This window comes from Cyprinus carpio, chromosome A6 (assembly GCF_018340385.1).
Source record: "Cyprinus carpio isolate SPL01 chromosome A6, ASM1834038v1, whole genome shotgun sequence".
NCBI classification, from domain to species: Eukaryota; Metazoa; Chordata; class Actinopteri; order Cypriniformes; family Cyprinidae; genus Cyprinus; species Cyprinus carpio.
The window spans coordinates 16,927,994-17,000,082 of NC_056577.1; the positions used below are offsets into that span (position 1 = coordinate 16,927,994).

Here is a 72,089-nt window from a genome sequence, read left to right on the forward strand (position 1 = left end):
CGAGATGCACCTTTGGACTTTCTCTATAGCAAATAAATTGAAGTAAAACCATCACCTTTTGACTTCTTTTTGATGATATGCTTTCATTAAATCTTGATGAAAAAATTTCATTCTCCCCTACCCGGTGAACATCATAAACTCCAGAGACTCACAGAACTGACTAATTTGTTTCTTTTCTCTATTTTAGTAAAACTGTGTAATCATTCAATTCAACTCCTTTACAGAGAGCAGTATAATGGAGTCGTTTTTGGCAAAGGATTGCAGAGTCTCTCGGTTTCCTAGGTATCACGTCAGCCTGCTTTTTGATCCTGCCTATGCCTATTGAGCACTACAGAGAGAGTAATTACTGCCTCCATTGAGTGTCTCATTTCGTCCGCTATAATCTTTTTCTCCATTAATGTATTATTAGTTGGATTTGGTACAAACAGATTAAGCAGGGGGCGAGAAAGGCAGAAGTCATTTGTTAATTGCACAGGCACCTTTTATTTGGCTTCTTTCCCCACTCAAAGTAAGTAAGGCGTAAAGAATCCCACCGCTGAGTTTGTACTGTAGATTAGGGCATGGGGTTAGGCGAGAAGAAATGAAAGAGAGAGAGTCTAGCTGAATGGCAGAATATTGCTCCAGTCTACCATGTCTTAGTTTCATTGACATTCAGATTTCTATCAAATAATAAATGAAACCTTGATTTTCTGTCTACTCAGCAAAGAGAAACCCAGCAGTCTGTGGCATCATTATTTTTATGATATTTCAAGGTCTACTGGAAAATTTCTAAAGGTATTCAAATATATATGCTAGAGTACATGCATGTACATTTTTCCATTCTTTATTTATTTAATTTTATGAGGGCCTGGAATTGGCTATAGAATGCGTTTGACATCACTGTGTATTCCTTTAATAATTCATTTCCGACTCCTCCTCTTAAGATCATACGTGTTTGGATATGGTCTCTGTGGATACCTGGCTGTCAAAGGGAGGCAGAGAGCTGGAAATAGCAAATTAAACTCCATCAGCTAATGTGTTGTCAGGTAACGAAATAACAATCTGACCTACTCATATTGAAATGCAAAAGAGGGGTCTCGCCATTACCCTTGCAATTTATCATAAAAGGCAGTGAATTTCTAGTTAATATACATGAGGTCTGCGAGTTATTATGGAACTCCACAGTCTAACAAACTTCTCAAAGTCTGCACACAAAAGGGTCAAGAATATTATTTTCACTTGCATCATATGCAGACGACAAAATGGCTTTCTGGAGAACTGAAAATCGAGTCTCACTTTGAACATGCTACAGCCTATTCTTTCTCAGTACAATGCTCTCTCTCCTTCTCTGTCTTTTTGTGGATGTTTGGACTGAGAAGCAAGAGAGACAGACATGTGTGTATAAGTGTGTGAGTGTGTGTTAACTGGCGGTATCAGTGGGAAGGTGGAAAAGGCTATTTCCAGTGCTCTAATTCATCTCTGCCAACAAAGTCTCCAGGCTTTGCCTCTCTCAGCTCTCCACCTCTCAAATGTGGCTTAGTACTTGTTGTACCCTGTTCACCTTGTTTTTCTGTTCCTTTGGTTATTGGGACATTTCCCTGTGCCATTCTACATCTCACTCAATTTTTTTTTCTTTGTGTGTGTGTGTGTGTGTGTGTACTGCTCTCTGAAGCAAGCAGAAATGCCCTCTACCATTAATGTCAATTGGATAAGTAGTGTTATTAGAGATGGGGGAAAGTTTCACCATCTATGGACAGAACAACATTAAAAATAACTTTTTACTCTTGGAGTGACACAAGGGAAGAAGAATATGTAGGGTAACATGTTCTATGACACTTTTATGTGGCTCTGTAACAATATATAGGACATATTGTGGGGAAAAAAAGAAGAATATGATAATCTACAACCTTTCAAATATCCCCTGATTTTAATATATGGGTATTTTCAGTCACAACTATGTACATAAATATAATACTATTATAATACATATTATTATAATATTTTATATTAGCAATATTATTATTATAATATTTTTATATTGTTATATTATAAGTCAGAATTATGATTATAATGACTTATACTGTCTTTTTACGTGTTGCGTTGCATGTCGCGCCACGTAAACATAAAACCATGTCTGCATTTGTGATCGGAGAAATGACAAACAACAAGCGCTACTCTACACTGCTAAAAATTCGCGTTTGAATCATCAGTGGCAAATCCTTTACATATGTAAACCTACTTACATACCGTGAGTCAGAAGCGCCAGACTGTCCTTGCAAAGAGTAAAAATGGCCAGCGGCTTGAGTGAGGAACAGCCGGGGGCTTGAGTAAAGCCTATGTTATACTTTCCGCATGAGCAATCTGGACATGTACACGGACAGCGCAGCGCAGACTACTTGTATTTATACTACCGAAAGCGTACACTGACATACAGCTCCGCAACAAACATGTAAACAAACAATTGCCCAGAATTATTGCACATCTGGCTGTCTCTATATTGTTTTATCGATGGATTGTACAGGTTCGTGTAGCAACGGGCTTCTTCACACAGCCTACGCATGCGCAATTGGTGCTTTTGAAGCCTACTGACCATGTGTACTTGTCCGCTCGGTCATAAAAAATGGGAGGCACACGGACGTCCGCTCAGAGCCTCCGTGCACACTCTCCAATGATGCATTTTTATGTCACGCATATCATAGCGGACACTAGCGGACTCGCGGACGCGGAAAGTATAACACAGGTTTAAGGAATGACCTGCGGCTTGAGTGAGCACCAGTCAGCGGCTATAACGAGGAATGGCTGGCGGATTCGACGAAGGAGCGGCCAGGGGTTGCGGAAACCACATGTGACGACCCTGGGCTGGACTTTGCCTTGTCCACGATGAAAGCCAATCCAGCAATCCACAGCGCGAAGTTGATGTATTTCCTCAGCGACCAGCACAGATCAGCCCCAGGCATGATGAAGCAGATATCGTGCTCTTTTGGAAGGCCAAACAAAGTAGTATCACTTTCACAATGAAACACACTGCTTCTCCATGAAATGGTGCCGGCGGCAACAGCTAGAATAAAAGGTACGCCTTCTTTCTTTGCGTGAACATTTGGGCGGCATTATGCAATTCTTATCACATAGTGACATAGAGATGTGGGGGCATGTTAGAATGAGCTGTTTTAGTGGGGTGTGGGGGGTGTTGGGGGGTGTGGACAAGTCTTAACTTTTATAAAGAATATCTCTTTGGATTTGAGACTTTAGTCTTTGCAACTTAACAGATCTTCATCACGCACCAAGAGCTTGTAACACTCCAAAGAGAAAGGAAAAATTGATATCGCATCATATGACCCCTTTAATGTTACATTTTTGTAACAAAAGGAAACTGTAGACTGAGAGCTCACATATCAATCTGTGGGGCATACTGCTCTATGCTAATGTATAATTTATATGACACGTTTTTACTGCAGCTGGCTATAATGCCATTATATTATTTGAATGTCTTGGGCTTCCCTCTGGAGACCCCCTATACAAATCAGGCCTGTCTCTCACCAAGCAGGGCCAAAGATTAATGACAAACGTGGCAAGGACAAATGAGAGTGCCTGACAATATCTTGCAAAGTTTTGCATATGAACTGCCTCAGCAAATATCCTGAATCCCAGAAACAAAGGCACGTGTTCTTGAATGACCAGGGATGACCCCCATTCCACTCCACTCAAAAAAAACAATAACACGCTCCTTCAGTGTTCTTTTTCTTTCAGTGTTCTCCTCTGTGCTTTTGTCTTATCTGTATGAATTTCCCCAATACTATCACGACCAAGGAGGCCTATAATATCTGAAGAGATTGATGCATTAAAGGGATACTCCACCCCAAAATTAACATTTTGTCATTAATCACTTACCCCCATGTCATTCCAAACCCATAAAAGCTTTGTTCGTCTTTGGAACACAATTTAAGATATTTTGGATGAAAACATCCGTGCCACAAGGATACACTGTTTTCTTTCAAATCAAAGCTAAATACATGTAGAAATAGCACATCCTTGTGGTGTGGATGATACAGAAGGGCATATGCAGCATACAGTGATATGGAGAGACACAGAGGGGACTGCTGACAAAGGACTTGTTGAATAATTGTATAATGCATTTTAATCAGCCAAACCTCAACACACTGATCATGACAGCTTTTAAAAGACACATGAAATAGTCATTACATACCCAATCACAGACCTCCACATTCAAAACCAATGTAGTATACAGTATGTCATCATCAATGTCAAAGTCAGTTCACTCGGCACCCATCCTGGGAATGGAACTAATTAAATGAATAAATACCAATATTTCAAAAACTGCTTTCATTTCACAAACATGTTATTGAAAACAAATCTGACATGAAAGGCATAAATTATACGATACCAACTAATTATACGATTGTTTCTGTGGTATGTGGAGCTACTGCTATCAAACAGCAAGAATTAGCCGGTTAACAATTGGCCCTTTATTTTTATTTTATTTTTATTATTTTTTTTAAGCAGGATTTACTGTAATAGAGCTGCCATATTGGGTGTTTCAGTTTCTTCTATTCATATTAACACAAGTGGCACTGTCTCTGTCAGTGCTTAAACTAGTCAGCGGAAACAGTTTTAGAGCTTGTGGCAAGTGGCATGTGTCCATTTTAACAACAGGGAAATATGTGGAAGGGGTGCGATGATGACAGAGGAATGACAACAAGAGGATTGATTGTCACCTACAGCCAGTGGCTCTAAAGATGGATGGCTGCGCTGCTGTGCCGGCAAGAAGCTGTTCACTTCCATTTCCATCCTGCTGAAGAGTCACAGCAGATTAAAATATCCACACTGCTCATTCCCATTAACCATCCACTCATTTTCCACCCAACCTCAGCCCTGCTCTCTCAATTAAAGAGCCCCATCCATATTAATGGACCCGGCAGAATGACAGCACATGGAATAACAAACTCCACCGCTTTCCTTCCTGACAGCCAAGAAGCAATCTGGTTCATGTTTACAGGTCTAGGCTGAGACCTGAGCTGCTTTCAGTGACAGCTCTCCAACAGTTTGCTCTTGTTTTGCTACACATCTTTGCTCACACAGGAACTAAAACCATCAACTTCTATGTTTATTCACACCCTGTATCATTAGTCTGACATAAAAGACAGGCCTTGGTCATGTGCTCTCCTCAGAAAACAAACAAACAACAAAAAAAACTGTAGATTTTAAAACCGAGCTACTGTCCAAGACAGATTAAACACTGTTAGGTGACGATACAATAACACAATCTTCTCTTGAGTCTTAAGAAACCAAGATAAACTGCTGTCCTTATGTTATCCATATGGTAAATATAAGAGCATTTTGCATACACAACAGTCCCTTTCCTGTGCTTCAGAATGGCTATAAACAGAAAGCAGCAGGCCTTTCAAAGAGCCAATGTCCTCTTCTACATGCTGAGCTCAAGCATATCTGGAGCGAAACCGCTAAACTCTTATGGTTTATTCCATTGTGCTTTGAAAAAAGCCCTTTGAAATGCATTAGCATTAGACACAATCTAAAAAATGACCAAGTACGGATTTGAGACATAGCAAAGGAGCACAAAGAAATGGGACACTGTGAAATGTATTTATATATTAAAAAAACCGATCCTCCCAACCCTATAGGAGGCTTTTCTTTATTGTTTGGTAACAATTTGATACCTCAAAGTTCTATCTGTATTTTTTTTTAGCTCCCAAATCACTTTTTTTCTCTTCTCCTCTCAACCACAGCAAATTTGTTTTCAGTCTCCATAAAATAGCCATTTCTTATTTCTGAACAGTGCTGTATACTGTGGAAAATCTTTCACATAATGTTTCCCTAAAAGCACATTACTCTGTCTCAAAACGTTAAGAATGTAGTTAATATTTACATTCGTGAAGACAGAGCGAGCGAGAAGGAGGAAAAAAAGAAAAAATGGGGAGGAAGAAGAGAGAGGATTTTGCCGTGGAATAAAATTCCCCCACCCACGTATACACACTTGCTCTCTCTTTGCGGCAGTTAAACAATTGCTATTCACAATCCTACCCTTAATGCCTAAGTCCCACATAAAAGCAGGGAGTTTAAGAATATAGGGATAAGCTCTTTCAGCTTTTCTAAGTCTTAAGGCTGGTTTATGCTCTGTGAATGCTGAGCATCAGCCGCCACTGCTGTTGCCACTCTAAATAGATATTACAATGATTTGGGAACAATGGATTCTTCCAGACACAAAAATACATATATGTGTATATATATACTGAATAGGAGGCAAACATTAGCAGCTTTCAGCTCATGAGAGTTGGAGAAGAAGAGAGAAAGATTACTGTCTGTGAGAGAGAAAAGGCGAGATGGCAGTCGGGGTGTTTGTGGGGAAAGCTGGGGCTGGGAGATGCTTTGAGAAGCTAAATCTCCCCCAGAGCACAATGCTGCTCCACTGATACAAGCAGCAGACATGGGGTCACCTCCCCTCCGGGAGATAAAAGAGCTGCGCTGCTTGCAGACGAGAGATGAGCTCCAGCACTTCTGCACCACTGGCTCAGCGATGGAAACTTTTGCTTTATTCGCTCGTATTGTTGCGTTTGTTTTGCAGTCACTGCTGTTGGTAACTGGGCATTTCTGTGAGCACTTTCAGCCCTGAGGACTTTTAGTAAATAAGCTCCCACTAGTTTATTTAATTTTGCTACTATGACTTTATTTAACTTTATTTTTGGGGAAAAATGCAGGACATCTTGGTCTTCGGGTCTTTTTTTGTCTTGCTAAAGCTAATTACACAATTAATGTTTTGAGTCTTTTTGCAAAATCTGAGAAAATTGCGTTGAAGTTCAGCGTTGAAGTTCATGCACCAAAAAAAAAATATCCTGCTTGCAAGTAATATTTAATTTCTTCTCACATCACATTTCACCTCAAGATTGCTCTTCACTTATCCTCTAGTCTCTTTGTTGACCACACTAACTTAACTAAATATTATTAGCTGTAAAATTGTTAGCTGTGATGGAAATGCCACAACTGAAGAATTTTGTCTTAGTTTGCATAAAAATGTATAAGCTTTTTTACACAACAAATATTGCAAGTTTTTTTTTTTTTTTTTTTGCTTAATTAATTAAACTTTCATAATTCGGTCTTTAGATGGAATGATAGAATTCTCTGTGCTAACGTAAACTGGACTAATCTAGTCCACTTAAACCATCATATAGCAGTTGACAATGGTTTGACTTTGAACTATATATAGGCAGGTGCAGGTAATCTTTTTTATATTTACCTTTGTGATATTGATGTCAACAGTAAGGTTTGGTGGCACTGCAGGAAATATTCCCTTGGGGCCGTTATTCTTCCTTCTCATTCAAAAGGCCTGAGGGGCTGTAGCTAACAACTCTCTCTCTCTTTCTCTCTCTCTCCTTGTCTTAATCCAGTGCAATCACTGCTCTCAGATTTTGCCACCTCTCACAATTACAGCAGTCCATAATCCGAGGGGCTTCCATGCTCCTGCGACGTTTAAGAGAAGCAGAGATCAGGGGGGATCATTGACCACCCACACACAGCCCTCTCCATAGCTCCCCGTCACCCTGTCACCACAAATCATATGTCGATGGCACTGATAGATTCTAATGCTGCCTTCTGCTCATGGTCAGTGCTTAAACACAGTTTAGTGGCTTAGGGAGGATTTGCTTGTATCAGAGGTGCTTGGTGTTTAGGAGAAGCTTTCTCAAGCGTATTGCGCTTGTTCACATGTGTTATGTTGCCAAGATGGCCTTTTGAAGGGGCTCAGGAATTCACCAATTTTGAAGTGTGGTCAATGAGATACTTGACTTAGAGGCAAAGTCTCTCTCTGCTCATGGAGTTTAAGCTTTTTAAGGGAGACATTCCTAATTCAACTCAAACAGATATGACTACCATGTCCATTTGGATGGTGATCCACTTTGTAACCTCTCAGTGGCACCATGTGAGCCACAACCAAGCCGGAAAACACAATCTACATTTTAAGCAAGAACTTGAGCTTTGTGCAGAAGGCTGGATTAACTATTGAGTTGCAAGAAGAGTGCTTCAAAGTCATACTAGAAGGAGAGAAGCAGGGAGATTGAAAGTGAGACAGAATGAAAAAGAGTCCTTAGCTACTGCAGAAATACACAGTGCTTAAGGAGATGATAGAAGCGGTTAAATGAATCATCCAGTTGGCTTTAACTGAGCTTGGCTGCTTCTGTACTCCCAGCATCTTTAATGTGTTTGTTTGCCTGCAGGGCCTGTGATTTTTTCCCTTCTTGTCTCTGTACCCCTCTTAAAATGGGAAGATCCAGATTTATTTCAAAACCTTGAAATGGACTTGGATCGATCAATATCTTTTTGTGTGTGTGACGAAAGCCATACAGGAGGGGGAAGAACACCCCAATGCGGCGGATGTTACAATTCCGATTTGCCTTTCATTCTTTTTTACAATGCGCACAATAGCATACCGAAAGGCCGTTTTAAACTGATTTAAGTTAGGGCTCTTGTCATAAAAGTGTGTGTTTGCAAGTATCACAAAGATGTCTAGAATGAGGAGAGAGACGGCAATAAAAGCAACCCAAGGCATTCTACTTTCTTTGCAGAAGCCTTAAGATTCTTTTTAAAAATATCCAGGTTTGGAATGATTTGCTCCAAAGTTTTTTCTTCAGATTTTGTATATACATTTCTACAGTGCAGGAGAAAGTGCTGAAAAAGAACACCCTGCTACTAAGAAAAAATGGAAATGGGAGGCTTCCTTTACTTTCTGAGAAGCCATGTTGAATTGTACAACTTTCTTAGAAATAACACAAAGAATAGTGAACAAAGAGATATTAGTGCTTAAAAAGGGTTTACAGGCAGATTTTATAAGAACAAAGAGACTGTCTCATATTTTACTCCAGTGAATATTTCTCAGGGCAGTCAATACCGTGCACGTACATGCCTTGACTACAAACAGCTGTTGAACATTTCTGTAAAAAAAAAAAAAAAACAATGTTGCAAATAGCTCTCACAACTTCAGATTCAACACTGGATTATGTAATAATGTGTTGTTGATCCTTTAGAAATCTAATATGCTAATTTGGTGCTTAAGTGACATTTTCTTATTATTAACAGTTGTGCTTGATATGTTTGTGGAAACGCTAACTCTTTTTCTCCAGGATTCTTTGATGAATATAAAGTTCAAAAGAAGGGAAAAGAAGAGAAACATATTTGCATAATTGAACTTTTGACTTTATAGTTTTAGATATGGCATTTGTGGCAGCTTCTGACCCTGTGTGACAACTATCACTGTTCTACCATATATTCAAATATAATTAAACCCTAAAACATTGATAGAATATTTTATTTTGACAGTATACTGGCTAGGTGTCTAAAGATATACAGTTGAATGATAGTTTGCAACCCAGTGACTGTGTTGCTCTCCAATCTGCATCCTGGAAATCTGTTTCCACAGCTTGGGTCTTATTTTAGTTGCTTTTGATGGATTTGTGGCATCATCCTAGCAAATGGGTTCAATTAAGACTGGGCAACCATATTGGCAAAGTCCCTAAAAAAAGTATATTGGCACTAAATCAAGCTGCTTAGGAGAGACAAAGATAATTAAAGGGTGCAAACAGTGAATGACGATGAAGAGAGTAAGGGAAGAGCCACAGTCTGAACTCTCAACAAAATGTGTTACTGGTACTAATGAGAGCACTATCTAAGCCCAGGTTTAAGCACCTTATGAGGACTTGTTCATCATGGCCAAACACAAGTCACGGCATAATCTTATCACCAGTGTTGTGCTCTCCTCAACAGGAGGAGAAGCCTCATGGAGCCTTGCTTGAACAAAACCAAGAGAAACCCAGTCAGTCATTCACTGACTCAGCTAGATGACAGACACACTCTGTTTGTGTATCATGGTGGGGGCCTTTCCTCTTAAATGTAACGCTCACAGAAACCTTTTGCTCTTTAGGTTTTTATTAAGACAGTAATGTAGATTTATTCTAACCCTGCGATGGTTTTACAGGGACACACATGGTTCATAAGCACATTTTTTTATGCAAAGGCATTTTACTTTTGATAACTTTATAAAGAAATAGTACCACCTCGTCCCTGGCCTCAGATGGACATCCACCACTAGAGGGCAGTGCAGCCCAGTCCTTGGTACATATGCATGGAAATGCAGCCCAACGACTGATAAAGACAAGTAACCTGATCGTTCATGCTGATAGTGCGAATGGAACATAGTCCATATGGTGCACAAATTCCAAAACATTTATTATCTCCTTTGATTCATTCCTGATCAGCAAATATTTCCATCAGCAAATCCTCCCACTGGGCCCTCAGACTGTTGGCTCTCAGTGGTATTTGTTTTTCTTGTTTCTTTTTACTGTTGCCTGAAAAAGGCTGGACAAGGAATGAAAGAGATGGAAGAGAAGAAAACATGAATTAGCAATGAACAATAATTTTACAGCATTTATTAGGCTATCTTGGCTAATGTTAATTTCTGTATAGGGTGAGTGGCAAAAGGGAATGTGGAATAAATTAGTCTCAATGCGAAAATAGTTGCAAAATTGAAATCAATCATTTGTGAGGGTCTGTTTTCAGTACTGTACCTCTTTACCTTTATGTGTTACAGTAGTTTTCAGCTAAAGGGGGGTCGAATTTAAAAGAGTTTGGATTAAATAGTATACTATTGTAAGTGAATGTCATAAACCATGTAATACAAAATAAATAAATAAAAAAAATACAGTAAAAAAAAATAATTTGTTAAGAATTATACAATTTATATACATTACACACATTCTCTCTCTCTCTCTCTCTCTCTCTCTCTGTGTGTGTGTGTGTGTGTGTGTGTGTGTGTAGATACATATGTTTATATATATATATGATAAATAATATTGTTTTGACACATTTACATTTAGAAATAAACTTAAGGCTGACAGTATAAAGTTTTATGATCACAAATCTACCAATATCTTTTACATGTTATTGATTTTATTGATTACAGTTGTAGATGTTTCATTATTAATATGAAACATAATTAACACTAACACTGAGCACCAGTATACTACTAACTAACCAAAATTAATAAATGCTATGAAAATATTGGTTATTGTTAGTTCGTGTCACCTAAATCACTAACAAATATTTGGTTTTATAATCATATTTTACCTCAATTATATCTTCTGTTACTGCCTCATAGAAAAGAACAATATGTGACAGATGTTCACATTCAATGCATTTTTAAAAACAAAACATCAGGATGATTTAAAAAGTGAAATGTTTTAAAGGCGAATGTAATACAGAATGGGGAAGAATGGAAGGATGGAAAGAATGGAAATAGAAGACTCTGGATTTAACTCTCTTTATCCGCTGGCTTTGTTTTTTCTTCACAGGGCAAAGCTCTGGCATTCACAATTGGATGAACAAGTTTTTCTTTTCTATTTACGTGTCTCTCACAGCTATGACTCATTTCATAGCCCACAATTATGTGTCTTTGAAAAAGTAAATCTTCTTTTAATGCACTGTAATTTTGTGTGAGTGTGAAATGAAGTTTGGATGGAAAGTCTGATGGAATTTAATCCTGTCAGTATGAAATTATCTGATTGCTTCAAACCTGTTGAGCTAAAACAATTAAAACATGTACAATAAATTATTTTAAATACATTTATTAATATTTGAATAACAAAAATGTACATGTGACCAAATTATATATATAGTCAAATATATATATAGTCAAAATCCAACATAGAGCATACATTAATGTAATAAACAGATTATTTTATTCAGTCATTTTTTTTTATCAGTCAAAATATTGTTTTATTTTTTGTCTCTCTCTCTGTTTTTCTTTTCCTCTTCCTTTTAAAATCAAGCAAACTCTGGACAGCTGGGCCATCCATTTGGTGTGCATATACGTGTGAAAGAGGTTCAGAAAAAAAAAATGGGAAAGGGAAAAAATATTTCAAGTTTATGTGTGTGTGTGTTTGTGAATGTGAACACTTCCTCTTCTCACAGACCTGTGCTTGGCCTCAAGCCATCAATAAACGACACACTGCTCTTACTTTACACAGATATGCCTACCAAAGTACCTTCCTTGGGCATGGAAAAGAGCCAAGAGCAGCCCACAAGCAGCACCCTGATGTGTCGATCTGTAATATAGAGTCAATTCTGCTAGTGAAACAACAACCAAGGAGAAGTAATTACAGGATTCACCTCAGGGAGATAATAATTGAATGAGATGAGACCACAGAAGAGGATGTTTCCTGTTTTTACTTGCCTTAAATGATCAAAAGGGAGTTGAATAAAGCTTAACCGCCGAAAGTATAAAAGGTCATGCAGTGCACAAATAGCTCTGTGTGTTCTCACTGCAAACCACAACAATATTACGCAATTGTTTTCCACATCATTGATTCTCAGCCGTGAAAGCCTGCTGTCAAGTGGCATTATCAGAATGTAATGAAGCAAATTAAACTACATTATAATACAACTTTCACTAAAAGTATAATATACAACCGGAGAATTACAAGCACCTCTCTCAGAATGTCTGCTAAAGAAAAGTACTTGTTATACAGTTATACAGACTCATTACGCTTGTCTTTGAGTCACAGTTCATGAGCGAAGGATGTTCCTCCAGCTATGGAAGGCTCCTGTGCTAGCATGTGCCCCCTGAGGGAGCTCACGAGGAAGAAAAGAGATGAGTGTGTAAGATAAAGCCTGTTTAGAGTATGACATGCTTTCAGGCTTGAAAGAAGACACCAGAGTATATACTTAGGTCTAGACATGTTTGATCAGCACCTCTATCAGACAATAATCTTTCTCCATGAAGTCTAGTGAAAGCTTACAAGAGCACACAAAGATACACACAGAGAGTTTGTGAAATGTGAACAATGAAAAATAATGGGTCTTAAAATAGTTGTCACAAATGCTGCTTCCACTTCATATCAGGGATGGCATCAGATATGAATACCATGGTACTTACCATCATACTGAACCGTATACATGAACCATAATATTAAAATGATTCTCCAGGGTACTTAAAAAAAACATTTTTAAGTTACATGGCTCAGCAGTAGCATCGAGAATCATCCACTTCAGCAGATCGGTAAGTTATTCAACAATTTATGGGGCATTTTATTGTCATTAATAATAATTATATTTTTCTTACATTTTTTTTTTTTTTCAAAAAAACAAAAGATTTTATCCATTAAGGGAAAGCATATAACAAATAGTTTAAGCACCCTATCTTTTAGTTTTCTTGTCGTGATATGCTTGAAATATACACCCCAATTATAGATTGTGCCATTTCTTAATGCCAGTCTTCAAAAGTGGTTTGTGTATGACTCAAAAAACTGTATTGAACACTTTTTTGGGCATCATATTGATAATAAAAACAAATAAAAACAGACAGAGCACTTCAAGCACTATATATATATATATATATATATATATTATATATATATATATATATATATATATATATATATATATATATATATATATATACATATATATACATATATATATATATATATGTATATATATATATATATATATAATTTATAACTACAAAACTTCTAAATGTTACTATTGGGTTGTAGGGTATTTTTGATGTTGCTGTCATAGGGAACTTCAAAGGACTCTTAGTGATGTAATGTATCTGCTATAGATTTTAATAGATTGATATCAAACTATGATATTAATAAAAATCCATGGCATGCTGCTAAATTCAAGTGTTAAGTATTGATGGTAGTTTGATGATGGAACCACAAATCTGGGAAACAACTGGACGTCTGAGACTAAGTGTGACAGTGTTTTACATCTTATAAAAGTGAAATTTTTGTATTTTGAAATCAAACTACAGTCCCTTGTGTGTTTCTAAACATCTTCTCACATTAAACTACAAAGAAAATCACCTTCTGGCCCATTCCAACACATTCAACCATTCAAATCACATAACCTACATAGTTTTTGATCTCTCATCAATTATAGAGTCCTCTGGTGCTCCAGGATGGCTGTGTTTTTCGGGGTGACTGACGCAGAGGGACATCTCCAACTCATACCACAAGATAGCCGTCTTTGACCGCACCATTTCTCCATTATTAATCAGAGTCTCTCCAGATCCTAACAGAGGTCAGCTCACATTAGTGCCAGCGCAGAGACGGGCCTGAGATCCTCAGATTGGGCATTTCGCGCTACGCTGCTCCCACTCCTCAAATCCTGATTTGATATTAATATCCATTTAAGGTTTCTTCTCTCATCTCATTGAGATTATCAGATCTTCTTTGGCCTCTGACACTCATTAAAATCTCTTGTGCTTTGTTTGAACTGTTGTGAAACGGTTAAGCAGTTTCAGGTTTAAATTACTCATAATGCCAGAAGAGGATCTATCTGCGTGAACTTGAACGTTTTCGCTCCTGATCATAATTTGATTCTTGCATACGCAAGAATGGAAGCCTCAAACTGGAAATGCACACACACACTCACACACATAGGCAATCTTGTCTATGACATACTTCATCCAGCAATCATTTTCAGGATGGCGATGATATCTGATATTGGAGGCATGTTTTTATTTGCCGAACAATGTCTGTTGGTCTTTCCAATAAGCGAGGAGCACAAACCACTCTAACGTGACAGTTCCAACAAAGATGGTGGTGACATCTCGTTGAGGTGGAGAATGATTTCTCCACCCACTTCTGCACTTCCAGCACTTATCTGATGGTATCAGATCTTGTTAGTAGCACAGGCAGGAGATTGAGGTTTTGGAGAAGGAGGGGGTCAGGAGACACACTTGAGTGATTTGGATTTACCCCACTAAGGTGACGGGTGGAAGGGGGTTGGCGAATGGTGTCTGTGCCCGAAGGCCTACTAACTACTGCTGCATTCCAGGCCTGTTGTCTTCCTCCTATTGTCCTGTGTGACAACTGCAGCCCGACGAAACACATCAGGGGTCGGGTGTCGGGTCAAAGGTGATGGGGCGGACAGCACTTCAGACACTCCAACAAGGCATTAGCTCATCTGATCTGCACAGCCTGATGAGTTTGTTATGGGTAGACTGTGGGAGTCATAACAAACATATCAGACCGTGTGGGTTAAACTACCAGATGCTACCAGAAACATTACTTGTGACTAGAAAACAACGGTTTGTTTTGTGCCATTTTATTTTAGCGCCTCTGCCCATATTAGCCTACAGTACTGCATAGCGGAACAACTGCGAGCAGTGTTTCAGTGCTGAGCCTGTTTGCTGCATGTCATTTTTGCAATTTAGTCTCTAAAACAATGCTCAACCATTGTTTGACAATGATTAATGTAATGCTGATTAAAGTTGTCTAAGCAGTGACGAGTAAAAACAGAATTTTCTGTTCAGTTAATGTGCCAGAATGCAGACCAGAGGATTTCTTTTTTTTCTTTCTTTTTCCTAAAGATTTCCTAAAATATAAATCTAAAATATGAATATGTCTTTTGATGTAAAAATTCACAGTGAAATACAAAAAATAATACAAATACAAATTAATACAAATTAAATATGTGTAAAATATTACCTAGAAAATGTACACAGTTTTTATTTATTTATATAGGTATAAAATGAAGTCTAGAAAGCCGAATGAAACAATGTCAAAATAAATAATAATAATAATAATGACAGAGATAATAAATGCATTATTAAAGGGGGAAAAGAAAAAAACAAAAACAACCAATAAATAAATAGATGAAAGGGGGGAAATGTATTATTATTATTATTATTATTATTATTAATAATAATAATAATAATAGGGAGGTAATAAATGCATAATTGAATGGGGAAAATAGTACAAACAAACAAATAAATAAGTAATTATAATTATTATTGTTATTATTAAAATATTTATATACTTATATTTCTGTTATATAAGTATATATACTTATATATAAAGTATATATTAAGTATATATACTTGTTTAAAAAAAAAAAAAAAAAAAAAAACATTCAATCTAATAACACATTTTATTTTCTGTACAAAGCCGCAGCCTTGCATCAACACTCATATGCTGCTTATGTAAACATTATGAAGCAGGCCTAATGCTAACACTCCAAACTTGTCTCCCTTCTCTGAAATTCATCCTGTTAATCTGTCCTCTCTCCATGTGCAGAAGGGGTGGAGATACATTAATTAGCGTTGTGTGTTACAGAACCGTGGCCCGGCTCAAACCCTGACTGCTTCTGTGACTAAGGCTCGGAGACTGTGGGAGGGAGAGCTTTCTGCCTGGGTCTCTTTTCACACAGTGCTGTCTTCTCATATTTAACATGCCTAATGGAAGAGGCTGTCTACAGCCTGCAGCCATTCCTACTCCTACAAGAGCTTTTCATCATCCAGCAACGAGAGGGGGCGGAGGGCCAAGGGAGAGAGAGAGATGCTGTTTTACTGAAGAGAATTTAGAGAGAATTCACAAAGAAGAGAATTAATTACGTGGAAACATATTACATTGAGAAGTGGAAGGGCTTCATTTCCAGGAGCTGAAGACGGAGGCATAAGAGTAGAACAAAATAATTATGTCACAGACATAAATCTGATCTACACCTTTACCTTTATATATGTTCCTGTTCTTCTGTGTTCTTCCTGTTCTTCACAAAACCTCCTCCCCTGAAGCGCTTTCTATACTTTAGCCATTTACCAGGGATTAGCAAGAAAAGAGAGAGAGAGAGAGAGAGAGAGGCAGAAAGAAAAAGAGACAGAACCTGGGAAATATTAGCACAGATATATTTTGAGATGATGACAAGTTTGCTGATTATTTTCACTCAACAGAATGATCATTTGTAAATCCTGCATTTACTGAAACTGTTGTTTTTTTTTTTTTTTTTTTTGCAGCACTGTGGCATCACATAAATTAACTGTAGAATTATTGCTATGAAATTAATGTTTTAAGTATGACACTATAAATACAGAAACTTAAAATTATAAATACTTTAAAAAACTTTTTTTTTGGTATTTTATGTAATTATTTTATAAGAAATAACCTTTATGACATTATAAAATATACACTACTGTTCAAAAGTTTTGAGCTAGTAATATGTTTTAAAATAAATTGATACTTTTATTCAGCAAAGATGCATTAAACTGATCAAAAGACATTCATAATGTAACAACGAATGTAAATGCTGTCATTTTGAACTTCTTATTCATCAAAGAATGCTGAAAAAATATCACAATTTCTTCAAAAATATTAAGCAGCACAGCTGTTTTCAACATTGGTAATAGCAAGAATAGAATGATCATGTGACACTGAAGACTTGAGAAATGGCTTCTAAAAAATTCAGCTTTGCTATGACAAGCATTGATCACATTTTAAACAGTCAGCTGAACGTGCTGATTTTTTTATATAGTTTGTGTGTGTGTGTGTGTGTAATATATATATATATTGCAGACTAATAAAAAAAATAACAATAAAAACTATAGGCTTATACTTTTACTCTATGTTTCTACTGTTGTTGTTCTGTCATAATTTACTTACCTTCTTGTTGTTTATTGCATGGACAAACACACACAAAGTAGCTTATTTTATGTTGCACTGAAGAAAGAATTGGGTGAGCAACCCCATTAAAAGGATGTTAAACCACTCAAATGAAATTTAATTTTATTGAACACAATTTATCAAAATGTCTAAAAATAATATCCAGCAGCACTCCCGTCACCTGTAGGACTGAATTTGAGGAGTACCAACATTCCTGCACAACAAACCTTCTAATGGGAAGCCAGTGCATCAATGCCAGTGAATCAATCAGACACACAATGGCTCTGTGGGTGGGGAAGTCCATTCCTCCTTCTTCTACACTGGCACAGACTGCCCTCACACTGGCATCGCTGAACGCCAGAATCTCTGACACAGTTGGCAGTTGAGCAGAGAAGACCTGGTGAATGCCAGGTGTACAACCGGCAATGCAAAACCCTTCTGGACCACAATAAATAATCGATTAATTGTTTACAGATGACGTTTTCTCACAATGCTCTTTCAGCATTTTGTATTCACAATCCCTTTATTTGTTTCTTTCATTTATGCATTGTGTTGTGGTCAAGACAGTTCTTTCATATAATAAAAGATTCACTTCATATTCTGTTTTCTTTTGTGTCACAGAAGTATGATTTTAAAGTAAACAGAAGTTTCAGATATATAAAGAAATTCTCATACAGCTGAATCACAATACAACACAAAAAGGAAAAAGGGGAGTGGGGGGCGGGGGGCGGGGGAGATTGTTCTATTTCTAAGTCTCCTGGATAGTGAGAAGACAGTGTTGACATTCCAGTCTGTCAATTCACAAAACAGTTTGACATTCAAATCTTTGAGGGAAAAAAGAAAACAATGTCTCCTTTTTCTACTCACTCATTACCTGTCAAACATCAAGTGGATAATGCACTCCCTTCTGTCATCAAAACAGAACAATTAAAACACTTCAAATACAGAAGCCGTCTATTTTATGTTGCCACTCGCTCGAGTGGGTGTCATGTCATAACAAGCAGAGACATTTCACCGTTTCCAATATTTTTTTGTTTCATGTCGGTGTACCTGCCAGTACTTTGGCACATTAATTGCGTTCGAATCAAGTAACCTCAGACAGATTTTGATCATTTCCCTTGATCTCATGTTTGTGGAGAGCAGTTCATTTTAAAGATGGCATTGCGGGGGGTATTTAAACAGGCAGTGTCTTATAGGTCACTATGAGCTCCACAAGTTTTCCCAGGGCAGTACCTTGAGTCAGCCCCCCCCACCCCCCACCCCACCACCTGCAGATCCGCCGGGCTATTAAAACTCAAGCAATGTAATCCAAATGCTTGGGTCACCACTCCTCATTGAGACAAAGACTAGGTTTGGCAGCCAGGTTACACTTGCATAGAGAAGAAAGGAATTGGCCCAGCAGGTAAATAGGTAGTTATTGTGCAATAACAAAGATGTTGGGTTAACCTGCTGACCCTATGCCTCCATTTCTATACCCTGCCCTGAGCAAAAGTGGGAGAGAGAGATTTTCTAAGGTTTACAGCAGGAAGGTTTTGGGGACATGAACAGAAACTGTGACAAAAATGTTCATGGTTCAAACTACAGCTCACTCTAATTTCTCATTTCAATGCAATTACCAACAGGTCACCTTCTGTGAACTCCCTTAGAAACATTGCATTCTGAAAAGCAAAAAAATATCATTTTAGCCAACAGAATGTGTTTTTTTGTGTTCCGTGGTGTTTTAGCACATCACTGTACTTCACCTTCACCTCATCTGTCTTTCCAACAGAAGGACGCATGGAGGCAGAGGAGTCAATGACAAGAACTAAAAGATCTGGGAACGAGTGCCGAATCAGCTCGGATAAACAAATATATAAATAATTCACAATGAAAGAACAAGTGAATAGGTTTTGTTCTATGATGAAATATGAATGCGGTGTACACTCTTCAAACACACCAACACACACTCACTAAAGAGAGCCATGACTCTGTTCTGATCTCAGTTATTTCTTTCTCTTTCATCTAAAGATGCACAGTAATTCAGATGCCACTACATTCTAGATTACTTTTTTCTTATTTTGCATAGCTGCATATTAAAGGAAATGTCAAATAAAATAAGATTGTATCTTGGGTTTGAAAAGAAGTGAATAGTCTGGCTTTCTTTTTGCTTATAAATGGTCTATTTGGTTTGTTTACTAGTTCTATTCATTCTTTTGAATGGCATTTGGGCTTGTGTGTGTACACATGAGTCACAGATCAGCTGAGAACAAAACCATCCAATCACATTTCTTCTATGAAGTTCATCAAACCCACACAAAGACAAATAGATTGTATTTATCTTTTTTTTTTTTTTTTTTGCTGCGGCTTAATGAGGTTAATTAATGAAAAAGGCTTATTTTCATCGTAAATGTTGTGCAATGTTAGAGTCATCTGGTGGGAAAAGATGACTGCAATTTTTATCAGTTTGAATTCAATCTTAAAGGGGGAAAAAGCACAGATATGCTTTGCGATGTGAACTCTATTCTAATACATCACACATTCAACACCTTAAATGCATGCAAACCTAGTTGAGTCTTGTTCTCTATCTCTCCCATCCAACAGATCTAGATTGTGACAGTGGAATAAGATAAATACAACTTAATTATAGATATTTTAAAAAACCTTTTCTTTCTCCTCCTTATTCAGCCTGCAGCCAAACAGTACTTGTGTTCTGCCACGGCACATAAACACGCACAAAGGAAGTTATTAGCGTAGATGGAAATCAAATTACTAACAGTGTAAACTGCTCTTCTACCGTGCTCTCACGCCTGTAATTACTCAAGCTTATAGGACTATAATGAATGCTAATGATGTTCCCGTACCAAGTCACCAGGCCCTCACTACAGCCATGCCTTCTCTCTTTGGTCCAAAAAAGTTTATTTTTACCACCTTTTTGCAATTTCATAAAACCTTAATGTTGTTTTGATATTTACTTTATATTAAAAAATAAAAATGGGAAAGGAACCTTATGGGTTCAATACAATGGAAGTTAATAGGGCCAATCTGTAAACTTTAAAAATACTCACTTGCTGAGATAAAGACAATATGTAATTCTGCAAAATGATGTCTTAACTTAAATAATACATGGATTTTAAGATAAGAATAGTTTTTCTTAAAAAAAAAAACAACAAACAACAACAACAACAACAAAAAAAATTAGTGGGAGGAAACATTAAGCCACAAATGCTGTTGATTGTGTTTGATTGAGCTTAAGTAGCTAGTGTGAACCTGAACTTTTCCATATTGTGACATCCAAGTGAAAAGGATTATTGAAAACAAACAAACAAAAAAAAGTAGGACAGAGTTCTATTCATTGGTTGTTGATTGAATGAAGCAGAGCTAAATGCAATCTTGCAGGGAATTGTAAGAAAAGTGCAGCGTTTAAGCAGACAAAATGATTGGAGAAATCAGAAGAGAGGAGTCTGTCATTTCACTGAAAGATTGAGTTATTACATTTTGATTAAAAATCACAAGGTCAAAAAAAAATGAAAAAAAATGAAACATGCATGGACTAACTGTTCACAATAAGAACATTTTTATTCTTTTATTCTCTGCAGTGTCAAAGCATTGGTTAAGGACTAATTGTCAGTGACTGTCAGGATTTATTTGTCATACAAACTATATTAAATAAATAAATAATATAAAAAGTGTCATTTTAAAAAATCTTGTGACCCTGAATGAAGCACTGGACAAGAAACGTGTAAGCTTCAACATGACAATGACAAATACTGTTTTTACCTGGTTTGTTAGTCACAGAATGTTCCATCTATTATGCTTTTTTAACAATTAATATGTGCTTTAACCAGATTTCATTACATTGATTTCTTTTGGAATGTCTGACTTATTCCAGTCAGGGTGCAGTACATTCCAATTGTTTAAACAGAAAATAATGAGATTTAATTTTACAGGTTTTGTGAGTTCAGCAAAGAGACAAGTTGAACTTTGACAATACACGGCTGTTTTGGCAGGACAAAGATGCTCGGGCGGTCCACACAATTGCCTCAATCTCAAAACAAGTTTTCTTAAATGCTATTCATTTCAAAATACTGAGAAAACGCATCTTCATGGATGAATCAATATATAGAAGAAATGGCCACACTTTTGACTTCACAATAAATGGTGGCCTTGAGAAGCATTCACAAAGGGTTTTCATCTGTTGAAGAGAACTAAGAGAGCGCGTAGACTGTGCACTACATAAAAAGAAATTGGAAAAAAAGAAAGATTTAGAAAATGTTCTTATTCTTATAGACAACACAAAAAGAAACATCTGAGGGAAAATGAAACTTAATCAATAAATATAAAACATTGAGTGATGATTGAATCGCCTTGTAGGGCACTTAGTGATATTCTTTTAGTTCAGGACTTGAAAGTTTTCAAAAAAGTTTAATGTCTTAAGTGCTTGATTACTTTAAAAGCTCTTCATTTTATTTGATTAAAAATAGATTTATCATCACTGTCACACAATAGGAGGGACAGTTAGTTTAGCTTGTCTAAACAGAAAAAAAGTAAATGTAAGGAGATAAATTTTCCCTTCTACCACAATGCCTTTTTCTGAGCTTAAGTCAAAAGTCAAGTCAAAGTCTGCTTTATTGTCAATTCTTCCACATGTACCGCACATACATACAGAGAATTGAAATTGTGTTACTCTCAGACCCTTGGTGCATACAGATAACACTAACAGTAGAGCATAAAAATACAGATAGATACAGATTAAATATAAAATAAAACTATACAATAGCTTTCATTACTTCAATATAATATTTTAATGTCCATTGATGTTTTTTATTTTTTTGAAGAGTAGCCATGTTCAAGTGATAAAAAAAAAAAAAAAAAATAGCATGGGATCCATTAACTTAATCAAACATGACAGTAAATATATAGAATGCCGACCAATCTAGGTGTTGATGTGTCTTTTTTTTTTTTTTTTTATGGAAAAAGATATAATAATGTATAATTTCATAATGGTGTAGTTGCATGGTCTACCAGTAGTGGCTAACTAGACCATGCTAAATAGCCAAACCCATAAGCTAAACATGAAATCAAAAGTCTATATAATACTGTCTCTATAATCTTTAATCAAAATGCAAAACTAAGAGCTACAGGTGCTAATCAAAGGCCAAGAACAAAACAAAGTTGGAGAACTCTAATATCTTGTACTTATCATTAGTTAAATATCATCTAGAATAATAATTCTGGTTTTCAGAAATGATAGTAATAATCTGCAACTCGTAATAGGCCTATCAGTTCTACTCCCTCTTTATTACATCATTGTGAATGACATAATAATAGGCATTGTTGACGTACAAAGACCAAGCTTAAAGTGCCTTTTGGTTCTGGAGTCTTAAGATTCAAAAGTTGTGGTATGCTAACCTCAAAATTTTAAATTATTTTAAAATTTTATTTTATTTTAAAAGATCAAGGGCAAATGATGGGAGTGTGGTCAGCTTAAGTCCAACTCATTTAGCTTGAAATAATATTCTTTCTTCTGTTTCTCTCTCAGGTTCTGAGTGGCTTTTGGCTGCTTTCTATATGTCACAGAGCCAACTTCATCAGCTCCAGATCCTCATGCCCTGCCAGCCCATTCCCAAGCACTGAGTTCTGATTCCTGACACCTGGAACTTCCCTATTTATGTTAGATCCTCATGCTCCTTTAGTGTCTGGTGCCACCGTTCTCTAGTGAGCTGAGAAATAAAAAAATAAGATCTCATTCAGGTGTGAATCCATATCTAATGTGTTTTAAATAGAACTCACTTCTCCCATCTCACTCATATCACATGTTTGCATAACTCACCTATATTGCTGTATATAATACATATATAAAAAATACTATGGATGTCAATGGCTGCTGTCAACTGTTTGATTACAAACATTCTGGTTTGGAACAACTTGAGAGTGAATGATGACAGATTTTTTATTTTTAGGTGAACCTAAAAATAATTTTTAGATATTTTTAGAAGTTGCTGTATTTATAGTACTGAAATCCAACAATTTCTCATGGCAATTTGTTTTATATACGTATTTTACTTTTGGTGAATTAGTGGCAAAATTGTATTATTTCATATGATCTGCTTACATCACATCATCTGTCTACTTACACGATGAATGTCCTGGGTTCAAGTGGGCATGAAGAACACAGGTGTGCAAATAACTTTTGATTACATGATTGGACATGATTACAGCACAGTGTTGCAAAAATGATTTTTTTTTACAAAACAGCATTTATGAATTTTAATTAGCAATATTTTGCACATTAAAATAGTGGTGCTTCAAATTAAGTGATAAAAAGCATTTGCAAACTTAAAAAAAAAAATCACACACAGTCATCTCTGTACCAATAAAATACAACACAACAAAGTTTTCATTTACATTGCATGATTTGGGGGGCACATGAGTTCCTTAAAATTATGAATGATGGATAGGCTTAGCCTCAAATACCTATTTGAATTTAGTGTGGGTTAAAGGGACAGTACACCCAATATTTATTTATTTATTTTTATTTATTTTTTTAAATCCTGTCATTATAGTACTATTGGGTGTGAGAAAAGCACATTGTATAATAAAATGTATTATTATTATTATTATTTACTCACCCTCAAGTTGTTTCAAACCTGCTGTATGAACTTATTTCTTCTGAAGAACACTTTTGAAGAATGTGGGCTACCGAAAATTTCTGATCCCCATTAACTTCCATAGTAATTTTTTTCCATACTATAATGGAAGTCAATGTCTACTGACAACTGTTTGGTTACCAACATTCTTCAAAATATCTTATTTTGTGCTCAACAGAAGAAAGAAACTTAAGACTTGAGGGTGAGCAAATAATGACAGAATTTTCATTAGTGGAGTTAGGTTTAGATTGAGTGCTTTTTAAATAAATTTATGTGAATAAAATCATACAAATTCATGTGAAACTGGCAACTTTTCTTATGAGATTGGGTTTGGAAATCTTTGCATAACTGCACATTCTGACTGAATGTTCTCAAAACTGAACTAGACTCCATCCATCCATCCATCCTCAGCTTGTAACATGCAAGATCATGGTGAACAAGACAAGAAATACATATTAAAAACACACATAAACACACATCATCTCACAATTACCCCGGCTCTATGAGCTTTCAATATGACACAACCAAGGCAACAGGATCGTCAAGGTCGCTGTATTATTATAATCTGATGCTTTTTTAGACTCTGTGCAGAGACTTCAGTGTCTGTATTAATATTTGCAGATGTATAAATATTGGATTGTGGGCAAACAAGAAACCGCACAAGCAGACTCTGAGTCAGAGTCACTAAGTGTCTGTTAACTGCTGCTAGTCGGCGAGATTCATAGGGGCTAATGAGGCTGAATCATTTAAATGCAGCCCTTGTTACGCTCAGGTGGTCCTTATTAAACCAGATTACAGTATTTCCTGCTCTCATACTGTCTTTAATGGGTCGGTCGCAGTTCTTAAGTATGATCTCAAGTAGGCCGGTTCTGCAGGTTTCATTTTTTAAATATTTCTTCTTTTTTTTTCTTTCTTGTAATAAACCAATATATTTTTTTTTTCTGCTCTGAATGAGAGAGATAAACTGAATATTTGTAAACTATTCTAAATCCCTCCCAGAAAAAGTGATTAATTTGGAGGTACTCATGGGTGTGGTAATTTGCTTTATCGCTAGTGTTTTCGCAAACACGCTAAAGGCCCAATTAACTCCTGAAGTTGCCTCTGTAAAATTATTCATACTTTTTGTTTAACTCACTACCGTACATCAGGATGATCAGTGGTGGCTTCCTAAACAAACAGAGAGAGAGAAATAAATATATAATAAAGACAATAAGTGAGAGGGAAATCTTAAAACATCAAAGACATTGCTATCTCTGTGGCATGTAAACACTGAGTGCCTTGCGTGCATTGAAGAGCCCTATTTAATGATTCTATGGATGATTGCCACGGTGACAAGCATCGTGCATTAAAAAAAAATTAACAAACATTTCTTTAGGGTCTGTTAAAAGGGAAAGAGAGCCAAATGTTTTTTGTCCCGATAAGTGGTCTATACATCCCGCCTGCTCTTTCCTGATTAGTCTAATCCAGTGAGAAGTGTGTGCCGGGGTTCTGATTGAGTCAGTCACCATGGCCCCTGAGGGAAACCCTCTTGATAAGTGCCTTTACCTTTCACCTCCACAGCCCCACGTACACAGCACTCTAATCTCATTTGAACCAGGAAGACCTGCTCTGGCACAGGGAGCAGCGATTAGCATCCATTCATCTTACATGCTCTCTCTCTCTTTAGCACAGATACCCACAGTCCTCCACAGGCCTGCAATCAGACGGACCACTAAACCCTATTTGTGCCCAAAGAGAGAAAATGTCTGGCAAACCGGTTTCAGGTCATTTTTGAATGACATAACTTGATTTTATCTGGTATAATTTGAGTTTGATGAGCAACAAAAACCTCTTAAGACCTTGAAAGGCATGCATTTACCCAAAATTATGGCACTGACCTAAACAAATGAGCTACTACATACAGTAAACATTAAGGATAGTTCACCCAGAAATTAAAATTCTGTCATCATTTACTCACCAAACAGCTGACGGTAGCCAGTAACTTTCATAGTATTGATGCTATGAAAGTCAATGGCTACCATCAACATTCTTCAAAATATCTTCTTTTGTGCTCAACAGAAAAAAAGTAACTCATGCAGGTTTGGAGCAACTTGTGGGTAAGTAAATGATGACATTTTGAAGTCAGTCATTCAAAGTAAATGATCTCACTTTCTGCAAGTCTGAAGAAATTTCCGATGAAACCGATTAATTGCAACTAGCTTTATAAAACACACTAATCTCCTGTGTCGAGACTGATGTTCAGTTGATATAACTGCCAACAAATTGAATTACATTTGATGTGCAGCCTGCAGGAGAAGTGCTCTATCTTTTATACTCACCTGAGAGTGTCTGGGAAGCAAATGTTATTTCTGACATCACTTCAGAAAGATAAATTTGTAAGGATCTTAATAAAGGTAACATTCTCTGTTGTTTGAAAGCAAACACTGTAGGCCTTTGTCTGGTTGTACACACAATTCGGAGATAAATGAGTCAATACAATGTTCATCTCATTCATTCTTTGTGATATATGCCAACATTAGAATTTCCCAGTTGGAATTTTACTTGTACAACACTACACATTTCTCTTTGAGAGCCTAATTACTTTCCTTTGCTTTGATTCAGGCTAAGCTCAGGAGAGTTTCAGGGTCATTTGATTGCTGTGTGTTCCTGACTGAGGATCCATGTGACTGGATCTGAATGAGACAAGTGACATCTGGACCTACAAACCAGTCACATGGGTCTCAGACCATTGACTTGGGTTTAGGTTTTCCATCAGGTAATATGCTGCAAACCGAAGGATGATTGACAGCTTGTCAACCTGCATGACAGTGTGTGTCATAGAGCCCAATGTTGTCAACAGACAAGATCCTTTAGCTACTGCTTAGGCAACATCAGTAAATAATTCAGTCATTGGAATGAGAGATGACACACACAATTATACATTTTATTATTTTATAGTTTGATTATATTAGTTGTATGGTGCATATGTAAGTAGACAACAAACAAGGTGCATCAAATGGAGCACCAAATCAACATATCAGAATGATTATGAATGTGCTGAAAAAAATATTTATTATTATCAAATATGATTAACAGTTGTGCTGCTTTATAATTTTGCATATTATTTATTTGAAATAGATTTGTTTCTAACAAACCGTTAGGCTACAGCTCCAACCGATGCACCTATTTTTATGAATTCCTTGTTGTACTTCATAAAATAAATCCATGCGTTTTTTTTTTTTTTTAAATGCATAGACACTGTTCCTGTGTTGACAAAATTCCTTTGTCAACAGTCTCCTCTGTGTCTCTTCATATTACTGTATGCTGCGTATGCACTTTGAAGGAATTGTTGAATAAAGTTGTTATTTTTGTTTTCTTCGCTTACAAAAAGTGTTCCTGTCGCATCATGTAATCCAGATTTCACGTCTGATGGCAGATGGAGTATTATGATGAGGCTTTCACACCTTTTCTGGACCTTGACACAGTTATTTACTTGGCAGTCTATGGGACAGTCACAGGGCTCCCGGTTTTCATCCAAAATATCTTAAATTGTGTTCAGAAGACGAACAAAGCTTTTACGGGTTTGGAACGACATGGGGGTAAGTGATTAATGAAAAAAATTTCATTTTGGGGTGGAAACATTTAGCACTATTTAGAGACATAGAAGTATAGAGGACTTATACACATTAATAGTGTAGTAAGAATATTTATTTGTAATCCAAAAGTGAATACTACAGAGAGGGTATTCCAAAACATTTGAAACATTCAAACAGAAACTGTCAAACTTATGTGTGAATGTGGGTGAGAAAGTAAGTTTGATATCTGTGTGTGTGTGTGTGTGTGTGTGTGTGTGTGTGTGTGTGTGTGTGTGTGTGTGTGTGTGTGTGTGTGTGTGTGTGTGTGTGTGTGTGTGTAGCCTGTGCACTACACTGAAGAGGTCTCTTTAGCTACTGATGCCTTTAAGCAAAACAAGTTTCTCAGAGCGGCTCACAGTAAATGCTGCTGCTCCACGCGAGTTTACCATTACACAATATCGTGGCATTAAAATGTAATGTTGTACAACAATGAAACACTGTATTATTATTGTTATTATTATTATTATTATTAATATTTTTTTTTGTGTACAACCGCTGAACTTAACATAGGCTGAAAGTAGCAAGCTAACGTTAATTGTGGGGCTGCTGCTCGGTATAATAGTTTTCAAGAACATTGTTAATTGGTAAACTATTTAGCCTAGGCTACTAAAACGAACACCAAACCTTAACATGAAATGTTAAAAATTAAAGCAATTTATGCAAAAAAAAAAAAAAAAAAAAAAAAAAAGATGGAAAGCTAGCAGCCTGCACGTTTCTTACCTTGACCACCTTCTTCCATATGCATCAATTTTCTGTTCTGATCTCAACAAGTCTGAGCAAACTAGCCTATTGAGAAGGCACCAATCAGAGGCCGCATTTTTATGATGTCACCATGTAGACTTCTTACAAAATATTTTACAGTATTTTAAAACTACAAAAATACAAAACACTGACGTATTTTGATACAAAATACGAAGCTATTTTTATCAACCCTATCAAATACAAATTACAAAATACAATTTTGTATTTGAAATACGTATTTGAAATACATGTATCATAAATACTGCCCATCCCTGCATATACATACCAACCTGGTCTACTGTAATACACATGCAATGTTCTGCACCATAGCACCTTAAGACACTGTATGCCACCTGTATTGTCACCATATAGGAAAAAAGTGACAATATTCCCAACCCTGACCTGTCTTTTTCTCCCTTGCAGTAAAGGAGCTTTATCCATGTAGGCATTTTTTCTACAAAAACAACTTTCGCACTACTGTCGGCTAATGGCATATAAAGGCATGCAAATTCAAAGAAGATGGTTAATGAATAAACTGAATTTTACTCTGTGCGCACTCTTGAACAAAACCTTTACTCTATTCACAAAGGATACATTTTATGCTACTTTAGGTTTTGGCCAAAACAAAGTAATTTTGCTGGAATAGCTTTAAGGAGTATGCCCATGATGGCTACAAATGCTATCAGCTCACTAACATTTTTAACACAGCCATTAAATCTTTGACTTTATATACTATACAAAACAGTGTAACCTAAAGAAAAATATCACAGATGAAAACTCAAGTCCCAGTTAAACAGTACAAAATGATCAACAGTATAATCTTCAGGTATGTTGTTATATCATTCCACTATCCTTTCAAAGTAAATAAGAATATAAGCCACAACATAACCTTATTTCTACATATATGTTTTAGCTCTATTCAAGATCAAAATGCAAAATGTCTGGTATTGCACAATTAGGTATAGGCTCAATTTTATGTGTATATGAAGTTGATTCAATAAATCACCAGTGCTTATTGGTTTGATGACCTCTGGCAAATTCACCAACCTAAATATATACGCACTAAATGGCTTAAAGTTACAACATTATATGAATTATGACAGATCAACAGTTCTTCATGCAACAAGTAAAACAGTAGAGCACAAACGTTTTATGTATTTAGCCAAGAATGCCATTCATTAAGTTATGTTTCAAATATATAAATAAATAATTGAATAAATACTCCAGAGGCTTGCAATTTCATTAAAAAGAATTTATTTATTTATTTTTTAAGTATAATATATAGTTTGCACTTTTAATGGCAAAATAATAAGTTTTATTACATTCGTCCAAACACTGTTTTCGACATCACACGTTATATGTCGTAGCCTATCCTCAAGTAAACTTATGAAAGTTGTCAGGATTTTTTTGCTCCTTACCTGAAGTGAAGGAAGTTTTATTGTGTACGAGTGTACTAGGGTAGGTTACAATATTAGCACACTGTAAAGGTTTCAAAATATTGTTATATTAGAATCATTGTTTTCATCCTTTAAACATGTTACAATGATTCCTATATTTTCTGCTAGATTTCGAAGTTTCACATTTTCAGTTTTTCTTCTAATAAAAAGGTGCCATGAACTTGTAACTTGGCAGCAATTTTAAATTTATGGTTAAATTTAGAAAATTTAATTTATTATTACTATTGTTATTATTACTATTACTATTATTATATCCTTGGGTAGCGTATAATGTGTTAATTTTAACAAGACAACACTGTAACATGAACACTGCAGTGCTGTTACCAGATGTGTTAGAAATGCGGTAATGACAGCAAAGCATCATGAAAGCGTCACTTATAAAACGTAGTCTATAGTCTGTAATCTGGAAGAATTAAGCTGCTCGTTCTTAATAGACTGTATTTTCACATTCCTCCGGCCTTGACAGTCACTCCAGCATGTGTGACTCATATTGACGACATGACCGTTATTAAAAACTTTCCTTTTCAGAGGGAAATTCTTTTTTTTTTCTTCACAATATTATCATATTTTGTTCTAGTATACATTTTGACACACACAGAAAGACCAGCGCACATTTGATATTGTGATATTTTAAAGTGCTAGTTGATCTATGCATTAGCATGTTTTGCTATTTCATAAAAGGTTTGTGCATTACGTGTACATTAAACTGTTCAGTGTGTGTGTGTGTGTGTGTGTGTGTGTGTGTGAGAGAGAGTCAGAGAGAGAGAGAGAGAGAGAGAGAGAGAGAGAGAGAGAGAGAGAGAGAGATGCATCCTACACTCTTTGAATCAGTCGGAGGGGTAAAGTCTCAGTGTATATCACATTCCCGACTGGACCCCCACATTAAACCACCGAGGCATGATTCCTTTTCTCTTCCATATTTCCTTATCAGCTCCTTCACCGTTTCATTTCTTTCACATGAGAATTCAGGGACCCACAAATTCAAGGCCGGCGCTTCAAACAACAGCACTGCGGTTTACTTTTCTTCTGTCCAAATGCTATCCCAGATCCAATTTGAGATAGACGAGTCTTCAGCAATGATGCTTTCAGGACTTTCCGAGAGAGAGAGAGACAATAGTTAAAATTTTAAAATGAGATCAGCGTTACACCAAACCCAATATATTGCATTACTATATTATGTCTCACTAAATTTGAATTGAGATAAGCACGTGTTTCACTTTTGTAAAATGGCAATTATAGAATAACAATAATAAAAATATATTGTAATTATAATAGGAAATATATTGTTATTAAAATAATAGCTTTATAAATATTAATAAAAAATATTCTCAGGGCAAAAACAGTTTAAAAAAAAAACGTTTTTGTTGTCACCTTCAGTGCGCTGAGCTGATTTTAGTTTTCAATGAAATAGGCCTAGAAAATTAGCATGGCAAGATTCAGTGCAAGATATTTATAAGCTACATATTAAACTGAATACTGCACCCATGATTTCAGGGTGACATTAGGAGACAATAATGCAAATGACCCATGGCATTCAATTAAAAGTGTCGTGTCCCCTCACTTTTGTTTCATGTGTTTTATGTTTTCCACTAAAGTGTTTGAGAAAGAAAGCGTATAAAGCATATAAATGATCTGAAAGCACAGCCTGTCGCATTAAATTAAATAAAATAAAGAACAATTATCCTTTCTTTTTCTCTGATCTCCTGCTGAAAGGAGTCTTGGCGAGATAAGGCAGATTGAATTCGGGCTCTCCGTTGAGCTCAAATAAAAACGACTCGGAGAAGAGCTACAGATTTAGGACTGGGTTGGGTTTTGTTTGCGACGTTTTATTTCCACAGAATGCTTGATAAAATAGTTCAAAATGGCTGCAGTGATCAGTTGATTAATGTGAAGGGCTCATAAATTAACATCTAATTACACCCACATGCTCTTAACTAAACATGAAGCCCTAGATTGTCATTCATACTCGGGTCTTGTGGTTGATCATCTAGTTCGGTTTGTCATTTTGCTTATCATATTATGTTGCCTGGATCAATATGTCAAAATATGAAATGATTTTAGTGACTTCCGTGCTGACCGTACCCTGAGCTGAATTCTCATTTAGTAAAAAAAATAAAAAAAAATAAAAAAAAAATAAACCAACCACAAAATAAATAAATAAATAAGATAGGAAAGGGTTTGATTTAAGTTCTAAACTTGTTTTTTTAATTATCTAGTAATGCAAACGAACACACGTTTCCCGCTTTTCTTTTGGAAGTGCTCCTTAAAGTTCCCTAATTATCATCGTCCAATTTCAAAGTTGAATCTGTATGCTTTAGGGGGCTGATGTAAAACTTGCTATTCGGTTCAATGAAGTATCACCCTAATTTACAGCGGCAGATAAGAGCACAGTCTGTCATAAAAATCTGAGCCCCCTCCCTCCCTTATATTGAATTGCACCTTGGGCAATAGTGCAGAATCGTGAATCTTAACTTCTTCCAGCATATGTTCCTGGCAGATAAGTAAACAATCTGGATGTGAAATGAAAATTTTAATTAATACAGTAATGCTATTACACCTCGGTGTGCAAATCCCATTCCCCATCCCTGCGACAACAGACAAAAGTACAGGCCAATTCCAATCCTCTGTTTGCAGCCCAAACCCAATTGTTCTCCGAGCTTGTTTCCTTTGAGTGAATCACATTCTCTATTCACACATCTGCTTTATTTTCAGCAACACTTTTTTTTTTTTTGTAATACAGGAGGAGATCTTGTACCAACTGTGTTGAATTACAGTATTATATGAATCTTGACAAATTGTGAAAGAAATGTAGTGACTTACATTTACATTTATGCATTTAGCAGACATATACTAGCAGTTTTTATGCTAGTCTATGTCTGCTATGCATAAAAAATGTCTGCTGTGCATATATATAATATATATATATATATATATATATATATATATATATATATATATATATATATATATACATTTATGCATTTAGCAAATATAGACTAGCAGTTATTCTGAACGAGTCGAAACATGTTTGCTGTTCACATCAGAAGTCAAACTATTTAATATAAAAGAACAATGAAACTGAATTAAAGGCACAAATGCATTTAAAAACATTGCACATATTATTATTTTTACATTAAACCAAAAAGATTTAGTTAGTATTTATTATTATTATTAGTATTAGTATTATTATTGAGAGCTTAGATTTAAAAATAATAATAATAACATATACGCTCGATATTTATTTTACGGAAGTGGACAAGAATTTGCGGGCGAGTAAAATCCAAGCAACGTCATAAATCACATTTTACATGCAGACTTAGTTAATAAAGAAGTTGTTAATTAATTTGTTTTGAGAAACTTATAGTAGGCTAAGTAGTGTGTTTCTGTCGGTAAAGTGTTGGAATGATCTAAGCGGTGGAACAGGTGGAACAAGCATACACTCCCTGAAGGGTAAAACGTCTCATTCACAACCACACACATCAAAGAGTGTGATCGACTTATTTCAGAGACATAACACACACCTGAATGCAGAAAGTTTTATACTCTGAACACAGCAACTCGCGCGTTTTACAGGAAAATATGAGTTGACAATATACTAAACTTATAAAAAGAAAGAAAAACAGAAATGCCAACAAGCCGACTGGAAAATGGAGATGGTAATGCAAACTGGCAGCCTCTACATCTGCAGTCTTCTCCAATGAGTCATAGCGCGTTTGTAGGCGAAAATCTGCACCTTTTTTGAAGCACCTGACGCTTTGTTCAATTGTTTTTATTGGAAATTGTTTTGTAATACTAAATGACATGGCTCATACTCGTACCTCCCCTTCTTCAGTCCAATTTTCATCCAATTGTAGGTCTCAGGGTAAATCACAATTCATGTTCGCCCTCAGTTTCCCTAAGCGTCCCTGTACAGTAATTGTTTTGCCATTTAATTTGGAGCGGCGGTCCCTATAGAGCAGCCGGGAACGCCACGCGCTGACAGAGTTCATTTGAAATCTATGTCGAAAAGCCAGATGGTTATTAGACAGCGTCCGCCGAAACCTTTGACTATTTAAGTTGTGCTAATTGAGAAAATAATTATTGTAGATATCTATTCGGTGCGAGACCAGTTTCAGTTTCATCTTCAACGGTTAAGGCCTGTGCTTTTCTCTCTACCCGAAAGAAAAAAATCATATTTTAATGCACAAATAAAAAGTCAGTATACAGCTGGAAGAGTAAAACATTATAATACGCATGCTCGGATCACTGTACTTACTACTGACATGCCTGTTACCTTTTGGCACGACTGTATAAGAGTATAGTCAAAAAGAAGATTCATAAATATCTTAAATAGGCAATGTAACAAGGGTTATGCATTGTAAGACAGATTGTCTTTATTCAAAAAGTCTTTGCTCGGCAAATGAACAAAGAACCGAGGTATCACCCTTTTAGATACATTTTCCTTTCCACTTACATGACAGGATTTAAGTTACCATCGCAGATAAAAAATACAACATGAACTGCTTCGCTTCAAACTTTATGTTCTTTCTGAAATCAAATGAACGGGTGACTATCACTGAACCACAGGAGAAAAAAAAATTCAAATTAAAAATATTGAAGGATAAGGATTTTTTTCTTTTTCATTTGATATTTTAAATAGACCGTCTACTTTTAGGTGCAGGTTTGATCATTATAAACAATATAACCCGTATAATCTATTGAACGCTGAATTTCTCAGTTTGAAATCCTTAAAGTCGTATCATTTGAATTTCAGAGTGCCAAAAAGAATGGTAAATACAACAGGCTGTACAAGAAACATGAATCCTAACCGTTAGTTGTGCAAATCAAATTCATTCAAATAATAATAATAATAATAATATGATGATGAGAACAACCATTATATTAATTGTTTAAACAAAAGTAGCATTATTATAGCATCAAATTGTACATAATAAATAAAATTAACGGCATCCAAATCCGGTAGCCATGATAATAAACGTTTAAACATTTACATTTCTTACAGTTCTGGGCACCTGCCTTACATCTATTCCAAGATCCAAGTCGGGATCCAAGGAACCTCTCGTAGATGGTGAAAAGTTCATGTCCACACGGTCTGAGAATAAATGTCTTGATCATTCCTCTCTTCTTATGTACATGCATTGCTGTATTCAAGTTTTCAAAAGAGGAGGCTGTTTTAGTGGTGGAGTCACATAGCAGCGGCATGTGCTGATGAGTACGGGTCAATCCCACTCTTGGTCATACCTGGGAAGAGTATGTAGGCAACAGGCGGCTGTAAACTCGATGCCGACCATGCGGTGCAGTTACACGGCACCACGTACCCAGGGTTTGTGGGCGACGGGTGGGTGTGGGTGTGCTGGCTGGGGCAACCCAGGCTCCCGAATGCGCCGTTCTGGTATCCCAGAGATGATGCGTAAGGTAAAGTGCTGGTGGCCAAAGTGTGGGGCATCTCTGTCATCTTCTGGATAGCGCTGGAGCTGAACTGGCTCGGGTCGAGGAAGGAGTAAGGGGCTGATGTGGGTGGCAGGAACGCACGGGCTTTTTTTTCCGAGGAACCTAAGAACGAGTCCGTGGCTGAGACCGGAAATCCTTTCAGGTGATCCGTGTCGCCCAGGTAGGGCAGAGGAAACACGTACCTGTCCTTCTTGAGGAGGTTCTTGGGTTTGCGCCTGGGTCTGTATTTGTAGTCTGGGTGTTCTTTCATGTGTTGTGCCCTCAGCCTCTTGGCCTCGTCGATGTACGGTCGCTTCTCGGATTCAGAGAGCAGCTTCCACTCGGCGCCAAGTCTTTTGCTTATTTCTGAATTGTGCATTTTGGGATTCTCTTGTGCCATTTTCCTCCTCTGGCCTCTTGACCAGACCATGAAGGCGTTCATGGGTCTCTTGATGTGATCTACCGGCTTTGACATTTTTTACGGTTCCCTGGTAAAATAACAAAAGAAGAAAAAAAAAAAAAAAAAAAAAAAAAAAAAAAAGAAAAGTAAAAAAGTTCTTCAACCAACCTATTCACCTGTCCTGCAGTCAGACACGGATCATGCCAATTCTGGAGAGCCGGAGGAGTAGGAAAACGGCATCAATGAGGGCAAATCCAGTAATTCTTCCGTGTTTGTGGTAAAGTTGAAAGATTTTTCTTTTTCAAAACGACACTATTCGGCTGAGAGAAGAAAAGCCACACGCGCGACAAAATCCAGCGCGGCAAGCGAAGTTTCCGCGATCTGTTTGCGTGCTTTTTTTTTTTTCTCGGAGGATTCTCGCCCCGTGAAGCACCTGGCTGGGAAATGAGGAGAAGCGCGTGAATGAGAGCCAAAAGCGGTGAAGTTCAAAGGCTGGGCTGGTTCGCTCTGCACGCGATCTGACATAATCGCAGGGCGTTCACGCGCCAACCTGAGCGCCCAATCAGCTCTGAGAAAGCCACATAATACCTATCAAAATATGTATATTACAACACAAACAAAGATCGGGGAGGAAAAGGAGGTGACTCTCTTCCCTCCCCAAATCCATTTAGTTGAAGGTCTACAAACACAGACCTTCAACCTTTTTGTAATAAAACCTGACATCTACCAGCGTCAGTCCTTCAGACACGACAGATGCCTGAAGAATAGACAAATTCTTATTTTAAACATCGTTGCCCTTATGCGAACACGGTTCTAGGTGTGCACTTAAAAGCTTTTTTACTTAAAATATTTTGACAATTTTTCTGACGTTTATCTTCTTTGTGTTATTATTACTTATATTTCCCTTTACATCAGACTTATTATTATTATCATTATTATTATTTTAGAAAACATATAAATTATAAACGCATATGTCAAGCTTAATCATTAAAACCTCAATGCGCAAATACTGAAATGTCTAAACAAGAGAAATAATGCAAAGACAAACAGTATTAGAGATCTCTGAAAATAAGCTTGCTGTCTTGAGGCAGTGGCCCCCAGGCCAATATTTCCTAAATGAGAACAATTGTCCAAATCTCTCCTGGGACAGGCTGGGTTGGGGCTTGCACCTGTTTTGCTGCTGTAATCCCACATGTGTAGAACATGCCCATGGACCTTTTCTCAATGGTAACAAACCCACGCAATTCTGGCATTGTGAAAACAAATACTCATAGAATCATTACATCCCACAAATAAAACTTGCGCTGGGTGATGTTTTTTTATTTATTTATTTTTTTGTTATTTCTAACAGATACTTACACGAATTCTGGCAGAAACTATTTATTAAACGATTCAGATTTCATGTAATAGCTTTGATCATTCGATTCATGGTCACAGTAAAGTTACTTAATTATTTTCAGTAGAGAATATTTTATATCGAAACTGCAAATAATTATCCCTGCCTTTCTCATGATATCCTTTTCTCTTTTATATATGACAAATATACTTCCGAATTCATTTATAATTGACAAAATCCAGCCAGAAATGTGAACAGAAGTACTACTATTTCAAGGTAATGTTTTGTGCTAAGGTTCGCTCACCACAAACTTTAACATGCAAATGTGAGTGTTTAAAAAAGATCAGGGTCTTAATGAGCCTGAGGCAAAGAGCTTGATATATGAGAGGCACGGGTGTAATTATTAAGTGAAATGTATAAGATATGTGATATCTCAAGGAGGGGCCTTCAAGCGTGACATGAAGAGGGATCTGTCTGTAATTTAGCACACGAACATTTATTGTATATATCGTATTACACGATACAGCGTTATTTCGAAACATTCTGGTATTAATCTTAATGTTGAGAGATAAATGTCGTACGTATGCATTCTAATAAGTGTTTATTAATTCATTTGTTTATTTTTACCAGTTTATGGGTTTGTTGGTTATTTTGTGAGTTTGAGCTTTTTTCATCCCAAAGCGTCTATTAGGTCAAACATATTTATTTATTTTTTATTTTTTTTTCTGGCCGCCGAGTGATATTTAGTTGATTATGCACTTCATTTGTATATTATTATTATTATTATTATTATTGATTATTCGCTCAGTTTTACTCTTCCAAGGTCACATTATAGCTGAATATTCATTGATTTTCAGATACGTGATCACTAGACATATGCAGGAGTTTTAGCCTTGCAACTTGTGAGGTTAGTTTATTTTTTAGCCTTAAAACTTATTTTACATTGTTTAGTATTTTGCTGCTCTTGTTGTAACTTTATTTTTCTGTGCAACATAACTCCTTTTTGTTCATTTCACGTTTTTGAAACAATATCTGCAACCAAACGTAGTTATATGCCATATCTTCTGACAAAAATAAAAACAGCCGTTGACATTCAATATAATTTAGTGATCAAAATTCATGAATTTATATTTAACTTTTTTTTTTTTCCTTTCAATTAAGCTAAACTCATGTGTATATAAATCCTCAATGAGGCGCTGATGGTAAATGCATCTGGGGAGCATGAAGTGTATTTCTTAGTGGTGCCGGCTCGATATCCATCAAGCTTTACCGTTCCACCGCCTCTCAGCCTCCCTCTCCATTTCAGAGCACAGCCGAGAGCAGTGCAGCTTGAAATCCGGAGAACACCAGCCTGATAGAAACAGAAATTACAACGGGAATTAACAGAAATTATTGGGGCACACAGCATTTGACATAGAGATGATGTACTCAAAGCCAAATGAAGTGAGATTTGTGAAATCAAGCATGCTGAGGCCCGCGCGTCATTAAATGGGAGCTCGTCATAATGGAGGAGATATTCCGCGTGCATACTATGGATCGCTCACGTGCGCAAAGTGAACTGCTTGCGCCTCTTTTATGCGCGTACCGAGGACTTTAGCATCCCACCAACACATGCAATAGTGTATATTCATGTGTAAGATATTGTATTTCAGTGTATGCAACAGAGGTAGGCCCTATGCGCCTAAAAAAATAAAAAAATAAATAAAAAATAAAATAAAATAAAATAAAAATGATTAAAAATATAATCCTTAGCAAGTACATTTAAAGCCTAAAGTTGAGCTAGTATTTTATGAGATGATCGACCTTCAGAAACCCGCCTGCTGTATTGAACTTGATTTTTTTTTTTTTTTTTTTTTTTTTTTTTAATAATAGCCCTATGTTGATACGTCAAATGAATTAACTTAAACCTCTTGGAAAACAATATAAATTCCCCGTCAATTATAAAAAAAAAAGTCTTAATAAGTAAACCAATAAACCAATTTATATAAATATGTACTTTAAAAAAAGTTTTTTATTTTTTTATTTATTTTTTTTTTTTACGTTATTGCTATTTTATCCAACTGATTTTATTTATAAGAAACTCAGGTAATCAGTCCAGTAAGTGCAATTTGTATTTATTTATTTATTTTTTTTTTATTTATTTATTATCATGACGCTCAAATGACAACGCATATTTTAGTGATCGCGACACTTCACAAGACAAGAGGCTTGAAAATGGATGTATATTTCAATGGTATGCCTATATGAAATAAAGTCAACTCGGTAACAACAATTCCATGAAATACTGCAAAACAATTCAGTTTCATCTCAGTGGTTGTCCCTGGTTTTCTCAGAATCAGCGGTAACACTGTGTAAATCCCACGTGCTCCGACCCCCTTTTTTTCACACGGGGTTCATGAGATGGATACGGTGGTACAGTAGCTGTCCATGGTCCTGATGCGCTAAGTGGCTTTTTCCACTGCTAACTCGCGGTGCCACTCAGGACTCCTCATAAACCCGTGTTGACATTTCAATGCTTTTTATTCTTTTTACATCCCATTTGCTGCTGTGATTCTGCTCGCATGATGCTGCAATAGATGTTTTCCCTCTGAGAATTTGGAAGCATGCTCTGCCAAAAACCTCTGCGACTGTGTTGCATGTTGTTTTGTAAGCCAATATTCACCCCTTAGGAATTATCTTGGTAAGTTAAGTTCTGTGCGTAACATCGCGGATTCAACAGCGGAAATGGGAGTGTGTTTACAACGGAAATGCTCTCATATATACAAAGCACATGAAGAGCATTTCAAAGGTCTGACCTAGTGGGAATGCAGATATTATTCAAAAGCAGACTGTGTCGCTCTTTGCCTGGGAGTCACCTCATATGCAGTTATTAAATTAAATTCCAAAGAAGTCTTGTGTCTCTAGTGTGTGTGTGTGTGTGTGTGTGTGTGTGTTTATTTACATTTATACTGTTTATATATTGTGTGTGGGTATTTGTTTGTTTTACTATTAATGACAAAGATTACCTACTGTAACTGACTGCTAAATAGCAGAAGTGATGAGCCAGCAAAGTAACCATCATTTAAAATGAACTGTTTACATTGTCAAATTATATACTTAAAGACACTGGCACTTACCAAAATTAACTTAAATTATAATGTTTCCTCCCCTAAGGACTGCTATGTATGCCAGTTATATAGACAGACTGTAATGGAAGTTAAAAGTTGTTTTGGCATGTCTTGAGTCAACACTAAGCAAACCCCTGATGACCTCCAGCAACTTTTCACTCCGACTGCCAGTCTGAAAGGTAAAATTCAGAAAATTCTATCCATTATGAGACAGTGGGTTGAAAAGTGGAGTATTGCACCCCCATCTCCCTCCCCCAACCTGCAAGTCCTGGCAGACTGACATTATTTCGCATATTCAAATTGCCAGTGTTTGTTCTGGCCGTAGCTCTTGGCTCCCATTTCTCTCCAGTGTGGAAATTGATTTTAGTCAGCTGTCACAGCCAGCATTTTTCTGGAACCTCTGCAAAATATATATTTACAAAAAAATCTGTTTGGTTTGGAGAAATTTCATTAGCCCACGCACCATCCCAAGCAGGCCCCTTTTGGAGCGGCCATAAGAGTGATGAGCATAATGCTATTTTGGGAAAACGGTGAAAGACAAGCCATCGATGCCTCAATATTGGGCCACATGTCTGGGAAAGTGTCCAGTCATGGTCAGGCCCAGTCCATCTTCGACTGTTTCTCTTCTTCATTCTCTCTCCATATCAATCTGTGATTATCAATAGCTGGGTCCAAGCCCTAATCAAAACCAAATTGAGCACTGAGCAGAAACGTATGGCCGATGGGAGACATATAAAATTGACAATTCTCATGGTCAAGATATTTTTACAATATAATATTTTATGAAGGAGCCCAATAAGGGCCCCCTAGAGAATCCTATGCCTTGTGCAAAGGGCAGAGTTAATGAAAAAGGAATGACAGAGCCAACGATTGAAAAAAAAAAACAGAATGGAAATTAAAAGAGGTTCAAGGCATTGGTTGATAATGAAAGGAGGAGGGTAATGCTTCAGAGACACAGAAGCAAGCATCGCACAATCGTACAATACAATTAGGATTAAAGAGGCCAGGCACAGATAACAGGAGATAGGGATGAATTATCACCCAAAAAGAGAAATGGGGCCTCTTCTCTGACCTTCATTAAGAGGAAGAAAGGCTTGCTCACGGCTGGGATAACTTGCGGCATACTTTCAGCTTCATGATTGGTAATTGTGACTCAGAGAGTTCCTGCTAGATCGGCCTCTTGAGGAAGGATATTGAAAATAAAGAGGGATATAAATGAATAAAAATACATAAAAACAAAATTCAAAACCAGTGACACAGAAGTCACAGCTTTAATCAACATAATTTTTATTTGTTCTCATTTAGACATAGTTGCATTGAGATATAGTTCAGCCAAAACTGACAATTCTGACATTATTAATAACCTTCATATCACTCCAAACCAAAGAACTCAACCGAGCACAGAACTTAATGGTTCTGACGCATCAAGCAAGCATGGCTGAGCTTCTGTGTTTACAGTATTTGATGAGCTCTGTTTATGTGCGTTGACCAATGTTTATGCAGTATATTATTATAGAATTTAATCTGTTCATCATATAAAGTGATCATATTTCTTCAGAAGACTTGGATTAAACCACCCAATTTATTTGGACTACTTTTACAATGTCTTTTTTTTAATGCATAAAAATGTTGGTTACATGGACTTTCAAAGGACGGATAAAAATGAAGAGAGAACATTAAAAACAATTTCATTTGTGTTCCAAAGATGACTGAAAGTCTTATGGTTTTTCAAAAATGTTTATTGTTGGGTATATTATCCCTTTAAGTGATAGTGAAGGAGATTAAAGCCATTTTGAAAATAAAATAACACTAATTGAATTTAAAACAAGCTCCAAAATCAGTAACACTAGTGTAAAATGCATTTCAGTTCCACTGCTGAACGAACACTGAATGCAACACTAAAGGAATTAATAAACTCTGATGCTATACAAACTCTGATTATCTATAATTTCTATGATCCTTTAAATAGAAATCAACTTCACACAAACCCTGACACTCTGCTTTTCTTTTACAGCCTGGCACTAGTAGTGACATGCATGATTTAAAGGAAGAACGCAATACAAGCAAGCATCTTGCAACCACGCTCAGAACCAAGGTACACAGAGAGAGAGAAAAAAAAAGGAAAGTAAAAAGAAAACCAAAAGGGCAATGATAAAAGAGAGTCAATTAAAAGATCTGAATGCCTTTGAATGGTGAAAAATTGATTTAGATGAAACTGGAATAATAAACATTGGTACTGGGTGTTGATTGATTCTTTTTAATGGGAGGGGGATCTGTTATTGCATTGTGAGATATCAGTTCTACTTTCCCTTTACACTTTATGATTCTCAATGGAGCAGCAGTTCAAAAGACAATTCTATTTGGCTTCCTATTAGAACTCTGCTCTGAAGCACTTTTCAGATCGCTTCCTTTTGAATCAGTTTAAAGTGCTCCCGTGTGTTTGTTGGAGATTAAAAACAGCGTTATGTTCTAAAAGCCTGTTTATTAACTTTTTTTTTCATACATTAATAAGAGCCAATTTGAATGTGTTATTTCTTAAAGTCATGGTTTTACTACATCTACATCTTGAAAATATATCTGGCTGACAAACACTTGAGTCTATATGAATGCAGTTTCTAGCTAGATGCACTTCTTGAACATTCTTTTGCAGGTGTGAATGCCGCTCAGGGATTCTGCATCCTATTAACGTTCGAATCTATTTGAAATCATTACATGCCTCTCGTCCTCTCTCTCTTCACTTTTGAATATAATGGCTATAGTGGGCTCTCAAACAAAAGGGCTTTATCAGAGACTCCTAATGTCACCAACACAGCCCCTCTCTCATGGCCACCAACTCCTTCCTCTCTATTCTCATTCATTTATCCCACTGTATGTGGAAATAGGCTGGCCAACAATTAATTTCAGAGTGAATTCAGGCAGGATCTATTACCCCCTCACTGCCTCCATTGCTCTAATGGAAATCTATTTCACTTCTCTTTTGTGTCCAATATAATTTAATGCCCATTTTATTAATGGCCTGAAATAATTATGGAAGCCTTTTGTGATTTTTGACTATGTTTCATTTAATTGTGCAATAAATGTCTAATCAGGCCTCCCATCTGAAGCCATTATGGCATTAAAATTAACAATTACGCCATGAATGTCTTGGTGAATGCGTCAAGGTCTATAGAAATCGCTGTTGATAACAAGACACACATACATCATTCATGAGAGGTTTTTTTTTTTTACCCTCTAAGGAAAGTGAGAGATATGGGAACGGGTGGGAGAGAAAAAGAAAGAGAGAAAAGTGAAAGAAGAAAAGGAGGAGAAGAAAGAGGCACAGGCACTTTATTCCTTTCAAAAGAGGGGATGGCCAAAAGATAGGGTTTTCTAAAACTGTGTCACCCACTCGAGTTCTTTTCTTTGCTGGTCTCTCTCTATCTCTCTTTAATTTGCCTCACTCTTTATTTTTTCGAGTGACAGATTTCTCTGGGAATGGAAATGTATTAACCATTAACTTGAGCGATAAAATATCTATCAGCCCTTTGTGGCTCTTGCCCAGTCTGCAGTTCTGAGCCATGTGGCACCCGTTTTGCCTGTGCGGGTGACCAAAGGCAATTAAGAAGACATTGGCCCTCTTTCTGTCTCTCTATCTCTTTCTGTCCCACAGTCACTCTCTGTCAACTCAAATGGGGCAGCTACTCAACGCACCAGCAAGAATTGTTTTCTTAGTTGCCAAGAATTCAAATTTCACGGTTTGGAGGAACTCCATCCGGCAGTAAAAAGCCTTGTCAGTTCCTCCTTGTCACTTCCCAGCTAATATTCTACAATTGGTTTTGGTGTATCAACTTTAATGGCAGACGGGTTTGTTTCCCGCTCCTGCAGTGATCTGCATGTGGCCTCAAAAGACTGTAGATTGTTTTGAAGTGACTGCTGTCTGCCAGCAGTGATGGATGCTACTGGATACTGAGAGAAGCGTCTAGCCCCTGGTTAACCTCTGCATATTCAAGCTACCTCCTTAGTGGAGCCCAAGCTTTACACTCTGAGGGACTTATTGACTGTTGACTACCTGATTAATTTTACAGATCAGTTTAGTTTTTACAAAACTAATAAAGTGAGAACTTCAATGTAAAAAAAATTAAAATAATAATAATAAATGCATTTACAAATGAAAATGAAAGAGTGACAGATTTTGATCTTCTTGTTTTCCTGAAAAACCATCATGTGTCCTGATATCTGTTGAGGTGACTGGCATACAAAGTAAGCATTGTTAACTTTGCATATTATTCATATTATTTTATATATCAGCTATGAGAATGGTTTGGCTTTGAACCTCGCTGAGCCGAGGGGAATGCTGTTCCTCACAACCTGCGCAGATTTCATCAATCTAACGCTGAATGATATCTATCAGGCCATTACGGTTTCCTTCCTTTAAACTTATCCTCTCAAATTTAATAATCCATTTAACTGATGTGCAAATTAACCTTGGCATTCACACAAAACCACTTTTATAAGTCACACCCCGCACCTTTTCTCCCGTTTTCATCTCTTCTTCTAGCCAATTTAATTCCAGGCTCCAAATTTCATGGTCAATTTTATTTTGCTCACTTTCAAGGAGTCCGTCATCAATTCTTCACAACTTTTCATGTCCCCCTTTCTCTCCAGATTCGCTGCGAAATTGCCTATTCAGGCCGCTAAATAAGTGTGACTGCTGTAAATTTGCTGCAATGCCCCACACACATGAATATGCATTTGGAGTGCTGACCTCCAGCGGTAATTAGTTTTAGTCTTTGTTTATCCTTTACACAAATCACACGGCCTCCTTTCTTACATCCCTTTACATGTATCCCTCCTTCTACTGCCTTTCCACACAGAAGTCAATTTAAACAAAGAGAGAGAAATCCTTGGATGAAGCTCACTGAAATCACAAGAGATTGACCTCTGCCATCAGATCATACCAAGCAGTGTATAAGCCATATAGTGATGATATACAGCCTTTCAAATTTCAATTCAATTCAATTCAAGTTTATTTGTATAGCACTTTTTACTATACAAATCATTGCAAAGCAACTTTACAGAAAATTACGTTTCTACAATATTTGGTAGTAGTTTATCAGTGATGAAATGTATATGTATGAATACATCCCAATGAAACTGGATTCAATGCACAGAAAACACTTCAGAAAAGGATTGCCATGCTCAATGCAGTGACCTCTCATCTTTACATAGGATGGGACCTCTTCACAGACTCTAGCGGACTCAAAGACAGAGGATACTGTATCAAGGATGCACAACCTTGCTCCTGGAACTCCAGCTCCACCTGAACAAATTAATCAAGGTCTTCAGAATTACTTGGAAAAGTATATAATTTGTTTTAGGGCCTCATCCGCCTGTCAGACATTCTTGAGAGTATCTATATCCTATAGTGTTTATGAGCCATTCAGTTTGTTATTGTGTAGTTAAGCTACAGTCGTCTGTCCAGGTAAACATGACATGTGTAACTGAATATTTGAAGGATTAAATACGTCACTTCTGTCTTTTAGAGTGTAATGTTTTATGAAATAGCCTCAGAAGAAGTGAAAAGGGTATGTTCAACATACTGTAGAATGTTCAGAAAAGTGCAGACTAATGATGCTCAGATCAAAGACCATGTACCTAATGATTAAATATTCTAAACTTACCCCAAAAGTGCTTAAAGCAGTAGAACTAACATTCATATGATTAAGACAAACCATTTACCAGTGAAGAGGACTTGAATGACATTGATTTTTACTCAACTAAAAGGTATAATTGTATATGTATATTTCTGCTTACAGTAGGTGGTCTCTCTTGGCTGTTGTGACCAGTGGGCTCCCTGCTGTGAAAAAAAAAAAACAAAAAAAAAAAAAAACTTTTATTCCTGCAAAGAGCAACTTAGGAGTCATGTTTGGTATATGCTGCACAGCTAGGGAATAGACGTACTAAAGATTCTACACTCAAAAGACCACAGCAAAGACAGTGATAGTGTTGGAAGACTATAGAGCTGTCCTCGAGCTGAGGCTGTAATATTTGGAGTTAGTATTAAAGATCCTGTTTTGGACCAGCATTCAGCAAGAAGGACAGTGAGAGTGTATAGATGCTAAAGACCTGTGTGCTCACGTGTGATTGACGGGACACCATACTTCAGGGAAGTATTGGTTTGTTTTGTAAGTATTCGGGCAATTCAAGGAATTAGCTTGAGATACTACTGAAGTTATTATATTAACAACTGGTAGTTGATTTGTCTGTGGTGAAGTCAAATTAGTATTGGGAATTCCCATGACAAGAGCATGCTCACAACGCCAAGCTAAGGCCACTTGTGGTCTAGTTAACATATATTGTACATGCTGGACAAAGCTGAGCTAAAATCACCCACTGCTGTGCAGTCAGACTTTCAGTCAGATTAAAGGTTTAGATGACATTTTAAAAAGTCTAATTATTGTTCTAGTGTGACTAAATTTTTTAAAAGTGTTTGCATAAACTAAAAGATTAGTTCACTTTGCCATCAGGTTTAACATACTGATCCAACAATACCAAGCAACTAGACCTCACTACCCCTAGTCTTTGTAAAAGGTGTCAAAATGGCCTGTTTGCATTTTCTATAGAACTTTACAGGTGTTACAGTACAGATGGGTCGGAGACAGAAGATCACAGGTAAGGTGGTATTTATTGACATAAGCAGAGATGGGATGAGAAACAGTGGTAATACGGTGATTGCAGAGAGTGAGTAAACTGAATACTGTCCTTGAGATGATGTAGGGTGAAGGTCCTGGAAGTAGCAGAAGAGAGGAGACGTTGAGGGCTGAAGACACACACACACTCACGAAAGACACAGGAGGTAACTGGGAATCACTGGAGACAGGTAGGTATAGCAATGGAAGTCCTTGAAGTCGGCAGATAGGTATTCCTAGTTGCGAACGAGACCGGACAGTGACTGTGTGTGTGTGAATGTCTTTTAAGTGTTGGTGGATGATGGTGCTGACGAGGAGCAGGTGTGTGTGATCAGTACTCAGGTGAGGGAGTGCGCTGTGATTGGATGGGGTTGGAGCCTGGCGTGTCTGTGACAACAGGATTTTGAATGTATCACAGTTTCCGCACAAATAGTAAGTAGCATGATAATAACTGATAATAAGAAGAAATGTTTTTTGAGCACGAAATCAGCATATCAGAATGATTTCTGGAAGAGCATGTGACACCAAAGATAGGATTGGAGTAACGGCTGCAGAAAATTCAGCTTTAACAATAACAAGAATAAATTACATTTTAAAATACATTAAAATACAAAGCACTTATTATTATTTCACAATATTACTGATTCAATATTGCCGAAGTATTTTTGATCCAATGCCCTGGTCAGCATTAGAGATTTGTTTAAAATAAATAAATAAAATTCATACTAACTTTTGAACGGTAGTGTGTATTGCAAGTGAACAAATAAACATTTTAAAAATAAAGCATTTGTATATTCTTGAATGATTTCATTATGATGAAAAAGTATACTTTTTATGCGAATAAAACCATTGAATCCAGTATGGGTTATTTTGTCATCCTTATGCATTCATGTAGGGTGTTTTGGGTCATGTACTCTAACATTTTGAATTTAATATTATAAGTTATTTATAATTAACTATGTATTAGAGAACCCCTAGAGAACAACATCAAGTCCTGTGGTCACAGTCTGTGCAGGTCAGCAATAACACTTAATAATGAATCAAGTTTAACTCTAGACCAATTAGCTAACAACTCATCAACTCTTCTACAATCCCCTACTCTCTTACTTTCTTTTTAGTAAGAAGAAGAAGGGATCCCCTGGCTCTGGGATTACCCTATTATAGGGAAGAGATGTTCTTCTAAACAAACACATACACACACACGCATAAACATTCCTGCTCTATGGGCCATTCGCTTTCAAACATTTCTTGTCAGTAGGGTTTACCAAAATCTACATAATCCCCTCTCCCATCACAATTAAAGATATCAGTGAACAATGAAATTGTTTCCTCTCTGGCCTGCTTTATCTTCCTTCTGAGGGGTTATGTGTACATGGCAGTTCTCCATTCAGAGGAAGGTGTCTTCCAACAGGATAAGGCAAGAATGAGCAACACAATGGACAACACAGCGAACCTCCTACCTGAACATGGAGATGTGTACTTTGGGTGATCAGAGGTCTGGTTTTGTGTTATATCGAGAATCCAGCACTCTAATAATTCTTCCAACTGTCTCATAATGATAATTTGCCTGTCACCACTGTAGTTTAAGCTTCATCTTATCAGTTAGACTGTCAGATTAGTGATTTGTATCACTGTGTATCTCACATTGAGTTCCTGAACAGAGGTCAAATTAATTTAAGGGAAAACGAAAACCATTCCTGCCTGGTAACCCCAGTGATTAGCAGACTGTGAAGTCAAACGTCACTGACTGATGACTTGTGACCTTGATAAGGCAAGGGGCTCTAAACCCCTCAGGTCTCCTATAAGCTTGCGATTTCTCCAGTTAGGAGCGAACGCAGGCTTAACATATAATTAATGCCTAATAAAGCCCAGATTGTTTGTCAACACTCTTTTTTTTCTCCCCCTCTCTTGTTTTCCTGACCTAGTAATCTCCAGTCAGCCTGCATGCAGTGTTTACTGTGATATCATCTTAAGCTACTTGTTCTAATACCCCGGTCTGGCCAGGCCAACGCTAACTGCTTTCTCATTTACACATGCTGATAAATGTGCAGGGTCTAATCTACTGCTATTTAGGCCTGGTTGAGGACTGTCCACCCCTGGAGTTAGTACTAGTGTCCCACTTTGTAGTAGTTGTCTTTAACTAATATGCACTTAGGTGAAACAAACAAACAAATAATAGTTAGATACAGCTTACTGTACTTATTGTGTTCATGTTGTAGTACAAACTCAATGTACGAAGCTAAATATAGTTAAGGTAAGGGACAGGTTTTGTGGTATGGTTAAATTTAAGGGTGGGTTAAGAGGAAGGACAAATTAATAATAGATGTAACTACTTATTTAAAAATAAAAAAAATAAAAATAAAATAAAAGTATGACCTAAAAACATGTACACAGTTAGTGAGTTGCACTTAATTTTATAGTACATGCACTTACGTGTACTTACAGTGTACTTACCTATGAAAGTACTAGGTAATATAAGTTAAGAACATGGGTGAAGTTACATTTAGGGGTAGTTTCAGGGTTACTACCTGGCTATTACCGAGTTATATATAATAAGTACATAGTATGTACAAGTGGAACTGGGCAGTAAATTGAAGTGCTACCAATAAGTGCATAGTTCAACAAATGATCAAATTTGAATGTTAATAGGAATGCCTATGCACTTCTTAATTTTGGTACTTTATCTGAATATCATTATTTGTACGATTTAGTCAGTCAAAATAGTTTTGATGTTAAACTAATTTTATCTCTTGAAAATAGTGATCTACAACATTGTTACTTGTGTTGTTACTACATAGCAGTTAAAGGCACTTAATGTATAGTGGGTCCAGTACTGCTGTCCTTGTTAGTTACCTTTCGCACATTCAGCATAGGAAGAAGTGGCATACAGCATTTCAGTGGACAATAAAAGCTCTTATTGTGAATGGCAGCACAAGGCTTGTCACTGAATAGTCTATAGAAGCCTATTGAAGTGTAAGAAAGCCATTTGCGTGGTGTTGTACGCAGTCATATGCAGCTGGAACAAGACGATGAGCACAACTCAAAGGGCTGTGAATAGTTTGAAGAGAGAGAGAGAAACAACAAAAGTCATGACTGAAAGCATAAATTACTAAGAGAAAAATAATAAATCAAGTGAATCACTTACACAAGCTCATTAAAGCTTATGCTATCCACTCTATTTTCCTTTTAGCTCGAAAAAAACAAAGGAGGGACAAAATCTCATTAAATGCTGTTTTCTCATGCTATTCATTTGAACTAGTACTAGCATGTCAGTGTTTCCTGGATTAAAGTCTGATAGCACTCCAACAGACTCTCTGTGAAGGCTCAAGAAAGCACATTTGGAGAAATGAGAGTGTAAAAAAAGCAAGGGAATGGCTGAAGCAATACCGATTGTCAGAGAGAGAAGAGAGCGTCTCTAGGTTTATAATGTGTCTAGAGTGTGTGTGGATGTCCGGAGGATGATTTAGAAGGCAAATGGTGTGTGCGTGCTTGTTGTGTGGTGGTGATGGGCTCCCCTAACCCCAGAATGCAGATAGAAACCACCAGGGGTAGTTGTGGGGAGCATGCGTTTGTGATTTATGGCTAGCACTGGGCTGATAAGAAGACTCCCTTCATTTAAGGCCTTATCACTCGCACTAAAGAAAGGCCACAATTTGCCACGTTCTGTAAAGCCCCAGATGCAACTAATCTCTTCAACCTTGCAGACAATCTGCCTCGGTAAAAACTATAGATCATTCAGATGTCTAAGTGATCTGGGCCGTCTCTGTCCGTGCAGCACAAAACCTGCACCACCGGGGAAGAGAAGAAGAAACAAACTCGAACACACACACACACATATATGGAGGAAACTGAAAAATAAGTACAAACACAGAATTACTGCACAATTAAAACTGAACACATCCAAACTACTGCTAAATGATGTAACTAAGCAGCAGTTTTTTCATGCTAATGAATCATGCTCTATATTGCCATATGGGCTAGTTAATCATAGAAAGACACTGGTAAATCAAGCAATTAGTGAACTACTCAAAAATGCTTATTTAAACTCACACAAATAAAAAAAACACACACAAAAAAAAAAATTCTGACAAAGACCTTGATGGAGAAGAGTGAGGTGGCATTTGACGGTCACTTTTCAAACTCCTGGGGTGGAGCACTGCACTTCAGCCAATAACAGTCAGGTGCAAAACCAATCAAAACGTCCAGTTCAGCTGCGGGGATAAGCCGTTCAAACCGCGCTTTGCTTTGACTGTCAATCACTGGTGTTGTAGTTTTGAATAAGCATCATTAACGTTTCAGTATTTTAGTGAATGTGACCTATGCTCTGATTTTAAATCCTAATTTTGTCAGCTCCTGAAATGGGTCATACCGTCGATATTACACTCGGTTGATAGAAGGATGCAGTTATTGCATGGATGGAGCAAGAACAATGTAAGTAGGGGTGCACAATAAATATCGGCCTATAATTAATGCACATCTCCTCAGTAAAGCCGGTTCTCTAAACAGCGGTAAATTCCATCAGGTGTGTGATTTCACATAGAGCAACTGACAAGCTGTGCAAATCCATGCTGATAATGAACATGGATTTGCGCAGCTTGTCAGTTAACAACGGCTCTGTGTAGTAACAGCAGCTGTGTTGATGTGAAATCACGCATCTGGTGGAATTTACCGCTGATAAGAGAACTGGCTTTACTGACAAGATGCGCATTAATTATCGGCCGATATTTATCGTGCACCCCTAAATGTAAATGTCTACAATAGATGCACTTATAGTTCAGTTGAATGGTAAAATCACCCTCTATAACATTTAATATAAACTAAATGTAAGAAGCTTAAATAACCTCAACATTAACAACAACACTGAAATAAGAGCATGTGCATTTTACATGCATCTGACTGATAGATCAACCATGATTTATCTGTCAGTCAGATGCATTTAAAATCACTTTTTCTGTGTGCGTGCCTTGGATGTGTGAGCACATGAGTGTATAAACAATATAGTCTATGTATGACAGACGCTTTATTCATATCCAAAATGATGCAATATGGACATTATGGAGTGCTAAACACTGTCATGCAGTGCATGTTTCATTCTTACTCGAAGCTGGAGGGTGCTCTCACGCAGAAAGTCCAAAACGGCCTAGTAGAAATAACTTGTGATGTGCAGGAAATCCCTAATATGGACAAATGTATCCCACTATTGCTGTAGCTAAAAAAGGTCATTCACGTCATTTCGAGGTAATAAATATAATATATGAATAATCCAGTGCTAATTGACATAACATTTAATACAGCATAGAAACTATTCTGCCTTATTATGTGTTTGGTATAAACCAATACTAAAATTGTCATTAGGAAAATACAGAAAAAAATATTATAGAATACAAATTATTGGTTATCATCCAGCATACATAAGAAAAAATAAACCTGTCAATTAGACAAAAGTCAAACTTTTTGTTTTTATTATTTGTGTTATTATTATTATTATGTTATTATTATTATTATTATTATTATTATTATTATTATTTTCCTCATTGGAATCAAAATCAGGAATTGACAATTATCGGAATCATTAAAATTCAAACAATGACCAACCTTACCCATACCCCACATTATTTTTTACTTATTTCAAATCACACTGTTTTAAAACCCTTTCTTTTCTTTTAAACCTTTACTTACCCTTCTTTGCTTTTGCCCTTCTTAAAAACAACAACATAATCTTATACGTGGATGTACTTTTCAAAATGAGTTATCAAACAGTTGCTCCTGGCAATATGTAGTATGTAGTATGTTTTCTTAACATAGCGTCAAACATAACAGTTTATGAGACTAATATCATGTTTTGCTCCAAAATCACTATATAACATCAGTCTTGTTTGAAACAGTTAGCTTCCATGTTGCTTCTTATCACAGTGAGACAGAAAATATTATTTATAATAATCTTTACTGTGATACAAGCTATGTCAATTAGTGTTGTATTGGACATGGGTGTTTATTGTCTTCCACATTTCATCAGTCAAAGCGTCTCTATCTGCGTATTATTCAGCTGTAGGGAGATCTGATGCATTTGTCCATAAGGGATTTCCTGGGTCTCACTTATGAAACAGACATTAAAGAACATGAGTGTTAGAGTCAGGGTTAACCCTGCTCCATAATGCTCACATTGTCTCATTTTGGGAAAAAATAGAAAAATAATACCAAAGTACTTTGTAATGCAGTAACTTGAGTAGTTTTTCAGCAAACTACTTTTTTACTCTTACTTGAGTCATATCATTTTTCAGTACTTTTACTTGTACTCAAGTAAATTATTCATTAAGTAGCAATACTTTTACTTAAGTATAATTTCTTAGTACTTTCTTAGTAGAAGAATGGCATCTACGCTCATATTAGTCTGTTTCTCTCTTATTCCGAGGTCACCGTGGCCACCGGATCCAGTCTGTATCCAAGTCAGATGGTCACTGCAGTCACCCGGATCCAGTATGTATCCAGCCCAGATGGTGGATTAGCACCTAGAAAGGACCTCTACAGCCCTGAAAGACAGCGGAGACCAGGACTAGAGCCCCAGAGACAGATCCCTTGTCTCAGACGACCACCGGGACAAGACCACAGGAAACAGATGATTCTTCTGCACAACCTGACTTTGCTGCAGCCTGGAATTGAACTGCTGGTTTCGTCTGGTCAGAGGAGAACTGGCCCCCCAACTGAGCCTGGTTTCTCCCAAGGTTTTTTTCTCCTCTGATGGAGTTTTGGTTCCTTGCCGCTGTCGCCTCTGGCTTGCTTAGTTGGGGACACTTCATTTACAGCGATATCATTGACTTGATTGCAAATTATTGCACAGATACCATTTAAACTGAACTGAGCTGCATGATGACATCACTGAATTCAATGATGAACTGCCTTTAACTGTCATTTTGTATTATTGCACACACTGTTTTCCTAATTAATGTTGTTCAGTTGCTTTGACGCAATCTTTTTTGTTTAAAGCGCTATATAAATAAAGATGACTTGACTTGACTTGACTACTCTTTATACCACTACTTTTAATTATATTCATTAACACAACCATAACACAACTTACACCTTTTATGATTAACAATTTATCTGAATACTCAACTTGTTCAAAAGATGATTATAGCCACTTCACTGTTCAAAAAGGAAGAAAAATCCACATGTGATGTTTATATAGTGGATATTCTAGTCACATGTGGTCCATGTCTTAACAAGTCTAATTAGTCTATGATAGGCAGCAGTTTTTTTTTCCCTTTCTTAAGTATTCATGGAAGCCAGTGATCTGACAAATGGAATTTTTCAGCTCCGCAGAACCTTGAATCGCACACACATACACACACCTTCCTCTTGCTGATAATCCTCTTTATGTCTGCCTTATAGAGTCCAGGTGCAAGACACACAACGACAGAAAACACAATACATATTTTACATTTCTGAGGCATTCTAGTACCTTGGATCGAAACTGGTGGGTCAAGACCCAAATGGGGATCACAATACGTTCAGAGAAAAAACATAATCATATTTTCCATAGTCTAGCAGCATCTACACTTCCCATATATCTTGTTGTTTATGTCAAAGATTATGCTGTACTGTAATTTATCTGTCACTATAGCAACACTATACAGCATTAAATGCAGGTTCACTTACAACCCTCAAAATATAAAAACTATCAAACGCATTTTGCTGTTGTTTTTGCCAAGGGACTGCAAAGAGTTAAAAATCACAAATCTGTTTTGAGGGTATAAATGTGTTTACTTAAGATATTTTTTAAATCCAAATCCACTACCTTTGAAAAAAACAAATGACCATTTCATTCATCTTTTAACATGGGAAAAATATGTATAGATAGATAGATAGATAGATAGATAGATAGATAGATAGATAGATAGATAGATAGATAGATAGATAGATAGATAGATAGATAGATAGATAGATAGATAGATAGTCCAATGCTCCATTATGTCCAATGTTGTGAAGAAAAAGCCAGTTGAGGACCAAAAAGATGGTTACAACAAGTTATTGTACACAAGAAACCCTGATTCTCTCTCACACAGGGCCTCTGTTTTTAGTAGTGGGGTCCATGGTTGGGCTGAGGCATCTGTGGATCATCTCGTCTGACTCTCTCAGCCTTGCCTCCTACAAAAGCCCTCTCTACCTGGGAATTCATAAGGTGCTGGGAGTGCAACACCTCGGCCACTTCCATAAAAAGAAGGTCAGCTCGATAAAGGCCCAGCTTATGGTGAATCAAAGACAATTTAATCATTCAACATCACCCGGCCCATTATACTCCATCTTTGTGCCTATGCTCCCTTGATTCACGCCTGAATCCCTTCTGTATGTACACAGCCACTCTGGAGCGACGCACACCCAGCATTCGATGGCATGCTCCCTTTATTGTGGCGGCGTTCCTTTGGGAGAATCCAGGCCCCCTGCTCTTGCCTGCGAGGGGGTGAGGCAGTTCCTTCTGTCTGTCTCAGGGGGCAGAACCATAGAGGAGGCTTTCCATATTCACTTGAACCCAGGCGTCCAAGCACTTCGTCTCCCTTTCACATGTTTCCTCTCTATCAGTTTCTCCTTTTCCATTGCATTTTTCTCTCTCGCTCTCTTTCTTTCTTTCTTTCTCGCTCCCTCTTTCTTCTGTCACCCCCTGCCTTGGAGGCTGACAGACAGATGGACTGGTGTTATCAGCTGAGCATCTTCAGCTCTGGGGCCCCAATCATTCACCACTAACAGCTCAGCGCTCACACCCAGGCTCCCCCAGTCCGCCTCTGCCTCTCTCCCCTCTGATAAGACCCAATATCAGTGACGGAACATATTTTATGTATGAAATGCATCCCACAACAAGCAGTCAAGCATTAGGTTTGTTTAAATAGATGATGTTTATCAGGATTCTCTTTTTAACAGATAGTTTGTCTCTCTTCTGTCTCTCTCTCTCTCTCTCTCTCTCTCGCTCGCATTCTCTTCCTTGCTAACCATCTTAATATACTGTTTAGTCAGTGGGTTTTTGGAGGAGCTCCAGGGGTAGATACACCAGTACTCCATTATTTTAATTGTGGGTCAGGGATTAGCAGTCCTACTGCTTGCATCACTGAATCAGACTTTAAAACCATCTCAGTCAGGAAAGCCTCCATTTTTTTTCTCTATTTACAAGTCTATTTTTGTGAGCACACCCGTCAGAAGATTACGTGCCTCGGATTTTCGCTCGTCAGGCAGATGACACTTTTTTTTCCCCCTCTGCAGGTTGTTGATTTCATCAGATATTGGATGACTTCCCATTTAGGACTGAGGCAATGGTTGTCAGTTTGTGGCCAACATTTTTTGTGATGAATAAAATAAGATATTAGAAATGCCATAAGACTATCTGACATAATAGTTTGGGTGCGGACGAAATTCAAATTCCCTCTTTCACTTGAACAGCAGATGGTGCAAGGACTGGATTACCTAAAAAGAGAAACACTTTCAATTATGGGCACTTTGACTCACTAGTTTATTTAATTTGTCTATTGACAAATGTCTAATAATGTATATAAATGCTTCACAGAAGATTTATTTATTTTATTTATTTTTTCCTGAGACGTCAAAAAAACTTTGATCTCTTCCACTGAGATTATGTACTTTGTTTGATAAAATTCTGTGGTGAAAATGACAGTGACAGAAATTACATTTCTGTAACAAAATGGCCAATTTATTTGTTTTGCCAAGACTAAACACATCACATTTATTCTAAATACTATCAATTAAATAATATTTTTAAAATTAATTATATATAATAAGTATATATGTAAGTACACAAACTTGGAAATGATATCACAACAAAGTCAAAATTTGTACAAAAATAGATTTAAATATATATATATATATATATATATATATATATATATATATACAATAGTGTTTATTATTTAAATATTTTATTTACACACACACACACACACACACACACACATTTAGACCATTTACTTCACATTTATTAGACCAACAAACACACACACACACACACACACACACACACACACACACACACACATAAAACACACGTATACACATAAAAGCGCTCATAGTTGAAGAAACAGCCAGTTGCTGTATAAAAGACTGTAGGTGTTCCATTGCACTGTCCTTCTTATTTTTTTCCATTAGCTATACAAGTGCCAAAAAAAGGTCAAGCTTCACTCTGCTAGCATTGTTAGCATGTTTAGCGCTGTCCCCTTGGGCCATACAGATTTTCAGAGTGTACATCAAATGGGACCAGGCTCCCAAAATACTCTGGGGGGAAGATCACAAACCCACATGAACCCAAGACATACACAAAGCACACACACTGGTCATTACCATAACAAGCCAGTGTGTTTCTGCAGATACACTTGTTTGGGTTGGGTGGGGGGTACAGAGAGGGCGATGGGTCCCCAGCTTTATTTCAATAACAACAGACGTACACAAGGGCCACCTCGTCAGGGCTTTAAATCACATGGCAGCGTCCTGATCTGCTGATAAGCAGCAGATGCTAGTGAGAAGCCAACGGCATGACGCCCAGCCCTCTTCATTTTGTTTGCATTAGTTTTTTTAAAGAAGACACTTGCGACTCTACAAACCACATTATAGACTAACTACACTATTGCTGACAAAAGCTTGTATTTATAGAGGGAGAAAATGAGGGAGAGAGAGAATAAGAGAAAAAAAAGAAAGCTATAGTAATAAAGAGTGTCTGTCAACCTCAACATATTACATTACAACATATGCTGTTTCTTGTGGATCAATGATTCATTTTTGTCCTAGTTTATTGAAAATATAATAAAAATGCAACTTTAAAGATTCAGTCATTTGTCAACACATTTTCTACGATGTGCATGTCTAAAAACTTTTGACAAGCAAAGTGCTCGGGTGATAAAGGTTTCCTGAAAACAATGTAGAAACAAGTATATCATCTTATTAAAAGAAGTGAAATTATTGAAAAACTTTATTTTGAAACAACAACAATGATTTATTGTTACAAAACTGCTTTTCTATTACTGTAACATTTAAAAAAAGGTGGACACTTACATGTAGTCAAGATGTAAGGAAGATGTTTTTAATTTTCGTACTCAATGGTTACACCACATGACATTTTTAGAGTCATTAAGTGTTTAAACTTTTCTCGACAATTTTCAAAACCATATGACACCCATATGAACACAAAAAGTATATTTCTAAGAACTTGAAACTAGTGTTTTTATTTACTATTTTGATTTTATTTTTTAATATGCTATTCAGTATTGACTATTAAGAGCAGAACACAAATCAAAAAATCTAAGCCATACTGCTAAACATGTTGGGGCAACTAAGCAGTGAAGCACTGTGATCAACACTTCATCCCTTGAGAGCCCCATGAGAGGTGCAAATTACACAAATACACAAAGCAAACACAGACATCTTTAGTTTACACAGGTAATCCAATGTTTTCCAGTATTTAAACTGGCAGGTCAAACAGTGCTCTTTGAGCCTAAATACACACACACACACACACATATATAGTTTTTTTAAAAGGCCTTGATTACATATGCTAAACGTATTAGCCGCAGAGGCTGGGCTTCTTCAACAGGAGAGGCTGTTGTGAGTTTACTGGAGAAGTTGTAAAATATGCGCTAACACTTTTAGCAGTAATCCCTCCACACAAAGCCTGGCAGAGATTATGAGCTGGTCGCCAGACAGAAAGAGAATCCTCCACCACAATCACATTTTTAGCCTCTGCTGAGAGCTGGAGAGGGCATACAGCCCACGCCACTGATATCACCAATCGTGTGAGGACGAGAGCGAAGAAAAGCAACAATCCCAAAAAACCGCTTAGAAGAAAAAAGAAAGGAAAAAGAATAAGCCATTGCCATCAAACTGTTTGTGTACTAGCTGCCATCTTTCAACAGAGCACAAATCGGTCACACAACTGCTTTCTTTTTGCAGTACAGCCTTGTTTTGATGAGGGAAGCAACTGTATTGTCCAATTTAAACACTGCTACTCTGCAGCATGACCTTATGAACTAGACTTCAGACACTTCTCTAAAATTCAACGCTATATGAGCAAGCTGTTTTTATGCCAGGCCCGGCTGACACATTTGAGGGGACTTGAGCAAGAGCAAGAACCAGTCGCAGACCTGGAGCCCTCCGCATGAATAGACCATAGAAGCCCATTTCATTTGAAAAATCTACCCACCGCTCTGCACTTGGCTGAACCTACAATAAAAAGTTGATAATTGAGAAGCAAGAGGGAAGGATCACTATGACTATGAAAAAAGGAAGGGGGTGGAATAGAGGCGCTGGCTTATGTTTAATACAGTTTAACTGATATTTAATATTTTGTGCTTTCTCTCTCTTTCTCTCCTCCTTTGTCCACATTAAAATACTTCAAAAAGAATTCTAATGAAGTGGAAATTAAAAGGAGCGTAGATTGGGGTTGGAAAGAGAGGCTCCTAATCCCGCTATCTCTTAATAATTCAAAGTCTCTTTTATTTTCTGAATAAAAAAGCGGAATTAATCTGGCACTGTGAAGCTGTCCTCTCTTCTCACCTGTTTTTAAATAAATCCCCGCTCCTACCATTAAACGCAAGGAGGCCGGCGCTGGCGTGAAGCCAAGCTCTGTGTCAATTCCCTCCTGCCTCTTTTTCATTCTCTCCAGAACCTTTTTATTCCCTTTCTTTAGTATTTTTTTTGCCAGAGAGAGGACCTGGGAGAGGAGCCACGCCACCGGAGAGTCCCCTATCTCTAGAAACCTGCTCTGCACACAGCCCTATCGCGCAGCCGGCTTAGACCACTTAGCAACGGCTGGCAGAAGGCACCCTTAGGAAACTTTGTGGAGATATTAGGACACTGGGAGCCTAATGATATATTACAAAGGCATTGTGAGAGGAAAGAGAGATGGACAATAATAACCTGAATGAAAGAAAGCTGCTGCTGGAAAGGAGAGGATTGGAACTTCAGGAAACTCTGCTTGCTACTACGCATCGTCATGGGCTTGAAATTAACTCTTTATTTTTGAAGCAGGTTAATAGACAGTCTAGTGATCATGGTACAGGTACAATGTGTAGTGTGTCGCATGGTTAGTGCAGACTGTCACATGACCAGAGCAGTAAAATTGCAGTTTGCACCATGAGAAGATGATGCTGCATCCAAAGCTCCAATATAAAAGGCTAGTAAAGTATGTAAACATAAAGATATGACAAAGAGTTTTGGTCCACATTATCTTTAAGGTATCTAGTATTAATATATGGAATTCACATATATTCAGTTTTGTTGAGTGTGGTCATAGAATGAGCATCTACGTTGATGGGTCAGAAGTAGGAATAGTGACCGGTGGGATAACAGTGAATTTAGGTATATACTGTACAATTTAAATCCAATTGCTGCTGTTTTTAGTGATGGCTGCACTAAAATGTTTAGTGCAATGAAAAATATTGCATTCAATTAAAAGTTTGAATGTTACAAATAATGTTACAATATTGATGTTGTAATACTAGTAGCACTAGTATTTTATGATATATTTTACAATAAAGTAGCAATTTTTATAATACGTTGATGGTTGTATTTTTGTCTTTTGACTCAGTATTCTCAACAGTGTTGCATGAGGTATTTTTTTGCATAATAGTAACCCTAGAATCAGAACAGCATTATGTTATAAAGGGCCATGGGGGTATGCTGTGCCATTATTAGCAAGTGTGTCAATTCATCGGCAAAAACGTGCATTATTTTTTTAGCTGTCAACTTCTTATCCCTGCCACCATTTTTATGTTGCAAGTCAACTTTAGCCGTTGCTTTTGGAATGACTGGAGGTGACTCATTACATTCTCTACATCTCTGCTTCTTAGCACTGAGATGTAGTTGCATCCTGGCTAAGCCTGTCTGTGCCAAGATATGGCATAGTCTCTGCCTGAAAGTGTCTAGTAGCATGATAAGAGATGCCTCTGTCTGATCCAGGATCAGCAGCAGCATTCCCAGATCTTCCCCTTGTGATGGGAGATTTACAAATCACTCACTTCATTTTCTTTTATGTTTACAACACTCACTGGCTCTGAATGTGTAGTTTTTGAGCCACGTTTAAGACAGTCTCCTTGGAGGAAGCAGCTTCAGCACAAACAAAAGCAGAGAAATATGTATCCATTCCTCTACTGTGACTTTTTGGCAAGAGAAGTCTTTAAAGCTTTTTGTCTGCAAATTCAACTTTATGTCTTGCTGAATAGGGAAAGTAACTATTTAATGATAAAACGCATGATGAAGCTACTGCTTCTTTTTTCCTCCACATTATATCTTTGTGGCGGCTACGCTAGATAGAAATGTGGAAGAAAAAATCTTCTTATTAATTTCTCATTTTTTGAGGAAATAGAGCACATCTTGATCTGTTGAACTAGACCTGAAATGAGATTGACATTGGCAGGCAAGAGGTTAGGTCTGTTTAAACCCCACCAAACTCTCTCTTTCATCAGCCTGTATTGCTCCTCACAGAAATATCTACTTTGTGCCTTATCAAATGAAAAAAAAAAATAATAATAATAATAAATAAAAAAAATCATACTGAGTAGAGGGGGGATAGAAGGAGGAATAGACAGAGCCTACAGGGGAAAGTACAAAGGTGTGTCTGAAGATCCCCAAAGGCAACATAAAGTAATTTTCCGAGAAGGTGTGCTATTTTATTTATATCTTTCCCTCGCTCTGTTTCATCAATATATACTGGTTTGGAGGGCTTAATTATGCCAGAACGGAGAGGCCGGGGTGGAAACACCATTTGCATTACTACCCTGACTGATACTGACTCCAGGCGGGACTTTGCCATGATACGACTATTTTCGAACCATTCAGCCAACCATTAATCACTTTGCCCCCACTGTCGTACCTCCATAAAACACACACACATGAGACAAACACACACCATGCATCTAGCCTTATCGGAAGCATCTCCTGCAACACTGGCACAGTTTTAGGTAGCAGGAGGGACAAGTCTGGTGATGGAGTGGAGGGAGGTGCAGGGGTGTCTCCAGGTGGGGGGAAGGGGGGGAGGGTAGGTATATGCCGGTAATTGTCCTGGTGAGCACTCAATACCATCTTAAAAGCAAACAGGCAATCTCCAAAGCTGTGCAGACAGGGAGGGAAAGACCCTGTGGCTCTGGGGGGACCCTAAGAGGAACTCCTTTCTCCAAGAGATAAATGGAGATAAAGTTCCTTGATTCTATTTATCCTGGCTGGCTGTTTGGGACTGGGGCTAATTTTAACGCACCGCCCAAACGCACTTGCACTACCTCCAAAAAGGATTGGTCCTCACACAGCCCCTTCATTCCTTTTTCCCTTTTCCCCCCCTCTCTCCCCCCTCCTCGGCTGAGGGCTTAAAAAGGAGGAGGAAGGGGCGGAGAAGAGGGAGAAGAGCACGGCCTCAGCCAGTTTCGAAATTGGCAAAATTGTGAGGTCAAACTGTTTATCTTTTTTATTCAAGGCTTATTCTTTTTGCTTTATTATTTTACACTCTCTTGAACCGTACTCCTCTCATTGTGCTATTCTCTCCTCTCACCTGTTCAATTTACCGCGCTGTCGGACCCATATCCCCACTCTGACTCTTTTCAAGCCACTTTTAGGTTCAATCAGGGGAAATGTTGAGAGATGCTGGACGTGTGTGATTATGTCGCACCCTGGCAATATAAAAAAGCCGGGGAGCTCGCCAGTTTTTATGCGGAGTTTGTACCACTCTGTATTGTCAGTGTTGCCGATTACCATTTTTTTCGGTGTTAGCTGTATGGTTTGATGTCTTACCAGGAAAGATAATAGGCAACGACCCGCAGCCGAGCTTATTGTTACTCTTCTACCAATGCCTCTTACACTAACATATTTTTCGATTTCTCATCCTCCGGCCAGTTCCCCCCGCGCACTTAGCAAGTCTCCTGACTCGTCGTCGTACCCTATGTTTAAGGGTTGTTTTGCTTCCCAAAAGCAGGCAATGTCAGTTACTTGAAGAGAATGCTGCCGCCTGAAAAGGAGACTTTGTAAGCACTCCTCACCCTACTCATTAAAACAAAACACAGGGAAATGGTCAGTGCCCAGCTCAGCCAGACCTTCTAAAACATGACTCAGACAGACCAGACAATTCAAGTTGCAAACTCCAGCCAGGTCTGTGGGGACAAAAAAGGGATTATTCTCTTGTATAAAATCAGGGTTCGTGTCTGTCTCTCGGGTGGAGAAGCGAAGTGAGTGAGGCCATGATGCTCAATGATTTCAGGCACATACAGAAGTTGCTGGTTAGAGGGCGAACGAAGATTGGAGTGTTTATAACTCTCTTGTTGACATACCTGTGGGCTATCTGAATGTTCCTAATGTAAAGAACCAGAGGGGTTAATATCACGCACTGCTGCCTCCTCGCCACAGAGGATAACACTGTTAAAGCTTGTGCTACGAGAAACACATTCTCATTGTATTAAATTCGAACAACTATGGGCCGGCAGGGTTCAAGAATTGAAGAATTGGTTATTCTCTTTCAATTCATGGCAATGTGGAATTTTCCTCTCAGAAAGAGGTTAACTTGGAACTGGAATGAACGGGAAAAAGAATTTACTAAATTTTCAAAACAGAAATTCAAAAACAACACTGTAATCAAGTCCAGAAAGGCCCCCTATAAACTTTTTTTTTCCACAAACTTTAACAATTCCAAGTTTCGCCTCCGGTATAACTTTTTACACAAAGAATCTTACCATTCAGGAACTGGACTGATTGAGCACAGAAATAGTTCACACTTATGGTGTTTTTGTCCTAAAAAACATTGCATCTTGTCTAGGATAGAACAAGTCGTGTAGCAAGACACACTAGTGTCGGGCTTGAATCCTCACACCTGGGGCAGAGGTGAAGGAGGATTGGGCTATTAAGGAGGTAGCCATGATGAATGACTGTATGATTCTGCATTGCCATCTATTATTGTGGCTACATCCCAAAGTCGGGATGTGTCCATATCAAAGAAAAAAGGAAGCCTGTTCTTTTCTCCATACCTGTGGAGGAATTACCTTCTGTACTCTGGCATAGGCATGATAAGGAGCTGGGCCTCCTTCAGGCCTCAAACACCTGATTGATGTCGGGCCTTGTTAGTGCCAAATATACCTAGGGAATTACAACTTTTTTTTTTATTCTCCCCCTTTTTTTCCATGGTGGGATGGTCATCTGCAATTGTGGCCAGACACTCCTTCATGTAGGAGGGCCATTCCTTTGTGCTTGCTACACCCTCTTGGCAGGAGATGGCCATTGCGCTCTTTTCTTTCAACAGGTCTCCGGTGGCAAAAAACCCTGGCTGGCACTGTGTAGGATGACACACAGTGTAGGAAAGGGAGTGGAGGATGGCGGCTAGGGGAGGGAGTGAAGTTCAGTTGGGTAGTTTTCTTTCACAAACATAACCACAACAGAACTGTTACCGCCCAGCACCCCAGTTTGCCCTCAATATGTGTTATTTTATGTTAGTTTATGTATGTGATTTTTTATTTCACTCATTGCCAGTGCTATGATCACCATTTGCCGATGCAGGAGAGAAAGAGAGAGGAAAGAAAGACAGCGAAAGGACAAGACACGCAAGTTTTTAATGCATCAGAAACAAAGCACACAACATGGTCCGGATTATCTATAAAGCTGAAGGAATATAGGGAGAATTCCAACGCCTAATGGAACAGCCCAGAGGACGGAATCCACTGCATCCCAAATTAAGTTTTACATTTTCTATTAACCTTTAATCTACTAGGACACTAAGGCAATATTTAGACCTATAGTTTATATTTTCATTTTATGTCTTGGATGTACAAGGTCACATGTCCTTGTTGTCACAATTTTATATTTTATCAGTTAATGTCGAATAAGTGCACAATCTTTATTTATTCAACCTTATGTTGGTTCCAAACCTAAAATGCAATTATCGTAGACTACAAAAGGATTCAAATAATTTACCACCCGTTTCCGATAAAATGGACAAGTGACAAACTACTTAAATTTGTGACCAAGTGTTTCAAAGCGCCATGATAAGCGGTCTAGACACATTTATTAATATTATTCACTAATATATATATATAGATATATAAATATACTTATATCATATATATAAATATAATATGAGTATATGATATATTAGGAGCTATATCTATATATATATATATATATAATATGTATAATATTTTCAATCTGTCGTAAGAGGGTGTAGCGATCGTTATTATGTTCTCTTTACAGTATAAGAACGGGTGGTCTACTGAGCATTGCCGTGCAATTATCAGTGTACCCATTTTTTCCCATTTGTTTTTTTTAAATTTTCTTTTTTAAAGTAGGGATCCGTTTTCTAATTGCTAATTATTTTGTGGATCAGTATTCCATAACTACGCATCTTATAATGTCAGGTTAAAGTTTAAAGCACAATTTATTGCCCTTCTGTTCGATTGTAAATATTAACAGAGGGACAGACGAAGAGCGAGTTGGAGAAAAACAGAAAAAAGAAAAAACCAAGAGCATTGGAAACAGAAAAGGGCAAGTACGAATCAGGGTCAATGAAAAGCAGCGGGAGAGATAGATAGAAGTTTCCATCCCGGTTAGGCAATTGTCAGAGAGGAAAAAAATGGAGTATTATGCACATGGGAATGACCCGAGAAAAAAGGAAATAGCAGTGCTCTCGGTCACGACGCCATCCCCGTATCCATTAGACGTTTTCATTTACTAACCAGGTCCTCTAGAGGATTTTAGAGCTTGCCAGGATTTGATGTAGAGATTGCACGCAGATCTGTGTTCTGTAATTTCTGTGCGAAACCTATCCAATCAAAGCATTTCCCTTTTGAATTGGGAAATTACTGAGTTCCCATAAGTGATGAGAGATAATTCTAAAGATTCTTCTCTCTCTCTATAGGTCCCGTGAGTTTGAGAGTTCTTCTTTATTGATTTGATAATGAGATAAATATAAGAGGGTGACACAAAAAAATAAACGGCTCGTAGTAGTCTGATAAGAACACAAACATAGGTTTAGAGCATCAAGCGTGGAGAAATTGAACTCTCAAAACCTACCTCCTTGTATTTTTTAAAACCATACACTAATTGGCCCCTGCGGCCCTCTTCTGTCCATTAGGTCTCCAAACATTATTTGCTTTCTCCTACCCAATAGTTGGAAACATTTAATTCCCGAACAAGTCCTCGACTAGCGGTGCCTTGTGCAGAGGAGAATGTGCTTTTGTGCTGAATGTACACAGGCCCTTTTTGTGTGAGTCAATTGTGCTAATGTTAATTTATAAACTCATCACTTATTTTGGCAGAACCGAAGGAAACTTTTTCTTCAAATGAGTCAACCAGGTTTTAATCATCTCTCAGTTTGACACAACTTGTATAAAGTTCATGGTCCTTTTTGCATGCAGTACTCAATTAATTACATCTAATTAATTCATGGTTAAATTAATGGATCATTTAAAAAAATTAATAATAAATATACCCTGATTCATACAGAATTTATCCACTGAAGTATAAATAAAAATAAATAAAATCTACATGTATTATTTATGTTTTACGTATAATACTGGTTGGTCGTAGTGTGGTGTTTCTTTTTTTTTTCAATGTTCATTTGATAAGATAGTGTTATAATGCTCACCAAGTCTCCATTGGTTGTGATCAAAAATACAGTAAAAGAGGTAATATTGTGGAAATGCAATGTTATTTGTGTGATGGCAAATTTGAATTTTCAGCATGGTCTCTCCTATTTAGAAATCATGATGATGATGATTGGCTTGGTCAGGAAAGCATTTTTTTTTATGGCAACCGTAGATTTCAGGATTTTTCGACTAATAGAAAGGATAGCAATAGATATTGAATGTAAACATTATACATCGTCGCGCTAAACATGTCTGTTACACATTATGAATATTTTCCCCTTTACTTTGTTCATATTTAATGAATTCAGAATAAAACACAAAAAATACACTATAATATGTTTTATAGCAATATGAATGACTTTCCACTCGGCTTTTTGCCATTGTCTTTTACACAAACGTTAGTGATTCTTTGTAAATCCCCTAAAGCTACTCTATCCTGTAAATAATAATCAACCTCAATAAATAAAAAATTTAATAAAAAAATAAATAATAATATATAGAGTAAAGTAATTAATAGATAGAATAATAATAATTACATTATATAATGAATACGAATAATCCTAATAATAAACACAACCCTCACAATAACCTTTCTACATTTTTATATTTTTATCCAAGCATTCTTTTAGTATAGTAAGCTATTTTCCTCATGGGGCGAGTTCAAATAATCTTCACAATGTATGTGATTATTAATGTTATAGTATACTTGGCGGGGGCACTTGGTCCTGCACAAAGCAAGGCACAAAAACCTTGACCCACACACACATTGAAGCCCCATGGTGTATGTAAACTGTTACGAAGAAGAGGTCTAAAGAGGTGTTTGTCTTTGAGATGTTTTGCGGTGTGATGCTTGTTTGGTGTGGGGATGCTGAACCTGTGAAGGTTGAGGCAAGTCCTTCCCCTGTTTGCAACAGGACCTGATCCAAATTGTTAATCCCTATTCCTGTGTTTATCAAAGAGGAGGAAAGAGAGCCGGGAGGAGGGAGGCATTGAGCTGACGGCTTGATGTGGCGGTTTTGGTCAGGAGATGTTCTGTCGATATCTCAAGCTAAACTTATCCACTCAATTCCACCTCAGCCTCCCAGCCCTAAGGACAACTCCCACAGACACACACAACATACACACACACACCCACACACACACACACACACATCACACACACACACACACACCACACAGCCAAACACACACATACACTCCTATCTGTCTGACCATCAGTTCCTACCACTGACCCCTCTTACCAGAAATGAGACACAAGTCCTACATTTACCACTCACACATGTCTAGAAAAATCAGATATTTCACGTCACACATGGAACTCTCAAAAAGTGAAATATTGACACTTAATTAGCAAAGGAATGTAGGCACATGGGCACACATCTCAAATATAAAAATGCATTCTCCATTATAACCTTATTCACATACATACAACACACAAACCCACACACACACACACACACACACACACACACACACATAAAACACTCCGGTTTTTAAAGTTCATGCTTGATAAGTTAAGACCGACAAGACACAGATCAAATTACAAGATGTCCTTGCCTATTTTTATGCTAATGGCACTAGAGACTATAAAAATAAAGTTATTATGCACTTATAATAAATTGACCTAATTTTCCTTAAAAAACAAAAAAGGTTACAGCGAAACACTCACAATGGAGTAGTAAGGGGCCCATTACCCAGTCATTATATTATTATGATAGTTATTTACATTTAGTTCTGTCTTGTTTGTTTGTTGTGTTTTTGTTTTTTTGGGCTTGATTTAAAAATCAGGAAGAATCTCATTATTATTGTAGGGGTTAACATAAATTGTGGACATGAATGTTAATAGATACCACCAAGTAATATACATAGATGTCAACTTTAAAAAAAAAAAAAAATAAAATAACTTAAACTACACTTTGTTCCTTGACAAATTAAAAATAAAAAATTAGGTTACCAGTGAAACACTTTACCAATGGAAGTAAAGGCGCCATTATCATTAATCAGGGTTAATAGTCTAATAGCCTATCCACAAATTCATAAAAAAAAGCATTTGTTAAATAATTGGATTTAATGTGTGTGTGTGTTGTGTGTGTGTTGTTGTGTGGGTGTTGGTGTGTGTGTGTGTGTGTGTGTGTGTGTGTGTGTGGTCGTGTGTGTGTGTGTGTGTGTGGGTGTGTGTGTGTGTGGTGTGTGTGTGTGTGTGTGTGCGTTTATTCCACGGTAAGTGCCTCACTCTTGTTGCGTTGTAGTTATAATCGACTGAAACAAGCTGCATTCGGCGGTCTTCTTATTATTATTATTATTATTATTATTCAGTCTATTGTATTATTCGGCTATAATTATTATTATATATTATTAGTTATTATTATTATTATTATACGCCACACAATGCTGTTGCTTGAGTCTTAACACCTTGTTCTGAATGCAGGGTAAGCTATTAACACACCTGGAGGATCAGTACTTAGCTCGTTTGAAACATACGGACCATTGTATAACCACCATGTTTGTGTTGTTCTTTCTTTGTTTTTCCTTTAAAATACTTTTGATGAATCACAACCTAAAATACCACTGACAACTGCTGCTACACTGACATGCACAGCCTTAAGCTACAATTTACGGAAGTTAACTAAAAATGACTCATTAGCCATTCATGATCTCTATACGTTTTTTTTTTTTTTTTTTTTTTTTTTTTTTTATTATAATGTAGTGAAAAATTAGACTGCAGCACACACATTTAATTTAGAAAATCTAAAAGAACAGGGACTCCTATTAATTTCGATTGTACTGCGCCCATGCCGATAACCATAGACATCAAACATTCAAAGGTAGCATTACTTGCTAGATTTTTATTTATTATAGCGAGGTCACAGTGCTAAGTGGCATCATTCAATCAGAAAGAGTACTGAGGACCGTCTAAAGGTAATCATTAGAAATCGGACGGCGTCCCTCTATAAAGAAATCGTACTCTGGAGACCTGTACGCACACCATCTTTATATGCCTGTCAGTATAGATTCCGCTGGGCATCAGAGGAGATGAAATATCCTCCTGACACAGTTGACGGCCGGGGCAGAGTTTAGCGACTATGGAGTAGCGAGAGATTATGAAGATGACTCTGACAAAGGCATTGCACTGTGAGGTCAAACCAAGCCCTATTCCTGAACAAGCTGAACCCGTTTCGTGTTCTCAGGACACCTCAAGGTCCTCATGTCAATTCAACCCTCTAACGTCACATACACCCTGATCCTGTTTTGTTAAAACACAGACTCAGCCACCGGAGCAATGTACATCCACTCAATCTGAGATTTGTAGTAACATATAACGTAGCTTTGTTTTTGATACAGTTGATTTTGTCTTGACCCTGTCACTATTACAGCGTTCTAAATCTGATCTAATGTGCACGTGCATAATTTTTTTTACCATTTTTTATTTATTTTTATTTTTTTGGCACCACCTTCATCTCAAGCCCCTCCAGGTGCAAAGAGAGCTGGAGCAGAGTGACGTAAGATGCTGAAGTTTCAATTCACTGAGGCCTGTGTTTTATTCTTTTTTTTCCCCGTTGTTGTTAGCTGTGATAATTAAGCAAGCCATTTCTTTTGTTTTTTTTAATCAACCGACGTATGAATGAATATGAGTCCGGCCGAGATATGTAGCACTTCAAATGGGATGTGTTGCTTTTGTGTTGGGACACAATGGCAGCCCGGGCCCAGGGGCCTCTAAATGCTCAAAGAAAGGAGAGAGGTGAGATGGAGAGGAGAGCGTTTGAAAGCCATAAAGCTATAGCCCAAATGGAGGTTGGAAAAACCTATTGTACCTAATAAACTATATAACATTGTAATATTTAACCATGAACCTTTTCTACGTGTTTTTTTATACATGGTCTATCTTTTACTGTCCTTTTATGCAGTGGTGTTTTCTCACTTGGTTAAAAAACAGTGTATTTTGAACAGTATTTTCTATGGTGGCGCCCTATTAGTTTAACTAGTACCCCACATTTTCCCCCCCATAGTATTAGTAAAGACAAGAGGTTTCCTGAAGTAAAACTCTAATCAATTATTTTACCTCAAACTTTTGTTGGTGTTAGTTCAAGAATTAAATCTTACGTAAAGTGTTACAGTTTAAAACTATATTTCACTTGTCGGTAGAATCACAAATTTTTATAAATCACATTCCAAACCTTATATAAGCAGCTCATGAATAAATGCCAACCAAGAGTGTCTACAGTAAAAACACTAACACTACACAAAAACAGTAACCATAATTCTAATCTCTGTTTGATATGTAAAGAACGACAAGAAATACAGAAAGGGGGGAAAGAAAGAAAAGAAAAAAAAAAAAGAAGAGGGAAAAAAGAAAGAAAAGGCAAAGAAGAAAAAGAAAGGAAAAAAAGAAGAGGGGAGAAAAGAAAAAAAAAGAAAAAAAAGAAAAAGAAAGAAGAAAAGAAAAAATAAAAAAAAGAAAGAAAAAAGAAAAAAGAGAATAAGAAAAAAGAAAGAAAGAAAGAGAAAAGGACTAGAGAAGAAAAAACTGTCCTCTAAAAAATATTAGCACAGGGAGGGATGGATGGCAGAAAAGAGAAGAGAGAGCAAGATGAGAAGAAGGGAAGAGAGAAAGAGGAATTGGCCCTTTGAGGGCTTTTAAAGAGAAAGCCACCATGAGGAGAAGGGAAAGAAAATGTTTACTCAGGGAATTAGTTCAGGATCATTGTGTGTGCGCGAGGGCATTAGTTCCCTGGCTGATTTCAGGGCCCAAGTGGCTCAAAGCAGAGATCCCTCTAGGCCAGGCCTAATTACCACAGGACTAGGGCCATTAAAATGCTTAACTAACCCTCGTTTCTCCAAAAGGCACAGATTAGCAGCAGCCTCCAGCAAAGTAGCGGGGATAAACCCTGCTGCCTAATACCCCTTGATTTATTTTTGAAAAAGAGAGGGGTGAGGGAGCGAAGTGGTAACCGTAGAGAACTGGCACTCCGTACGCACTCAAACTTTAAGCGTAATGAAAAGATTCAAACTTCTGTGTCCACACACTGAGGAGGATTTTAGGGTTGAAAACACAGCTATTCACAATGCAATCCTACATACAAATCTCAGTTAAAGCAAAAAAACTAGGGCTGCTGATCGATTCAAATTTGTATTCAAATTAATTACATGGCATACCAATTAATTAATGAAAATAATAACATTTAAGGGCACATATCAATATTACTAATAAAAACATCAAATAAACATAATTCAAATGCATTACATCATTATGACAGATGACAAAACTGAATAGACAAAAAGTGGCTTTAGATGTCAGTTTATTGTTTTATATTTATTAAACTGAAACAACTGACGCTGGTAGGTCACATGATAGTAACAATGTGGCAGATATAGTACGTCTGAATTTCATTCATATACCGATATTCTTGACATGATAAATACCTAGATTGATAAATACGCCTCATTGGTCGCTTGACCGCACGTCAACGTCGCCGCCATATTGCTCGGGCAAACTCTCCATAATTCTCATACCAGAAGAAAACATACCGGACTCGTCGGCATATATACTGTATATCTTCTCATTTTTAGCCAGTTGCAAATAGGACAACACAAGCCTCGAGGAAAGCTGAAGAAAGCCTGCATTTCCAAGAGACTATACCTCCACAGCCTAATGTTGTATTTGTACTAG

General features: G+C 37.2%; 1 protein-coding gene across 1 annotated transcript; it reads right to left on the bottom strand.

The window, feature by feature from the left end:
* Nucleotides 1–27,955: 27,955 nt before the first annotated feature.
* Nucleotides 27,956–36,282, bottom strand: LOC122145301 (transcription factor Sox-14-like). Its single transcript, XM_042758218.1, has 2 exons — nucleotides 34,901–36,282; nucleotides 27,956–30,970 (listed from the first exon to the last, which is right to left on the bottom strand). The coding sequence occupies exon 1, from the start codon at nucleotides 35,782–35,784 to the stop codon at nucleotides 35,065–35,067; it is 720 nt and encodes a 239-aa protein (XP_042614152.1). The 5' UTR covers nucleotides 35,785–36,282; the 3' UTR covers nucleotides 27,956–30,970; nucleotides 34,901–35,064.
* Between the last annotated feature and the right edge of the window lie 35,807 nt (nucleotides 36,283–72,089).

What these genes read in the sequence shown, in the direction of transcription:
- LOC122145301 (XM_042758218.1), bottom strand. Translation starts at nt 35,784, where the DNA reads ATGTCAAAGCCGGTAGATCACATCAAGAGACCCATGAACGCCTTCATG.